This window comes from Mustelus asterias, unplaced genomic scaffold, assembly GCF_964213995.1.
Source record: "Mustelus asterias unplaced genomic scaffold, sMusAst1.hap1.1 HAP1_SCAFFOLD_2019, whole genome shotgun sequence".
NCBI lineage: Eukaryota > Metazoa > Chordata > Chondrichthyes > Carcharhiniformes > Triakidae > Mustelus > Mustelus asterias.
In genome coordinates, this window is record NW_027591964.1 from 1 (window position 1) to 67181 (window position 67181).

The 67181-nt window shown below is 44.8% G+C and overlaps 1 pseudogene; it reads left to right on the forward strand.

The window, feature by feature from the left end:
• The first annotated feature begins 826 nt into the window (after positions 1 to 826).
• LOC144489224 (SWI/SNF-related matrix-associated actin-dependent regulator of chromatin subfamily A member 5-like) lies at positions 827 to 21679 on the forward strand (annotated as a pseudogene).
• Positions 21680 to 67181: the final 45502 nt, after the last annotated feature.

Below are 67181 nucleotides of genomic sequence, written 5' to 3' on the forward strand. Positions count from 1 at the left end.
CTCCCCTTCCCCCCCCTCTCCTCTCCTCCCCCTCTCCTGTCCTTTCCTGTTTCCCCCCCCTCACCCCCCGTTCCCCTCCCCCGGTCCCTCCCCCCATGAATCTGTTGGATGGAACTAATCATATTTTTAATCTCTCAAAATTGAACAGGTTTTGACTTTTTAAACTTGGACACTCTTGCTTTGGTTTTGCAATAACCTCTGGGCAAATGGTGCAATTGTAGCATCAGGGGAGTGGCAGCAAACCATTGGAAATGCTATAGAATAGAGGTTATTAACTGTTAAGCTATTTTAGAAATATTGTGGTAGATAAATGGCTGCTTTACCATAAGATTTTAACCAACAAGCTTCCTCCTCTTGCCCACACAAACATTCTACTAACTTGCGCTTTTAACACTTTTTTATCGAGAGTTAAACATGAACAGTGCTAAATTTGAGGCTGTCACGTAGAGTACTATACACATTTGTGTACTATCCTGTATGTAGAAATATAGGTTGTGTTTGAAGAGCATTTTTGAATTTACCAGCACAAAGTGAAATCTCAATTACAGTGGGAATGTTTTAATAGCACCACAGCAGAGAGGGGTGTCTTTATTATTCTTTCCCTTCCACACCCAAATGTTACTCAGTTGCCCAATTTACAAATAACAGGTGAAAGGCTGCTTTCCAAAGACACGTACTATTACGCCTCAATAAAAACAAATCTGCAGCCCCCACAAGGAGAACTGCAGATTGACTGCAGATTAAATGAGATGTGTTTGCACACTCTTGTCACGTTAATTCTCAATGCTTTATTTTCTTATGAACATTTATTTTTCTTGTTCGACAGATTTGATCATCTGCTGCAACAGACCGAGCTTTTTACCCACTTTATCCAACCTGCTGCACAGAAAACTCCAACGTCTCCTTTAAAGATGAAACCCGGGCACCCTCGATTAAAGAAAGATGAGAAACAGACGCTTCTGTCGGTTGGACAGTAAGATATATTCCAGGCAATGTGTTTTTGGATTCATGATGCAAATTCTGAGAGATTTCAACTTGGAAAGTGTTCCTGGCGTTTGAAGGGCCAAAGAGGCGTTAATGTTGGGGTCAAAGTCGGATGGTGGAAGTAAAGCTTTCATTCCTCCTTGAGGTTTTGGGGCCTCGGCTTTCAGTGATTTGGATATAACTCTTTACTGCTTCATCCATATTTGCAGACCTAGGTTAGGAGCAACCACAAATTGGGATCATATGATGGAGTTGCAAAGAGGGCACAACCCAGTGAGTGGTCAAAGCTGTGGCAAATGTAGTTCAGTGTGGAGAAGTGTGAGGCCACCTACTTTGGAACTGAGAAAGGCAACTCTAAGTGTTTTTCGACAAGAGAGGTTAGTTGTGGAGGAGCAAAAGAGATTTGAGTTTCCATATATACAAATAACACGATATTACTGCGCTGTTACAAAAGATAATGGAATATGCTAAGAGGAAGATAGCATTTATCTCAAAATAGATTGGGATGAAAAAATGAGGAAGTTGTACAGAGCCTTGCTCAAACCTCAGCTGGAGAACTGCCTTTTGGTTCTGGGCAACGAACCTCAGGAGAGTAATATTGGTCTGGCACCGGAATGCTATCTGGTCTTAGTGTCAGGTTATGAGAACATAACATGTTCCGTAAATCTGGCTTTCATTCCGTTGAGTTCAGAGTATTAAAGAGTGACCAAATTGAGGTGTTTAAAATGATTAGGGGATTTGATAGGGTAGATACAGAGACTAATGTCTTTTGAGGGAAATCTGGGTTCAAGGGGGCACATCTTAACATTAGAATGAGGTTAGTTAGGATTGAAAGTGAGGGCTATTTCGTTCCACTTGGTGGAAAGTTCTGCCCCAAATGGCTATGGGTGTTAAATTTTCTGAATGGATTTTTTTCTTTGTTGGCTGCACTATCAAGTGATATGAAGCAACAGCAGGCATGATTTAATTGAATAAACAGATGTCTGAGGTTGCATGGCCTACACCTTTTCTCTGCCTTTTTAAAGTTCAAACAGCATCTTAGTCACCAAGTGTTCAAATATCCTGCATCCGTATAACAGGCGTGGAATTCCTGTCAACCTTGCATTAAAAACACTGATGTTCTTAAATTTGCCACATCTATGATTGAAGAGTCTGTTGACAAGTATTGGCACAAAAGATTACACATGTGTAATTACCGAATTAAATTAAAAAGTACTAATATGCTGTGTAGCTTACCAGGGTCTTGGGAGAGTATTTACATAACAATAGATTTCAAAGTTTATGTTTGGAATCAACTTTAAATTAAAACAATGGCCATCTGCATGAATTGCAATTTTGAATCTTAGTTCAATAACATGCTGTACGCAGGGCATGGTGGCACAGTAGTTAGGGTGGCAGTGTGGCAGTGGTTAGCACTGCTGCCCCACAGCGCCAGGGACCCAGCTTCGATTCCCGGCTTGGGTCCCTGTCTGTATAGAGTTTGCACATTGTCCCCATGTCTGCGTGGGTTTCCTCCGGGTGCTCCGGTTTCATCCCGCAGTCCAAAGATTAGGGTTAGGTGAATTGGCCATGCTAAATTGCCCCTTTGTGTCAGGGGAACTAGCGAGGGTACATGCATGTCATTATGGGGATAGGGTCTGGGTGGGATTGAGGCCGGTGCAGACTCCATGGGCCAAATGGCCTCTTTCTGCACTTTAGGATTCTATGTACTAATCTTCACCACAAAAGTGATGCACAATCTCCAAAATAATTTGTACGGTGCTGTTTATTCTGAAGTGATTGTGGATTTGAAATTGACTGCACTAACAGCTCTTATAAAATGGTTTGGAAAGTAATAGTAACCCCTCGCACAAAACAATTCACTTTTAATTCTTAGCTATCGGCATCGTCGTACGGAACAGGAAGAGGATGAAGAGCTACTGTCAGAAAACAGCAAGACAACCAATGTCTGCACAAGGTTTGAAGAATCCCCATCATGTGCGTAAAGCCATTTTATTCTTTGTTCCATACATGAGTTAATGTAGCTCAGTTTTCACTACCTTTTCCCAATTGCTTTCACATTTTCAGTCACCATTCATCGATGTGCAGTGTTCAATTTTGTCAAAATTTGACTTGTGGGACATTTGAGACTGTTGTAATTAAATCTCCAAAAACAGCACCTCCCGTTCTCCTGGTTTAATTGGCTGTGTTTATTGGCAGAAGGGGTCTTTTTAATGGAACAATCTACTAATGCTGCCAGACACCACGGACTCACTCCAGCCTAACTTGTGATCTGACATCATATATTCTGACTGGATATTGTCGATATTGAGTATTTTGAGGTCAGATTCAGCATTAATAAAATGCAGGGTAAAGCTGAAAGATCTCCCTCATGCCAGTATGACATGTGTTTCATATATCAGCCTTTCACCTTGGTCTTTGTTTTGTTCAGCTTTGCCCTCTCAACCAGTGCTCCCAAGGAACTGAGTTGAAACTGCTCCAACTTATTTTTTATGGGGTCCTAGCAGCCATTTTAACATGTTAGTGTGCGCCACATGAAAAGGAACCATCTGTTTTTATGAGGAAAAATTGGATTATCATACAGATTGCGTACATGTAACATGCTGTCCTATTGGTGTTGAGAATCATGTATAATCAGTTCCTTACCCTATGAAATGGTGAGCTGAATGATCTGTTCTCCCAAATGGCATTTCCCCAATCAAAGAACAAAGAAAAGTACAGCAGAAGACAGGCCCTCCAGCCCTCCCAGCCTGTGCCAATCATGATGCCCTTTCTAAAATAAAGAAAAACCCTTCTGTCCTTATTTGGGTCTGTATCCCTCTATTCCCTCCCTATTCATTTACCCGCTGAGATGCCTCTTAAATGTTGCTAATGTGCCTGCTTCCATCACCTCCCCTGGTAGTGCATTCCAGGCATCCACCACTCTGTGAGAAACTTCCCCCACACATCTCCCTTAAATTTTACCCCTCTCACCTTGAACCTGCGCCCCCTTGTAATTGACACTTCCACCCTTGGAAAAAACCTTCTGACTATCCATTCTGCCTATGCCTCTCATCATTGTGTCCACCTCTATCAGGTCTGTCCTTAGCCTCTGTCTTTCCAATGAAAACAATCCTAGGTTATTCAACCTCTCCCCATAGCCAACACCCTTGAGACCAGGCAACATCCTGGTGAACCTTCTTTGCACTCTCTCCAAAGCTTCCACGTCCTTCTGGTAGTGTGATGACCACAACTGCACGCAATGCTCCAAATACTCATAACATATTCAAAATCCCAGTAATGTCCATGCAATGATTTCTCACAAAGCAGTCAAAGCCCAGTAAACTGGTTCCTCACCATCATTCCTTCTCTCTGCCCTCCCAATCTTGCTCATACTTGCCTTAGTGAAGTTTAGGTGCTCTGTTTAACAGTTTACGTTTCTGTATATACTTTGGCCTTGTTTTATTGGTCAATTTAGCTGCTATAGAATGGTAGTAGTCGTGGTGAAAATCACCACCTTTGTTTTGGAGCCTGCGTCTGAACGCTGACATTCTTCATGCAAACATTGAGACCCTAATACCAAATGGATTGTGCTGCTTGCTTTTTGTTGTCTCAAGCTGTCATGGTGCTTTCAGTTCAACGGTTCCTGAAACAGTAATACTTTTCCTTTTGGTCATGGCACTGATTTCATTTCCCCTTGAGCTCTATTCTGTGCAGACTCTTGCAACGGTTGAAGGCTCTAAATGTTTGGGGTCTCTTCCACAGATGTAAAAGGAGGGAAACTCCGCGACTATCAGATCCGTGGACTGAATTGACTGATTTCTTTATCTAAGAATGGCATTAATTGTATCCTGGCAGATGAAACGGTATGAATACACATTGATTGCAGACATAACAATTGTTTGGTGTCGGCATGTGAGATGTTTAGTTTAAAGGACTTAATAAAATCAATGTCTCTGTAGTGTACTGGTTATCACCTTCGCCTCACGTGAAAGGCTCCCGGTTCAAAACGGGGCGAAGCATTCATTATATGTATTCAAGAGGCGGCTCGGTAAAGCACTTGGGGTGAATGGGATCAAAGGTTAGTGGGGGGGGGGGGAAGCAGGATGAGGCTATTGAGTTGGAAGGTCTGCCATGATCGTAATGAATGGCGGAGCAGGCTCGAAGGGCCAAATGGCCTCCTCCTGCTCCTATCTTCGATGTTTCTAAGTAGGGAACAAGTATCTTCTCCCGGATGTTCGAGGGTGTACCATTCAAAGATTAGCGGAAACCTGGAACGTTTGTTTTCTCCTACTTCCTGCCAAAACCTAGCTTTTTATTTTATAAAAAACTTGAGGCATGGTTTGTGTGGACATGCCAAAACTGAGACGAAGGTTTTTGTTAGATTAGTGTGAAGGGAAATGGAACCAAGGCAGATAAATTGAGTTACGAAGTAGATAAGCTATGATCTAATTAAATTGCAGAACAAACTTGAGGGGCCGAATGGTTTCTTCCAGTACATTTCAGAAATGCTTCAGGACAACACTGATGAAAAAAGTCTTTGATTCTAAGATAATTAATTGTTTTACTTTGTTTAACAGGGTCTCGGGAAGACTTTGCAAACTATTGCTCTTCTTGGGTACATGAAACATTATAGAAACATTCCTGGACCTCTCATGGTTCTTGTCCCAGTCTACACTGCACAACTGGATGCTTGAGTTCAAAAGATGGATACCGACTTTTCGAGCTATTTGTTTAATAGGTGACAAGGATCAAAGGGTAAGAACTGTGTTTTATGTTCCCAAAAATACTGTTGGAAAATACAGCTGATGCATGGACTTTAATTTGAAAATGCATTGCACGTTGTGGAAGTAATCCGTGCAGTGCTTGTTGGATCTCCTGCCATATGTTGGCCGACCCCAGTGGGAAAGTACAACTACCCTTGCTGCCCCAGCATCGAAACAAGAAAAAACAGCCAGGATTCTTAAAGCTGGTTGCTATCTCGACATCTGTCATTTACCAAATAGGAATTAAGCAATCCGCAAGCACTTGCTGTCAAAACTTGTGTGTGAAAAAGCTGCATGGGTGAGGTACCAAAGGACAGACAGCATCTGTTGGGTAAGTTGCGAGAGAGTCAGTTCATTCACGGGGGAGCAAGATTCTTTTTACAACTAAACACTGACCCATGAACCACAACGGAACATTTTGGAATACCTCCCAAAGGTAGGGGAGTCAAACTCGAGGTCATAGGTTTAAGCTGAGAGGGAAGAGATACAAAAGGGTCCAGAGGGGCAACTTTTTCACTGAGGGTGGTGAGTGTCTGGAACAAGCTGCCAGAGGTGGTAATAGAGGCGGGTACAATTGTGTTTTTTAAAAAGCATTTAGACAGTTCGATGGGTATGGAGGGATATGGGCCAAACGCGGGCAATTGGGACTAGCTAAGTGGTTTTAAAAAGATCAGCATGGACAAGTTGGGCTGAAGGGGCTTTTTCAATGCTGTAAACCTCTATGACCTTGTTTAAATTGCTGAATAAATAACCACGAGCATTGCAGTTGTGTGAACAAGCACTTTGTGTCATAAAAGTACAATAAATGAAGGACTCATCAAACCTGGGATACAATTTTAATAAATTTAGACTTAACAAATTGAAACGTTGTATTTGGCCATTGTTCAATCTTTTATATCAATCCTGCCTTTCACTGGATTGAATTTACTTTTGTCGACTCTCTCAAAAACATGTTTTCAACATGCATGCGGAGAATGGATCTGTCGCCAGTGTTAACGGCAGCCCTCAATGTTCCTTGAGACTGGCTTTGGAGATCAGCTTTTCCTTGCTCTGCGTAACTAAAATCCGAGATTTGCCACGCAGACAACTTTTGAGTGTAAATTTGCAAATATGTTCAATTATATAGTAATTTATTGCTCTCTCCTTGCTTTGTAACACTCTGGGCGGGATTTTCCAGCCCCATCAGTGGCAGGGAAAATCGTGTGCTGGGCTGGAACATCTTGAGGTGATGGCACAGTGGTTAGCACTGCTGCCTCACAGCAAGAGTTTTAACAACACCAGGTTAAAGTCCAACAGGTTTATTTGGTAGCAAATGCATTTCGCTTTCGGAGCACTGCTCCTTCGTCAGAAGGTTCACAGTCCAAAGAAGTGCAGGTTAGGTTGATTGGCCATGCTAAATTAACCCTAGTGTCAGGGGGGGTTAACAGGATAAATATGTGGAGTTACGGGAATAGGGCCTGGGTGGGATTGTGGTCAGTGCAGACTCGATGGGCCGAATGGCCTCCTTCTGCACTGTAGGGATTCTATTCTATTCTATTCTAACTAATACAGTCCCATAGATCCTGTAGTTAAAATTCTACATCTATAAGCCACAAGATTCCGATGGACTGAGTCCGCTCCAGTAATAGGAGATTTCATCTTCTGGAGTACAGAGAGGGAGAGCTGGAGAAAGATCGAGGAGGCCATGAAATAGAAAGAAAGGGAGAGAGGCGGTGAGAGACAGACAGAGCGAGCTCCGGACAGAGAGGGATTCTATGGTTTGGAGAATAGGGCCTGGGTGGGATTGTGGTCGGTGCAGACTCAATGGGCCGAATGGCCTCTTCCTTCACTGTAGGGATTCTATGGTTTGGAGAGTTGCCAAGATCCAATTGCCCTTTGGCCGCTCTCCACCTTTGCCTGTCCTGCCCTTGACGCTGCTCACTGCTGGCGGGGCTGGAAAACCCCAACGTCAGTGTTTTATTCAGCTAAATTTGTCTGATTAATGGCTGTGATCAGAACTGTTTCTGCTGCATCCCAATTGTATTCTGGAAAAAAAAAAATTCTGGTGTTTGGAAAACTGAAATGTAACCCACTTCTTACTTTATCAGGCAGCTTTCATCAGAGATGTCCTCCTTCCTGGAGAGTGGGATGTCTGTGTGACGTCGTATGAAATGCTCATCAGGGACAAATCTGTTTTCAAAATATTTAATTGGCGATATCTGGTTATAGATGAAGCCGACAGGATCAAAAATGGGAAACCCAAGGTAAGTGTGTTTTCCCTTCATTGTCTCTGCTCTCTTCCCCATCCCGTCCATTACCACCAGAGTTAATGGCTACCATTGTAGTGAATGCTACATTTTCTGCCTCATCTTCAGGTGAATTGGGGAGAAACGCAGGCTTGATTTGTAGCATGGGGGCATGAGCAGGGGGCAATATGGTAGCTCGGTGGTTCGCACTGCTGCCTCACAGCGCCAGTGACCCAGGTTCGATTCCCAGCTTGGGTCATCGTGTGTGTGGAGTTTACACGTTCTCCCCGTGTTTGCGTGGGTTTCCTCCGGGTGCTCCGGTTTCCTACCACGGTCCAAAAAAATTGCTGGTTAGGTGCTTTGGCCGTGCTAAATTCTCAGTGGACCGAAGTGTGGCGACTTGGGGATTTTCAGAGTAACTTCATTGCAGTGTTAATGTAAGCCTACTTGTGCCACTAATAAATAAAGTTTAAAACTTTGTAAACCATGTGTCACATTCTCGGTTATATATCATGGAGTGAGGTTTTTTTTGTGGAAGGTGCAGTTATGTGTGGGACCAAACAGAAAATGAGGCACAGAAGGTTGCGGCACACTGTTCCCCTGGAGAGGAGAATGCAAAGACGGGCTCAGACGGAGTGGCAAAGAACAGTAAAAAAGAATTCAGTGTGGATGGAAGTGACTGTTCTTTGGTGAATGAGATAACGAAGGACAGGAAGCTTGGAACAAAAGGTTGGAGCGAAATCCAGGAATAGAGATTTTGAAATGAAGGAAAATGATACATTTTGAGTACTAATGGTTAATGTAATTGTTATTTGCTGCTTTCACTGTTCCTTCGCACTTCCATCAAAGCTTTAAGAGCTAAATTAAAAGGGTTATTTATTGTCACAGATGGAATGTGAATCTTGAGGAAAAGAGCGCTTTAATCTCACAATCCAATGCAGACAAATCATTTTTTAAGTTAAACTTTATCAGTGTCACAAGTCGGCTTACATTAACACTGTAATGAAGCTACTGTGAAAATCCCCTGGTCGCCACACTCTGGTGCCTGTTCGGGTACACTGAGGGAGAATTTAGCACAGCCAATGCACCCTAACCAGCATGTCTTTCGGACTGTGGGAGGAAACCGGGAGCACCCGGAGGAAACCCACACAGACATGGGGAGAAAATGTAGACTCCACACAGTTATCCAAGCCAGAAATCAAACACTGGTCCCTGTTGCTTTGAGGCAGCAGTGCGAACCGCTGTGCCATATTCAACCAAATTACTCCAGGGGTTCAGAAACTTCTGGGAAAGTTATTGCACCATCAATTATTGAGGCTCGATAGTTAATCTCTGGGTTTTAACACTAGTGGAAAAGTGGAGTGGAAATATTTGAATTGAAAATCAAAGATCAGATCTGCTTATTCAGACCGGAGAGTGCTCTTGTTTTAAAAGCTTTTTAACCAGCTGCTCCTTCCACAACCATTGCTTTTTAACCAGCAGCCGCTTCCACAACCATTGCTTTTTAAACAGCTGCAGCTTCCACAACCATTGCTTTTTAACCAGCTGCTCCTTCCACAACCATTGCTTCGATTTGAAAGAAATGCCATTCAATTGTGGACGGCTCTGGAAGTTTCCATATTCCAGTCTTGCAAGTTATAGATAACCGTTTGTAATCTTGATGTACTATTTTTGTTAAAGTAAGAAAAGCTATGTTTCTAACTGAATGCCTTACTGCCCATTCTTCCTGTGTGGGTGTCCTGTTGCTTGTTACAGAGATGGGAGTAGGTGGTCCAAGGGAAAAAATGATTTTTTTCCATGTTAAATTGCTCACATGCCGACCAGCTGAAACTGATTTGCAATTGTTATGAGCAGCTGTGCATCTGTTTTATGATATCATTTGTGAACGATCTAATTTGGATGCTACCTTTTTAAATTGCCATTCTTGTTCTTCGAGTGATAAACAACGTAATAATTGAAACCACTGGATGTGGCGTTGATGGAAGTAACACAAGATGCTAAAACGTTTGGGGTTGGCATGACTGTAGCCGCTTGTTGTTCTTTGCAGGACTTTGATTCTTGGTTTGACACAAACAACTGCTTGGGGGACCAGAAGCTCGTTGAGCGATTGCACATGGTAAGCTTCTTATCTTATCTGTATTCTGATGCTGATACGTCATTAAAATGCAAAGTTATTTCTGGCCCATCGCCCTCAGAAATATTATTGAAAAAGTTGTATATTTGTGTGATGAAGTGATGTGCCTTGAGAGTGTTTGGGGCTAATTTGAAGAAACAGCAAGGTTTCTTTTCTTCATTTACTGGGTGTGGATGTCGTTAACTAGACCACCATTTATTGGCCATCCCAAGTTGCCCATCAGAAAGTGGTGGTGAGCTGCCTTCTTGAACCACTGCAGTCCCTGAAGTTCTAGGTACATCCACAGTGCTGTTAGGGAAGGAGTTCCAGGTTTTTTGACCCAATGACGGTGAACAAGCAGCGATATGTTTCCAAAGTCAGGATGAGGAGTGGCTTGGAGGGAAACCTCCAGGTGGTGGTGTCCCCAGGTACCTGCTGCTCTTGTCCTACTAGGTGGCAGTGGCTGAGAGTTTGGAAGGTGCAGCCTAAGGAACCCTGGTGAATTCCTGCAGTGCATCTTGTAGATGGTACACACGGCTGTCACTGTTCATCGATGGTGGAGGGAGTGAATGTTTGTTGAAGGGGCAGCAATCAAGTGGACTGCTTTGTCCCGGATGGTGTTGAACTTCATGACAGTTGTTGGAGCTGCAGTCATCCAGGCAAATGGACAGTATCCATCACACCCCTGACTTATGCTTTGGATCTGGTGGAGAAGCTTTGGGGAGTAAGGAGGCGAGTTACTCACCGCAGGATTCCTGGCCTTTGACTTGCCCTGGTAGATTTAGAACTGTTAATTCATTGATTAAAAATGTGATGGCAAAAACTGAGGATCTATATTCTACTAAATGTTTATCTTAGCGGTGTTAAATTTTGAGTTACTGCGTGTGAATTACAAATTAATTTGACTTTTATGAAGTGATAAAGAACATAAGAACATAAGAAATAGGAGCAGGAGTAGGCCATCTAGCCCCTCGAGCCTGTCCCGCCATTCAATAAGATCATGGCAGATCTGAAATGGGTCAGTTCCACCTACCCGCCTGATCCCTCTAACCCCTAAATCCCTTACCGATCAGGAATCCATCTATCCGTGATTTAAGCATATTCAACGTGGTAGCCTTCACCACTTCAGTGGGCAGAGAATTCCAGAGATTCACCCTCTGAGAAAAGTTCCTCAACTCTGTGCTATATTGACCCCCCTTTATTTTGAGGCTGTGCTCTCTCGTTCCAGCTTCCTTTCTAATTGGAAAGAATCTCTCCACCTCTACCCTATCCAGCCCCTTCATTATCTTATAGGTCTCTATAAGATCCCCTCTCAAACTTCTACATTCCAACAAGTACAAAGCCCATCTGCTCAGTCTCTCCTCATAATCAACACCCCCCATCTCTGGTATCAACCTGGTGAACCTGCTCTGCACTCCCTCCAACGCCAATATATCCTTCCGCAAATAAGGGGACCAATACTGCACACAGTATTCCAGCTGCGGCCTCACCAATGCCCTGTACAGATGCAGAAAACATCTCTGCTTTGATATTCTATCCCCCTCGCGATATAGGCCAACATCCCATTTGCCTTCTTGATCACCTGTTGCACCTGCAGCCTGGGTTTTTGCGTCTCATGCACAAGGACCCCCAGGTCCCTTTGCACAGTAGCATGTTGTATTTTTTTTCCATTTAGATAATAATCCAATTTGCTATTATTTCCTCCAAAGTGAATAACCTCGCATTTGTCAACGTTATACTCCACCTGCCAGATCCTCGCCCACTGACTCAGCCTGTCCAAATCTCTCTGCAGACCTTCCAAGCCCTCCACACGATATGCTTTTCCACTTATCTTCGTGTCGCCAGCAAACTTTGTTACCATACACTCAGTCCCCTCCTCCAGCTCGTCTATATAAATGGTAAATAGTTGAGGCCCCAGTACCGATCCCTGCGGCACGCCACTAGTTACCATCCGCCAACCAGAAAAGCATCCATTTATTCCGACTCTCTGCTTCCTGTTGGATAGCCAATCCCCAATCCACGCTAACACCCTACCCCCAACTCCGTGTGACCCAGTCTTCTTCAGCAACCTTTTGTGAGGCACCTTATCGAACGCCTTTGGGAAATGCAAAAACACTGCATCCACCGGTTCCCCTCCGTCAACCGCACTAGTCAAATCTTCATAAAAATCCAACAAGTTCGTCAAGCACGACATTCCCCTCATGAATCCATGCTGCGTCTGCTTAATCGAACCATTCTTATCCAGATGGCCTGCTATTTCTTCTTTAATGATGGATTCCAGCATTTTCTCGTTGCCACCACTTCTTGCAGACATGACTTACCTGCGATCCACTGGAATTAAGTGGCGGCTCTATTCGTGTAACGAGAATGGTTTCTGCCCAGTCCAGCTGCATCCCACTTAGAATGGATTAGTAATGTTAAAGGGCACAAAGCTAAATGATCATTTACCAGGTGTTCTTGCATTCAGTAAATAGTGCTTGAAGTAAACATGGCATTTAAGGCTCTGGAATAGGCAACTTAGAAATTGATGACACGAATAGATAATTATTGCCTTTCACTCGATGTAGGCAACTACCATAGGTGTTTTTAATTAGGGTGGACATTTAACCCAGATCTGAATAATTTGAATCACTTCAGATATTACATAATATGGTGAAGGGGGAGAGATTTCTTCAGCTTCATTTACTCTCAATTATTTTTTCTGTGGCCATATATTGAACTCCTCAGTTGACCTTGGTAACAAGGCCCATTAGGCATCCCCACGGGCTGTTCCAATTGCTGATCCCGACCTTGATAAGAGCATTTCAATTGATGCTGGATCTCCAGTAGAACTGCTTCCTGATCAGGAAGACTTGCTAAAATAAAGTGTTTTTGTCACATTTTGGGAGGTGCAGGGCAAGGGAAATAGAATAACGTTTATTTGCTGAAATGTCTATCCACTATTTCAGAAGCTAAAATGGATTGGGGGAGAGGAGGAATGGTAGGTTACAATTACTCGGATTTATCTCCTCTTCTGTTCACACTACAAGCTCCATTTCCTAACCATTCACTCCAAACCTCTGTCTGGTTCCTGTCTGTCTGAGGCTTCACCAAACCCTTTGCAATTGTGATCTCCTAATTGAGCCTGAACTACATTTCCAGCCCGTATTCTCAATATTACCAATACCACCACCATAATATCGCCCGCCCTTGTTCAAACCCTTAATTAGCACGAGGTTTTCCTAAACAGCCTCCCACCTTGCACCACGTGGAAGATTCGATTCATCAGAACTGCTGCTGACATGAACCAAGTTCTGTCCACTGCTCCATTTGTGCATCGCTGAAGGTCAACTTTCAGCTGTTTAGCCCAAAGCACTGGAATTATTTCCCTAAATCTCTCTGCCTCTCCAGCTCATCCTTATTTAAAACACTGCTTTAAAAACTCCTTTGTCACCTCTCAATGGGTTTTCTGGGAGCTCGGCGTCAAATTTGTCTGATGATTGCCCCTGTGATGATCCTGTAGACATCTTATTATCATAGAATCCCTACAGTGCAGAAGGCCATTTGACCCATCAAGTCTGCACCAACCCCACATATTTACCCCGCCAATCCCTCTGACACCAAAGGTTTATTTAGCATAGCCAATCAACCTAACCCGCACATCTTTGGAATGAGGGAGGAAACCGGAGCAGACACGGGGAGAATGCACAAACTCCACACAGAGAGTGACCGGAGGCCAGAATTGAACCTGGGTTCCTGGCGCTGTGAGACAGGAGAGCCAACCACTGTGCCACCATGCCACCTATGTTAAAGGTGTTGTAGAAATGTACATTGTTGAGGAATGAGGAAAGTGAATTTAAGGTTACTATCCCCTTAACCCCACTTAGTTACCCCACTAACCTACACATCTTGGGACACCTAAGGGGCAATTTAGCATGGCGAATCCATCTAACCTGCACACCAGACTGAGGGGGGATATTGGAGCACCCAAAGGAAACCCACGCAGACACGGGGAGAACATGTAAACTCCACAAAAACAGTCACCGAAGGCCAGAATTGAAGCCGGGTCCCTGGTCTGTGAACAGTAGTGCTAACCACAGCCACCATACCGCCCTGATCTAGTATTGTGCAATGAGGCAGGGTTAATTGGTAATCTCATCGTGAAAGATCAACAAGCAAACATTCATTTCACAATTGAATTCCATATGATGTTCTGCAAGTGGCATATTTCCACAATCATAAACAAGAATCCTGTCCCTATCTAATTGGCTTCAAGTTTGAGAGGAGAGCCTGCTAAGGTTGATAGTGAACATTGAAAATGTTGAATTCTTTCTTCAAATGTTTAACAATGAAATTGGGAAATAAAAGCTCTGCAAGAAACACCCATCTGTGGCTTATTGAGAGCATTAACGATTATGTTACGTTAAGAGAAGAGGCTTATCGTATGACAAGGAATAGTAACAAGCTTGAGGATTGGGACTGTTTTAGAAACCAGCAAAAGGCCACAGAAGATTGATTAAAAATTGAATATGAGGGTAAACTATAAGAGCTTTTACAAGTATATACAAAAGAAGGTCACCTAGTTACAGGAAGGAAGTAAATAAGGTAGAAAGAGTGCAGAGAAGGTTCACAAGGATGTTGCCGGGACTTGAGAAGCTGAGTTACAGAGAGAGATTGAATAGGTTGGGACTTTATTCCCTGGAGCGTAGAAGAATGAGGAGAGATTTGATAGAGGTGTATAAGATTTTGATGGGTAGAGATAGAGTGAATGCAAGCAGGTTTTTTCCACTGAGGCTCGGGGAGAAAAAAAACAGAGGGCATGGGTTAAGTGTGAAAGGAGAAAAGTTTAAAGGGAATATTAGGGGGGGCTTCTTCACGCAGAGAGTGGTGGGAGTGTGGAATGAGCTGCCGAATAAAGTGGTAAATGCGGGGTCACTTTTAACATTTAAGAAAAACTTGGACGGGTTGATGGATGAGAGGGGTGTGGAGGGATATAGTCCAAGTGCAGGTCAGTGGGACTCGGTAAAAAATGGTTTGGCACATACAAGAAGGGCCAAAAGGCCTGTTACTGAGCTGTAATTTTCTATGGCTCTATGGTTACTGAATTTTCTCATAAAGGGTTGGATTCCAAGGTCTGATCTGTTCTGTTGCTGAATAAAGCTGTTGACAAGCTAATCTGAAGTTGTAGGTGTTTTCATGAAGTGAACATTCAGCCCACACCTGTAGATGTGCTTCAACCCATGGCTTGTTCAGCTGTTTTTGTTTAGCCTGTGCTTCAGTCCACAGAACTGTTCAGTGCAGCTTTTGTAACATTGCATTATTTTGCTTGACCTTCTTGGGCATCATCAGTGTGTAAAAAGCATGTATTCTCACCTGAATTAGGTATTGAGACCCTTCCTCCTCCGACATATTAAAGCTGAGGTAGAAAAGAGCCTGCCGCCAAAAAAGGAAGTCAAAATGTATGTCGGCCTGAGCAAAATGCAACGGGAATGGTGAGTGCACAACTTGTGAATCTTAATGTGTTGCATTGTGAAGTATGGCATCATCTTGCAACAACTCATTGAAATTGTGCTGCACTTCAATCAACAATTAGAGCATTTGTAGAACTAAGGGAATAGATTCACCAGTGTAAGCGAGTGTGATTTTACCCAATGCATCAATAATAGGCTGACTCCCTACTATTGACCATCTTGCTTCCGTCTGATCTGTAAGATTTTTGTGTTTGGAATTCTAACTTCCCTCAATCATTTCAATTATTTTTTACCCGAAACAGAAGATCATAATTGAATTCAGACTGGACGATTGCCATTCAAGTGTGATTATTACAGTGCTTTCAAACTACTTTGCTCTCAGCTTTGGACTTTCTTCTTTCAAACCCCAATGCAGCCCATTATTGATACCCACCTGATCAGGTACTAGTGAGGTGTTCCCTCCAAACTTATTAACCATGTCTATCTAGTTGGTCAAGGAGAACGCTGCAAAGCCCTTCAAAATGAGACTGCACCCGATGTAACACAATGTCATTGCCTCACGGTGATGCCAGGATCGCTGCCATAAATATAAAATAGTCACTCATAAATCAAACAGGAATTTAGGAGAAGATTCAAAAAAGAAAGTGGCAGAGTGGTTAGCGTGGAACTCACTACCACAAGGAGAGGCATGACATTGATGCATTTTAGGGAAGTTTGATAAACATAGAATAGAAAAAGAAATCGAAGGTGTGAGGAGACTCCTATCATGAACACTGATCTGGAATTGTTGATCTAAACGGCCTGTTTCTGCGTTACAAATACTTAATCCCAGAGTACTTCATATTGCTCGCATCCTAATGACATGAAAATGAATATTCCCATCCCTTCAAACCCTGGCCACCTGGAATGAATTGTACTTTATATCAAAGAACAAAATGTTGAGTGTGTATTAGTTGTAAGATATGGGTTTCTATATCTGTGAGGCTTAGATTGAGCACCCTGTTCCCTGGTAGGTGAGAGTGGTTGGAATGTGGATTCTAGACTTTGTCCGAGGCACCGAGAGAACAAACATTCATTTTAGGTTGTAATTGCTTTCTGTTGAGCTCCATTAAAAAAATGAATTTGTCTCCATGTTGGTCTGATGAGTTTTAATTATGGCCTTGCTGACAGGTACGCCAGGATATTAATGAAGGATATTGACATCCTGAAATCCTCAGGGAAAATGGACAAAATGCGTCTATTGAATAGACTGATGCAACTGCGCAAGTGCTGCAACCACCCCTATCTGTTTGACGGAGCTGAACCTGGCCCACCTTACACCACTGACACTCACCTGGTAGTTAACAGTGGCAAAATGGTGGTACTGGCCAAACTGCTGCCGAAAGTGAAGGAGCAAGGTCAGCCGCAGGCCTGGTCAAGGCTTTTGTTTCCCTTTCTGTCTTTCAATCTTTCTATAGGAAGGAGACATGGAGTGATTTGATAGTTTCGTGGATACTTGAGTAGCTCAGACGGGGTGGGGGGGGGGGGGGGGGGCAACATAAGGCATAAGGCCCAAATTAACGATTGCCAGGCCGTAAAGCGAAATGAACTGAAAATATTCAAAAATGTGTTATAAATTAATATGCAATAAACTCTGGAATCAGCAATGGTTTTAGTTATAGTAGGACAGGTAAAGAAGCCTCCTGAGATATCCTTGAGGAGATAACCAAACTAAAACACAATGCAAATTAAGTTTTTAGAATATGTTCAACAAATCTGTTATTAGAGAGTAAATATAGTAATAAAGTTCACGCTTTGTGAAATAGATGACATTGTCTCAATGGATTAAGAATTAGCTTAATGTTAAAGTTCCTATTTTGGGAGGATGTAGGTTTGGATTCAGATTCGATTGGAAATTCAAAGAGCATGCCAGTCACTCGAACTCGAATCCATGACCAAGTTAGTTGAGACTCTGGAGACCAGGAGGAATTGAACAAAAACTACTGTGTAGTCCGATCCATATATAAGGAAATCGGGTGGAGTGGAAAATCAAACATCCTGGTATATAGATTGGCTGTAAACAACCGCCTGCATGGTTATTTGTGCATTTCCGAGTCCGATGTCAGACTTTGTCATGCTCTGGAGCAGTACTGTACCTGTGCTGCAGACTGATCAAAAATAGAACAGGATTTTTAGTAAATGAAAGGGGTTTGTGATGTTTAGCCTTCGTAAGCACGCAAGGATTTCCACGACGATGTCTGCAAAATAATTTGAAAATGATCACTGATGACACCAATGGCAGCATTTGACCTGTGCAGCAAGGTACATCAGACTGCATGCTGTGATGTTTTGGGTTACAAATCAGCACAGGTTTTAATGAGTTAAAAATTGCTGAAAATACTCAACTAATCTGGTAGCATCAGCGACGGGTCAACTATGACTCTTCAGAACTCCCCCCTCCACAGATGCTGCCTGACCTGCTGAGTATTTCCAGAACTTTGCTTCCATCTATTTAGCTTTTATTTCACAAGTTTTAGTGACTGTTTAAAACAATAGTGTGTCTTGATCTGAAATAGCATCCTGTTTTAGTCATTCTAGCCTGCCACACGCCATCCACTGGGGCTGGGGGCTCCCAAAAACTGGCCGATTTAGCTTCAAATATTCTTCATGAGGAGAGTTGGATCACAGGCCTCTGCAATGCTTGATGCGCCGCATCCTCCTTCCGGGGGAATAGTTACAGGAGCCAAATATTCTGAAAATTGGGGGCTAACGTGTTGGGAGAAGGTGAATGGAATAATTACATGGTTTGGGATTGCAGCTATTTTTTGATTTGGGTTTAATTTTTGCTGCCCAAACTGCAGCACCGTCTAGAATCCACCTGGAATATAAACCCTTTGAAATCATTCCCATCAAACAAGGCAGCTGGGTCACATGGACAGTTCACATTGTATGAATTATAAAATTGGAGTTGGTTATGTGTGTTCATTTATGCCTCCTGTACTATAACTAGATTACTCTACATCCTGCATGTTACCACTGAAATTTCGTTTCCATTATCCACATCAGTAGATGTAGGTTTTTGAAGCATTTGTGTATCTGCGCTGTGTTCTTGGATACCGATCAACCGATCACCCTGATGAATGATCTTCTTTTCCACAGGTTCTCGGGTGTTGATCTACAGCCAAATGACCAGGGTGCTGGATATTTTGGAAGATTATTGTATGTGGAGAAACTACGAGGATTGTAGACTGGATGGACAGACACCGCATGAGGAGAGACAAGTATGTTTCTTGCCCTGTGCTTTCAAAACTGAGTTTGTTTGAGGAAAGTTCTCACCTCTTAAATTGATCTGAGGATCTATTATCTAAGTAAGAATTCTAGACTTAAGGTTACAAAACCGATTCAAGGTTTTCACACAAGAAATATGAATATTCAATTTGAATCTAGCATCTATTTGTATTTTTAAAAATGAAATTTTCCAACAATTAGTAAAAAGATTGGTCCCAATCGCTTGTTCAGTTCTGGGTTAAGTTTTCTTTCTCATCCCTCGAGGATTCTATTTCTGCTTTCAATAGTCCTGGGAGCTGAAAGTTTATCTTCATGTTAAGCACACGCGCTGGGGGTCTTGGTATAAATCTAGCCACGGCAGATGTAGTAATCCTATACGACTCAGACCGGAACCCTCAGATAGTCCTCCAATCTATGGTAAGTTACTGAGCGATTAGTTATTTGTCTTCTGAAAGCCACGTACTGTTGAATATATAACTATTGGAGCTGGTTTTAACATCCAAGTGCACTGATCAAGCGACATTTGGTATTTTACTGCCACTGATGCCCCCTCAAATCTTCCGTGTGTTGCTCCCATGGTTTCTTTAAAACTCCACTCGACTGAACTGGTGGAAATATTTCAGCAAAGGCCTTCAGTTTTCTTCTCTTTATTTGAATGCAGCGTGCGGTTGTTTTCAGAATTGGCGTGGTATGATTTCAGCTGACTGGGCATCTTGTTTCTCCTCACCAATTAACTTCCAAATCCAATTGAGAGTTTGGAAATGAAATCCATTTTAAGTTTCAGTAATGCTGAGGTGTCACTATAAGGAAATGCCTTCCCTGATTCAGTTTCACACAAAACAACTGATGCACGGATCTTAATGAGTGATTCGTGATTGCCTCGTGTACCAAGGGCATATGAATTCAAATACCACTCATTTGCGAAGTTTGAGTTAAAGTTTGCAGTGAGCAGCAAAAGGGTGCAGGGCTCCCCAATTGTTCAGCTGGTTCACTAATATGCTTCAGGGAAGAGCATCTGGCAGTACTTGACTCCAATCCACAAACACAGTGGTGATTCTAATTCCCCTCCAGTGTGAAGTGGCAAGTTTCTCAATTGCTTCATTGATCCACCAGACAGTTACTGGATTGCAATCAATGCATCTGAGAAATAATTAAATAGGTCCAGGTGCTTCCTTTGTTTTCCCCTGCTGCAACAATTGTTGATGTTGACTGAGTAATTAGAGAGGGTTAAAACATGCAGGAGATAGCCATCCAGACATCATATCTTTGCCAGCTTATGATCAGCTTGGAGATTTCTAGGAAGTTGATTTACTCCCTATCCCCATGTTAAGGTTTTGATAATCAGAGATTTTGTTTGAAATTCTTGGATTTCTTATTGTAGAAACAATGTTTGCTGGAAAATATATGAATGTGCTGTTTTTACAGCTGAATGTAGAGGAATGTTAATTGAAATTGTTGCTTGATTGTGTGGATCTGCCATGTAACTTTAATTGTGTTCTTTTTGAGGATCGCGCCACCGAATTGGTCAAACAAAAGTAGTCAGAGTATTCCGATTTATAACTGACAACGCTGCGGAGGAAAGGATAGTGGAACATGCTGAAATGAAACTTCGACTGGACTCTATTGTAATTCAGCAAGGTGGATGTTGAAGTTGTTTTTTTTTTGGGTGGGAACTGCGTGGGGAGGGGAGCACAGAGTCCTCAGTATATTTCGGTGCTTTGAGGTATTAACTTTAAATGGCATCGTTGAAACTTTGGGGTACCATGAGAAGTGTCAATCATTCCCAGCCTTCACTCCAGAATTTTATCTTGCATTCTTTTCTCCGGCTGAGTTATAGCACGGATGTTAAAACTTTGTGTTGGGGATTGTGAATGCATTGGATACTCCCTCACTAACCTGTTCTTTTTCAAATACCACAGAACATCTTAAAATTAAACTTCAGTATTTTCGCAGCTAACTTCTCTAATCGTCAATGATTTTAAAATGAATTATCATTACAATAGATGAGGACATACTACCTGGAACTGTGCAATCAGGCATATGTGTTCCTGACTTTTGATGAAATGGTCCTAAAAAATGCAAAACATTAAATCCCTCTGCAATCTTCCACAGAGTGTGAACAGCCAGTTAAAGTACGCTGTGCAACAAAGTGGGCTCAATAGTTCCCACTATAGCCCATGAGTGTCTATTTATTAACATGTGAACCCGTCTCTTGCATTACTACAAGTTTAATGCCCTCCATACCAGGGTGTTGCCTGGTATGGAGGGCATTAGCAATGAGCAGACGTTGGAGAAACTTGGTTTGTTCTCGCTGGAACGACGGAGGTTGAGGGGCGACCTGATAGAAGTCTACAAGATTATGAGGGGCATGGACAGAAGGGATAGTCAGAAGCTTTTTCCCAGGGTGGAAGAATCAATTCCTAGGGGGCACAGGTTTAAGGTGTGAGGGGCAAGGTTTAAAGGAGATGTATGAGGCAAGTTTTTTACACAGAGGGTGGTGGGTGCCTGGAACTCGCTGCCAGGGAAGGTAGTGGAAGCAGATATGGTAGTGAGTTTTAAGAGGCGTCTAGACAAATACATGAATAGGATGGGAATAGAGGGATATGATCCCCGGAAGGGTAGGGGGTTTTAGTTCAGTCGGGGCAGCATGGTAAGTGCAGGCTTGGAGGGGCCGAAGGGCCTGTTCCTGTGCTGTAATTCTCTTTGTTCTTTACAATTTCTTAACATCGAGACTGAATTCTTTCAGGAAGGTTAGTCGATCAGAATCTCAATAAGCTGGGGAAATATGAAATGCTGCAGATGATTCGTCACGGTGCTACCCAAGTCTTTGCTTCTAAAGAGAGCGACATTACAGACGAAGATATTGATGCTATATTAGAGAGGGGTGAATGTAAGGTAAAACTAACATCAGGAACGGGAGTGCCCCTTGCTCTGCTATTCCAATCCTGCAACTTCATGGCTCACCTGTTCAATACTCTTCTTACAATGCTGCTGCAATATTTTCATCGGCACAATAAGTGTCACTTAATCTTCATCTCATAAAGTTCTGCAAACTGAGTATCAAAAGCATTAAATGCATTGTACTGTGATGGTTTTGTTCAGTCTCTTTTACTTCATACTATTGTCATTGTGCCAAGAGGAGATGATTAAACAATTGGATTAAACCTTTAATTTCAGCTTTTGAATTGTTTGTGTTTTACAGCAAAATGTTTTTTTTTTGAAGCCTTTATTGTGGCTTTTGACAAAACGATTCATCTGTCTTGGTGACGTTAGGGCCATTGAATCAATCTTGCAATGCTAACGTAAAGTGTTTAGCTGGCAGCTAATACCCAAGTACAAATGTATATTCTGAAATGGTTGTCATAGGCTTCGCACATCAATATCTTTGGTGCTAACAAATAATTTTGGTGTTTATATTCATTGCATCACTGGAACTAGTTTTCTATGTAATCGGAATTACATTATCTAAAAGCTAAACTAAAGTACCATTATTTGAAATCTCCTTGGTTTTAAATACGATGCTATTGCAACTTCTGAAGGCCTGTGGAATATGAACAATTATTTAGAGTCATAGAGGTTTACAGCATGGCAACAGGCCCTTGGGCCCAACTTGTCCATGCCGTACACTCTTTTTTAAAACCCCTAAGCTAATCCCAATTGCCCGCATTTGGCCCATATCCCTCTAAACCCATCGTACCCATGGAACTATCTAGTACTTATGTGGAACACAAGTCGAGACAAAACTTTGTCATAGAAGCATGGAAGGTAAGACAGGACGAGTCCATTTGGCCTTTCGAGCCTGCTCCGCCATTCATTGTGATCATGACTGATTGTCCAATTCCATAGCCTAATCCTGCTTTCTCCCAATAACCTTTTTATCCCATTCGTCCCAAGTGCTAGATCTAGTCACCTCTTGAATGCATTCAATGTTTTGGCATCAACTATTTCCCGCGGTAATGAATTCCTCAGGGCTCACCATTCTTTGGGTGAAGAAATGTCTCCTCGTTTCGTCCTGAATGGTCTACCCTGAATCCTCAGACTGTGACCCCTAGTTCTGGACACTCCCACCATCAGGAACATCCTCCCTCCATCCGCCCTGTCTCGTCCTGTTAGAATTTTATAAGTCTCTCTGAGATCCCTCCCCCCCCCCCATTCATCTGACCTCCAGTGAAAACAATCCTAACCTAGTCAATCTCTCCTCATACGTCAGTCCATTTTACCCACTGCACTAAGCTTTGATCTCAGTGAGAAGTCCCACAACACCAGGTTAAAGTCCAACAGGTTTATTTGGTATCATGAGCTTTCGGAGCGCTGCTCCTTCCTCAGGTGAGTCACCTGATTAAGGAGCATGATAGCCATGATGTAGAGATGCCGGCGTTGGACCGGGGCGGGTATGGTAAGAAGTCTCACAACGCCAGGTTAATGTTAATCAGGTGATGAAGGAGCAGTGCTCCGAAAGCTCATGATTCCAAATAAACCTGTTGGACTTTAACCAGGTGCTGTGAGACTTCTTACTGGATAGTATAGTGTCATCTCTTAACGAAATGAGTTGCCGTTTCAGTTGACTTTTGAAGTTGCCAAAGTGGCACAAGGTGTGTGGCCCCAGAAAATTCATTTCTAAAATATAACCTGCTACCGCACGGTGGCACGATGGTTAGCACTGCTGCCTCACAGCGCCAGGGATCCAGGTTCGATTCCCGGCTGGGTTACTGTCTGTACGGAGTCTCCCTGTGTCTGTGTGAGTTTCCTCCAGGTGCTCCGGTTTCCTCCCACCGTCTGAAAGATGTGCTGGTTAGGGTGCATTGGCCATGCTAAATTCTCCCTCTGTGTACTCGAACAGGCGCCGGAGTGTGGCGACTCGGGGATTTTCACACTAACTTCATTGCAGTGTTAATGTGAGCCGACTGATGATACTAATGAATAAACTTTAAAACTTGACAAAAAGCGAACGCTAACGTTTTGCTCAAACTCTGATTAACTATTTTTTAAAACAGCTGATTAATTTTATTTCTATCGAATGGGAGATCATGGCCAACTCTGAGTAATGCATTTTCTTCCAGTCAGCTGCAACATTCTTGCCTCTCGGTTCGATGATTATCATAGAAACTCTACAGTGCCGAAGGAGGCCATTCAGCCCATCGAGTCTGCATGACAACAATCCCACCCCAGGCCCTATCCCCACAACCCCACACATTTACCCCGCTAATCCCTCCAACCTAAACATCCCTGGACACTTTGGGCAATTTAGCGTGGCCCATCAACCTGACCCCCACATCTTTGGACTGTGGGAGGAAACCGGAGCACCCGGAGGAAACCCATGCAGACGTGGGGAGAACGTGCAAATTGCACACAGACGCCACCCAAGCCGGGAATCAAACCCGGATCACTGGAGCTGTGAGGTAGCAGTGCTAACCACTGTGCCACCGTGCTGCTCCGAAAGATTCAATTCCAAAGTCATACAAAAGGATAATATATAAGCAAGTTTTCTTTTCTTTTAAACTTACATGTACAAGAGGAGGGATGTTAGTACTTGGGAAATAAGCTGGGCAGTTGTTGCTGTGTCCAGAACTTCCTTTTCAACAGTATAATAAGACATATGTAAAGCAAAGCTCTCTCCAATCTGCCTTAAATTATTATCATCCTTCCATTCTCATCCCAAGTTCAGTGGTGTGATTTGTTTCCACGTTCAAAACGTCTATTATTGTGGACTTCCCAAATAAGATTACAATTTGATGAATGCATTTAGAGACAGTATTCTTGGTGTCATGCCCATTGAAAATTGATTGGAAACTCAATAAGTTAATTTCGGATTCTCAACGCCCGTCAACGGTGATAGATTTTCATCCCATAATCTGGGCTTCAGAAATTAAAGGTCAATGTATTAACAAATGGGACCGCACAATCTCCTTTCCTCTCTAACTTCATCCATTCCCAAACAGAGCAGTATCTGATCAGATAATGACACCTTGAGCTGAAATATCAAAGAGCATTTTCAACAACTTACTTCCAGATGTTGAAAAATTGAAGGTCTAAGTTCAGGACCATGAATATGAGTTCCAGGCTCTCCGATAACAAATCCTATTCCACGACCATAACTCACAGCGCAGGGAGAGGCCATTCGTCCAATTGTAGCCATGCTAGCTCTTTGCTAAATCTAATTCCACTTCCCCTGCATTCTCCATTAAGCCTGCACCTTCCTCTGCTTCAAATATTTACCTCATTTTCCTTCAAACAATGCAGCGATCTCTACCTGAACGGTTCTGTGCATCAGAACATGCCTAAAACCTTGAGCATCGCGGTGGCGCAGTGGTTAGCCCTGCTGCCTTACAGCGCAAGGGACCTGGGTTCAATTCCGGCCTCGGGTCACTGTCTGTGTGGAGTTTGCACATTCTCCCCGTGTCTGCATGAGTTTTCTCCGGGCGCTTGTCCAAAGATGCGTGGGTTGGCTGTGCTAAGTTGTCCCTCACTGTCAGTGGGATTAGGACTGTAAATACGTGGGGTTACGTGGATGGGCCCTGGGTGCGATCGGCGCAGGTTCAATGGGCCGAATGGCCTCCTTCTGCACTGTAGATTCATTGGGCGGAATTTTATCTGCACAGCGTTCGTCCGATCCTGCCCGAGGCCAACAGAGAATGCCGTTCTCCAGCTGCGCTCGCCCCCGAATTGGGACGGGCGTGCCGGTGAAACTCCGGCCAATGGATCTGAGTAAATATATTTTTTCTAACCACCTCTCTCTTTTCACTATAATGCAAACTTTCAATTGAAGACCTCCTTATCAGTCACTCCTCAATCAGAGGAAACAGATCATGCCTACATCAAACATCAGAATAAAAACAATAACTGAAGCAAACATTATTTACCTAACTTCCTTCCTCCTATCACCTGAGCCATTGTCTTTGATCCCATTTACACTGAGGCCTAATAAGAGTCACACGGCGGCATCTCTTCCTTGTTTCTATTTTCACTTTCTCTACATCATCCTCACCGTTCACACCAATTGGAAAATTATCTGCAGTATTATTTGTTATTTATCTCTATACAAAATACAAACAACCTTCTTTGTACTCTTTGAAGTGGAAGAGTAAGTCAGTAGCAGAGCTTCCCCAAAAGTATTCCCAAACAAATTAACTAATAATTGGAACTGTAAAGAAAATAACTCAACAAAGATTAGAATCAACTATTTAAAAGATTAAATTATCAGTTAAATAAAGCAAATTGAGATGAAGAGAAAACTACTGTCAACATCACTTCCATTTTGTGGGATATATTTTAATAGACTTCACATTGGTGATGCCAACAGAACAAATTGCAACCTTGGATAGATTTGCTTGCCATCAACTTCAGGTAAACAAGTAGGCGAGGTGACGAATTTAAAGTTTGTTAATTAGTGTCACAACTAAGCTTACATTAACACTGCAATGAAGTTACTGTGAAAATCACCGAGTGGCCACACTCCAGCGCCTGATCGGGTACACTGAGGGAGAATTTAGCATGACCGAAGCACCGAACCAGCATGTCTTTCAGACTGTGGGAAGAAACTGGAAGGAAACCCACGCAGACATTGGGAGAACGCGCAGACTCCGCACAGACAGTCACCCAAGCCGGGAATCAAATCCAAGTCCTTGGCTCTGTGAGGCAGCAGTGCTCACCACTGTGTCTCACCGTGCCACCCTAAAGTTATTGGACAGGGTGCATTAATGACGATGTACTGATAACACCTTTTCTTTGCCAGGGATGTGGGTAGCAGTGACAGGGCAGAATTTATGCCCCAGCATTGCGTGTCCCGAGCATTACGTATCAACTCCAACGCTTTGGATTCGGGACTGTGTAAGGGCATTGCTTCCTTACTCTGAAGGACATTAGGTTGGGTTTTTACAGCAAAGTGACAACTTTTCATGGTCATTATCTAATGCCAGCACCAAACCTGATTGGATTATGCAGAAAATGTAATCGCCACTGACCTCGAGGAGGGCTGTGCGGAGCTCACTGTGGCGTGGATCGGCTCACTGTGGCGTGGATCGGCTCACTGTGGCAGCGCTCCGAAAGCTGGTGATTCTAAATAAACCTGTTGGACTTTCACCTGGTGTTGTGAGACTTCTTACCGAGCAAAGGTATTGGACCTGGATGCAACAGGAGCCATACATACATCAACACTTTGGCCCATATGGGGATCGAACCTGCGACCTTGGTGTTATTAGCGCCACCCTCTCACCACCTGAGTTAACCGGACAGAAAGTTGCCAAACGTTTTTAGCTGTTTAGCAGCTAAAGTGTTTGAAGACCATTTCACACCTCATTAGATCGTACTCGGTGGAGTGTCTGCAGTTGTTAATGTCAATGAATAAGCAATTGATGAGGCAATTGAGCAACATTGGATAGAGCTGGGATTTTGACACCTTGTTAAATTTCCTGCTCTGTGGAGGAGTTGACTGTTTTCTCGTGATACACCTGGTTATTGGTACTTCCATTCGACCTTAAAAAGAAATCAACTCGAGTATCTGTCTCTGCCCCCACGACATGCCTGGGTTTGCAAAATCTCACTAACTGTCCCAGCTGGAGAAAATTCACACCTCTTTAACCTTTGCTTAACCTTCTCTCCACTCACATTGTCTGCACCTGTAAAGACTTGATTACCTGTTAAGACTCGCATTCCAACCATTATCTTGTAATTGAGTTTGTGTCGATATGTGCCCTGTTTGTGAAACAAATCCTGCACTCACCTGATGAAGGGGCAGCGCTCCGAAAGCTTGTGCTACCAAATTCACCTGTTGGACTTGAACCTGGTGTTGTGAGACAACTTACTGTGCCTACCCCAGTCCAACGCCGGCAACTCCACATCATCCCTGCCCCTTTTCACATTCAGCGTTACTTTCAGTCCTGTAGCTATTAAGTGCCAGGCCCAATGTGCATGGAGTGCCTGTCAAATGGGAATTCCATTCGGTACCAGTCCCAACATCCATCCCATAGATGGCACCATATTTCAAATGGGTTTCCAACCTTTTGGCCGAATTTCTCTGGCTGTTCACGTCCCGCTCCCACTGCCAGTGAGAATGGAGAATTTGGCACTCAGCCAAATTCTCCATTCACAGCAGCAGGACTGGAGAATCCGAGCCCTGGTGGAGATTGGAGAATCCAGTCCTTTGGCTTTTGCCACATTCTCCGCACAGCCCACCATCAAACCTGCCACAGGCGGCTTGGGAGAATTCCACCCTTGGTTTCAAAAATGGAAAATTCTGCCCCGGGTCCTTGCACTGACCCTTGAGGTGCATCACTCAGCATTTCTCCCCACCATGACATATCTCCTCTCACCATTACTCCTTTTTTCCTGGCCTTCAACCAGTTTCTTACCTGTTTGTTGGGGTGCCCTTGAATCCTTGCAGTTTTGAGTTTAATCATAGCATCCCTAAAGTGTAGAAGAAGCCCATTCGGCCCATCTAGTCTGCACCAACCACAATCCCACCCAGGCCCTGTTCCCATATGCCCACATATTTACTGTTAATCCCCTGACACTAGGAGCAATTTAGCATGGCCAATCCACCTAACTGTGGGAGGCAATTATAGCACCTGGAGGAAACCCACGCAGACATGGGGGGAATGTGAAAACTCCACAGAGACAGTGACCCAAGACTGGAATCAAACCCGGGTCCCTGGCGCTGTGAGGTAGCAGTGCTAACCACTGTGCCACGAAGCCGTCGTAATTGTAGTCGTAATCAAGTCCAACAGGTGAATTTGGTAGCACAAGGGTTGTAAGGGAAAAAATCGGACCTCTCAGGGACAAAAGTGGGGACTTATGCTTGGAGCCCAAAGAGGTAGGGGAGATCCTAAATGAATACTTTGCGTCGGTATTCACTAAGGAGAGGGATGTGTTGACTGGGAGTGTCTCGGAGGGGAGTGTTGAACCGTTGGAGAAAATCTCCATTACAAAGGAGGAAGTGTTAGGTTTGTTAGAGAATATAAAGACTGACAAATCCCCAGGGCCTGATGGAATCTATCCAAGGCTGCTCAGGGAGACGAGAGGTGAAATCGTTGGGCCTCTGACGCAAATCTTTGTCTCGTCACTGGACACAGGTGAGGTCCCAGAGGATTGGAGGATAGCCAATGTGGTCCCGTTATTTAAGAAGGGTAGGAAGGATAACCCGGGTAATTATAGGCCGGTGAGCTTGACGTCCGTGGTGGGGAAGTTGTTGGAGAAGATTCTTAAAGATAGGATGTATGCGCATTTAGAAAGGAATAAACTCATTAACGATAGTCAACATGGTTTTGTGAGGGGGAGGTCATGCCTCACGAACCTGGTGGTGTTTTTTGAAGAAGTGACCAAAATGGTTGACGAAGGAAGGGCCGTGGATGTTGTCTATATGGATTTTAGTAAAGCATTTGACAAAGTCCCTCATGGTAGGCTAGTGAAAAAGGTTGGATCCCATGGGATAAAGGGGGAGGTGGCTAGATGGGTGGAGAACTGGCTTGGTCATAGAAGACAGAGGGTGGTAGTGGAAGGGTCTTTTTCCGGCTGGAGGCCTGTGACTAGTGGTGTTCCGCAGGGCTCTGTATTGGGACCTCTGCTGTTTGTGATTTATATAAATGATCTGGAAGAAGGAGTAACTGGGGTGATCAGTAAGTTTGCGGACGACACAAAACTGGCAGGACTTGCAGATAGTGAGGAACATTGTCAGAGACTACAGAAGGATATAGATAGGCTGGAAATTTGGGCAAGGAAATGGCAGATGGAGTTCAATCCTGATCAATGCGAAGTGATGCATTTTGGTGGGAATAATGTAGGGAGGAGCTACATGATAAATGGAAGAACCATAAAGGGTGTAGAGACGCAGAGGGACCTGGGTGTGCAAGTCCACAGATCTTTGAAGGTGACGTCACAGGTGGAGAAGGTGGTGAAGAAGGCATATGGCATGCTTGCCTTTATAGGACGGGGCATAGAGTATAAAAGTTGGGGTCTGATGTTGCAGATGTATAGAACGTTGGTTCGGCCGCATTTGGAATACTGCGTCCAGTTCCGGTCGCCACACTACCAGAAGGACGTGGAGGCTTTGGAGAGAGTACAGAGGAGGTTTACCAGGATGTTGCCTGGTATGGAGGGGCTTGGTTATGAGGAGAGATTGGGGAAACTGGGATTGTTCTCCTTGGAAAGACGGAGGATGAGGGGAGACTTAATAGAGGTGTATAAAATTATGAAAGGCATAGATAGGGTGAACGGTGGGAAGCTTTTCCCCGGGTCGGTGGTGACGTTCACGAGGGGTCATAGGTTCAAGGTGAAGGGGGGGAGGTTTAACACAGATATCAGAAGGACATATTTCACACAGAGGGTCGTGGGGGCCTGGAATGTGTTGCCGGGCAAGGTGGTGGAGGCGGACACACTGGGAACGTTTAAGACTTATCTAGACAGCTATATGAACGGAGTGGGAATGGAGGGATACAAAAGAGTGGTCTAGTTTGGACCAGGGAGCGGCGCGGGCTAATTGTTCCTGGTTTCTCGTTTCAAGGCTTCATTCTACAATCATCTTGCTGGTGCCAGTACAGAGTGAGACTGCGGATAGTTGGGAACCTGTCTCGGGGGCAGGGAATTCATATGGTGTTCGTGGAAGTGGAAATGACTAGGGTTGGGAAGCATTTTCCGATCGGGGCCATTGTGATCTCCTGGACTCGTTTCGATCGCCTCAGGGGGTCGGAGAGGAATTTCCCAGATTTTTTTTTCCCCATATTGGCCCTGGGGTTTTTCACTCTGGGTTTTCGCCTCTCCCTGGAGATCACATGGTCTGGAATGGGGGGGTGGGGGTAAGTTAATAGGTTGTAATGAACAAAGCATCGTAGCTGTGAGGGACAGCTCGGTGGATAGGATATTGGTATGTAGATAGGCTGGAAAATTGGGCGGGGATCCTGGATTCAGGATTCAATCCTGGACCGGGGAGCGGCGCGGGCTTGGAGGGCCGAAGGGCCTGTTCCTGTGCTGTATTGTTCTTTGTTCTTTGTTCTAATGACTATGCTTCGATGTAGAACATTATCCAAATATATTCTGCATCGTTGTGCCTCCCATATTTTATTGGGGTTGTTCCAGCCTCAGAGGCACTGAGGATCCTGGACCTTACGTTCTGGAATTCCCTCCCAAAGCTATTGCTGGAGAGGCCAGATTTTTCCCCCTTCAGTCAGATTGAGTCATTGCACACTACATAACGTGGGTCGACAGGTAAATGCTCTGCATCAGTGATAAATTTGGAGAATGTGAGGGATCGCATTGCAACTTCTGAAATACAACATTGTTAATGTTTTACAGGCATTTTCCAGCTTCCATTATCACCATGAAACCTCATGAGATACCTGTGCTCTCAAACAAGATCCTCAAAACCCTCCTGTTCCTCTACCTTTACACTCACCTGATGAAGGAACAGCGCTCCGAAAGCGCATGATTCCAAATAAATCTGTTGGTCTTCAACCTGGTGGTGTGAGACTTCATACTGTATCTTTACACTGACCAAGCACACCCTCCGCTACATAATGCTGTCGCAATCCCAATGCTGGTTACAATGAGCTGTATTTGCATAGCATCTATAACATAGTAAAACATCTTAAAATGCTTCACAGGAGGGTTATCAAGGAAGATTTGACAGACTCACCTCGTAGGACAGATGGCCATAATCTTGATCAAATAAATAGGTTTTATTTGGAGTGACTTCAAGGAGACAATTAGAGAGGCACAGAAGTTTAAGGGGAGAATTCCAGGCCTTACACCAGTCAGATATTTTGTTTGGGGTTTGGAATCTCTTTGAAAAGAAAAAGATTTGGACACCATTGTGGCATTTAACGGGACCATCCGCCTGAAAAAAGAGTGTCTTGCAAATATGGTTTCATGGACTGATCCAAAGGAGACGCATCAGGGCCCAGGATTTCTCTCCCAGATCCTGACCTTCCGGCCGAGGTGGCCAAAGGGTATCAGAACGCTGCCCTTTCATCAGCTGAGTCTCACCTGATGAAGGGGCAGCGCTCCCAAAGCTCAGTGATACCAAAAAAACCTGTTGGACTTTAACCTGGTGTTGTGAGACTTCTTACTGCGCCCAGTCCAGTCCAATGCCGGCATCTCCATATCAGAGCCAAAGGCATGGCAGAGAAATCAAAATCAGGAAAGCACAAAAGATACGGCACAGAAATATCAAAGGGTTGTCGAGTTTGAGGAGGTCACACAGATTGTGAGGGCTGAGACAATGGAGGAATTTGAAAATGTCAAATTCAGGTCTGGTTGAATGTTGGCCAGTGGAGACAGACTTGGTGTGAACTATGATGATGTGAGAAGGATTGCAGCACTTTCTTTGGAATGTTGTATCAGTATTTTGGACCACAGGTTTGCTGCTTCTCGCCTTCCGTATCTGTTGTCATTGGGGATTTTGTTGAAATGCCTGGGACTGCGATGAAACAGAAACCTCACAGGAATCAAGGACTCTGGAATACTATGAATGGCATTCACCACTTGCCTACAGGAGTGGCTGAACTGTTCCACTGAAGTGGGTGGCACAGTGGTTTGCACTGCTTCCCGGGTTTGATTCCGGCCTCGGGTGGCAGTCTGTGTGGAGTTTGCACGTTCTCCCATGGTCTGCCTGCGTTTCCTCCAGGTGCTCCGATTTCCTCCCACAGTCCAAATATGTGAGTGTTAGATGGATTGGCCTTGCTAAATTGCCCCTTAGTTTCAGGGGGACTAGAAGGGTAAATACATGGGAACAAGGCCTGGCTGGGATTGTTGTTGGTTAAAGCTCAATTGGCCGAATGACCTCCTTCTGAACTGTAGGGATTCTATGATTGTATTCTAGTTAAAGAGGACTAATGTTCATTTTAATGTTCTAAAAATGAGATGTGTCCCAAGATCTGTAGGTTAGGGGGATTCGCAAGCTAAATGCTTGGGGCAACGGGGATAGGGCATATTCTGGGTCTGGGTAACATGCTCGTTTGGAGAGTTAGTGCAGACTCGATGGACCAAATGACCTCCTTCTGCACTGTCGGGATTGTATATCGTGCAAAGTTGCCAATTGATAGCAAAAGGAAGAAGCTTCTGGCTATATCCTTGCCCCATTCATGAGTGGAAATATCCCAGTTTGTCATGAATGGCACCAGGTGATCTGTCACCCAGATCACATCAAGGTAGGTGAGAGACCACCTACAGTGGGAAAGGCTGAGGTAGGGAACAAGTAAGGGAGAAAGGGAAGGAAGTGGAATGACAAAGGGGAATGGATAGAAAGAAAGATACGTTTTGACAGCAAAGGTGACCAAGGAATTAATAGAGAAAGGGAAACAATAATAGAAGATAGAGATGATGAAAAAAAGACAGATGTACAGACAACCAGGGACAAGCAGAAAGAGGGAGCAAGTCAGATCCACAGGAAAATTCACAAACAGAGGCAGAGAGAAAGAGCGAGAGACTGTGCAAAAGGCAAAGGGACCAAATGACATTCAACTTTTTACGAAATGTGAGACAGAGTTCGGAAGAAAGAAAATGTAATTACAATGGAGGGAGTAAATTGTAAAACAAAATATTTGATTTGATTTGATTTATTATTGTCACACGTATTAACATGCAGTGAAAAATATTGTTTCTTTTGCGCTATACAGATAAAACATACTGTCATAGAGAAGGAAAGGAGAGAGTGCAGAATGTAGTGTGACAGTCACAGCTAGGGTGTGGCCAAATCTATGAGAAATTGCATTAGAGCGTTGTTAGAGAGTTTTAAAGAGTTAGAATGAAGTTTTAGAAGCAAAGAATAAGAGTAAAAGATACAATTAGAAGCTGGGCACAGCTCGCCTCGCTCCGAAGAGAACAAACATGTGCTTGAGAAAAGAAGGAATTAAACAACAACTGCATTTATATAACATCTTTAATGGAGCTGAAACAGGTGAAACAAAAACAAAGTCACAATTTCCCAATTCATGTGTTTTGGTGAAAATGAGGCAGTCGGCAAGGAGTTTGTGTGAGTCTGAGGGAGACCATGGCTCTGCATCACTGGGACACCAACTGTGTGCAACCTAACCAAGGGACAGAGATGAATATCACGATTGCACCAGGCATTTAGAACAGATATTAATAATAACCTCATCACTTGTGTGCAGAACAGCTTTGAACAGCAGAGATAAATATTACCCACATGGCAATCTATGGCTGCATTACAAAATCCTGCACAATATGACTTTCGTTGGTATGTTTTTGAATGCAAGAGTAAATATGTCACACCTCCTCCCTACCCCAAAATTTCCCTATCTAATGATGTAGATGATTGCATTGCCCACTTCTGATAAAGTGGACCACATCATCCATTTCAAAGTGTCCCTTTTTCCAGAGTAGATGAATATGTCTGTGATAAATGCTTTCTGCACTTTTGGCATTCACCTCTGCTTCTCAATTAGGTCATGATGTGGAGATGCCGGCGTTGGACTGGGGTAAACATAGTAAGAAGTTTAACAACACAAGGTTAAAGTCCAACAGGTTTATTTGGTCGCAAAAATCCACACAAGCTTTCAGAGCTCCAAGCCCCTTCTTCAGGTGAGTGGGAATTCTGTTCACAAACAATGAGGTTGCACACTCGTCACGCAGCGAGTATTCCAGGGATGGAAAGTGACAGTCTCCCTTATACATACAAAAGGTCCTTTTGTTGATCCTTTTACGGTGAATAAAACTATACATTTTCCATTCCTTCTTCTGTACACTCCCCATCGCGCGTTGAACCATGCTGCTGGCAAAAGCAATAAGATTTGTAGCACCAACAATCTCCATTGGAAAATGAACAAGCAGAGACGACAGCATATCATAATAGTTGGTGTTCTCCAGACAAGGTATTTGCTCATCAGCTTTTATGTCAGTTGCGCACATAAATCAAGCTTGTGATGCCTTTGAATTCACTGGAGATTCGACCTCTTGTGAATAGTAATAATTTCCGCAGCTGAGTTAATCGTTCAGTGCGTGCAAACCGCTAGTTGACCAAATCCAAGCACAAATTGCGTTCCATGTGTTTCATTTATCAGATCAGGTTAATAGAAGGCAGAATGAGAGACGTCTGCTGTTCCAAGTTGATAAAACCATAAGCACAGGCATTATGGAAACCAGGCCAGTCCCGTTGTATTTGCCACATGTGGAAATTACCAACTGACTCAAGAACAGCTTCTTCCCTGCTGCCATCAGACTTTTGACTGCACCCCCCCCCTCGCATCACACTGGTCTTTCTCAACACCCTAGCTATGACTGTAACACTACATACTTCTCCTTTCCTTTTCTATGTACAGTATGCTTTGTCTGCATAGCGTGCAAGATGCAATACTTTTCACTGTACACGAATATGTGTAACAATAATAAATCAAATCAAAATCAAATCAAATAAATTCCTCCTCCTACAGTTCCTATCAACTCCAAAGTTCCAACAACAAAAGAAACTGGTCATTTGTGATTTCAGATAAAAGGTCTGCGCAATTTTACAATGTGGATGTTTTCCTTTAATTTCTTTGATCCATTTTTAAAAATGAATTGGCCTTTCTTTACATGCCCTCACTAAAATACTGGGACAAACTTAATGCGTTTTCCCGTGGTGCTGGTGGGGAAGGCATTTAGGTGGGAGAGTGATTGATGCGGACGCTGTCCTGCCTCATGAATGGCCTTCCTGCCGGCCACCAATTGAGGTTTGTAACTTTTCACTATTTCATCATTACACCAATGCCCTCCCTGTGCAGATGCAGCATGACATCTCTGCTTTTATATTCTATCCCCCTTGGGATATAGGCCAACATCCCATTTGACTTCTTGATCACCTGTTGCACCTGCAGACTAGGTATTTGCGTCTCATGCACAAAGATCCCCAGGTCCCTCTGCACAGCAGCATGTTGTAATTTCTTTCCATTTTGATAATAATCCAATTTCCTATTATTTCTTCCAAAGTGAATAATCTCGCATTTGTTAACGTTATACTCCATCTGCCAGATCCTCACCCAGCGATACACAGTGATACAAACTGGCATACACACACAGTGTACGCACTGACCCACATACTCAAAGACACACACTGACACACACACACACACACACAGTGACACACACTGACCCACACACACAGAAAGTGGCACACACTGAGACACACACAGTGATACAAACTGACCCACACACACACACATGGTGACACACTATGAAACGCACACACACAGTGATACACACTGACCCACACACACAAAATGATAGACACTGATGCACAGAGACACACACAGTGATATACACTGACACACACACACAGTGATACACACTGGCCCACACACACACACAGCGATACACAATGACCCACACACACACACAGTGACACAAACTGACACACACACACACAGTGGTACACACTGACCCACACACACACATTGATGCACACTGACCCACACGCACAGTGATACACACTGACACACACACACCGTGATACACACTGACCCACACACACACAGTGACACACAGTGACACACACACACACACACAGTGACACACACTGACACGCACATTGACACTGACACACACAAAGTGATACACACTGACCCACACACACAGTGACACACACTGACCCACACACACACACACACAGTGACCCACACTGACACAAACACACTGACACACACAGTGATACACACTGACACACACGCAGTGACACAGACAGTGATACACACTAACAGACACACAGTGACACACACAGTGATACACACTGACACACACACTGTGACACACTTAGTGGCACACACATGGACACTGACCCTCACACACACTGATACACACTCACTGACACACACATGGACACTGACCCTCGCACACACTGATACACACAGTGATACACACTGACACACACTGTGACACACATAGTGACACACACATGGACACTGACCCTCACACACACTGATACACACACACTGACACACACAGGGACACTGACCCTCACACACACTGATACACACACACTGACACACACATGGACACTGACCCTCACACACACACTGACACACACATGGACACTGACCCTCACACACACACTGAAACCCACACACACACACAGTTAATCACACTGACACACACACACACACAGTGACACACACTGACACGCACACTGACACTGTCACACACACAAAGTGATACGCACTGACCCATACACACACAGTGACCCACACTGACACACACAAACACCGACACACACAGTGATACACACTGGCACACACACAGTGACACACACAGTGACACACACATGGACACAGACCCTCACACACACTGACACACACACACAGTGACACACACAGACGCACACATACTGGCACACACTGATGACCAGAATGGTTGACGAGGGAAGGGCCTTGGATGTCGTCTATATGGACTTTAGTAAAGAGTTTTACAATGTCCCTCATGGTAGGCTGGTGAAAAATGTTGACTCTCATGGGATAAAGGGGGAGGTGGCTAGATGCGTGGAGAACTGGCTTGGTCACATAGGACAGAGGGTGGTGGTGGAAGGGTCTTTTTACGGCTGGAGGACTGTGACTAGTGGTGTTCCGCAGGGCTCTGTATTGGGACCTCTGCTGTTTGTGATTTATGTAAACGATCTGGAAGAAAGTGTAACTGGAATGATCAGTAAGTTTGCAGACGACACAAAATTGGCAGGACTTGCAGGTAGTGAGGAGCATTGTCAGGAGCTACAGAAGGATATAGATAGGCTGGGAATTTGGGCAAAGAAATGGCAGAAGGAGTTCAATCCTGATAAATGCGAAGTGATCCATTTTGGTAGAAATAATGTAGGGAGGAGCTATACGATAAATGGCAGAACCATAAAGGGTTTAGATACACAGAGCGACCTGGGTGTGGAACTGCACAGATCCTTGAAGGTGACGTCACAGGTGGAGAAGGTGATGAAGAAGGCATATGGCATGTTTGCCTTTATAGGACGGGGCATAGAGTATAAAAGTTGGAGTCTGATGTTGCAAATGTATAGAACGTTGGTTCGGCCGCATTTGGAATACTGCGTCCAGTTCTGGTCGCCACAGTACCAGAAGGACTTGGAGGATTTGGAGAGAGTACAGAGGATGTTTACCAGGATGTTGCCTGGTATGGACGGGCTTAGTTATGAGAAGAGATTGGGTAAACTGGGGTTGTTCTCCCTGGAAAGACGGAGGATGAGGGGAGACTTAATAAAGGTGCATAAAATTATGAAAGGCATAGAACAAAGAACAAAGAACAATACAGCAGAGGAACAGGCCCTTCAGCCCTCCAAGCCTGTGCCGCTACCTGGTCCAAACTAGACCATTCTTTTATATCCCTCCATTTCCACTCCGTTCATATGGCTGTCTAGATAAGTCTTAAACGTTCCCAGTGTGTCCGCCTCCACCACCTTGCCTGGCAGCGCATTCCAGGCCCCCACCACCCTCTGTGTAAAATATGTCCGTCTGATATCTGTGTTAAACCTCCCCCCCATTCACCTTGAACGTATGACCCCTCGTGAACGTCACCACCGACCTGGGGAAAAGCTTCCCACCGTTCACCCTATCTATGCCTTTCATAATTTTATACACCTCTATTCAGTCTCCCCTCATCCATATCCTTCTGTAGCTTCTGACAATGCTCCTCACTATCTGCAAGTCCTGCCAATTTTGTGTCGTCCGCAAACTTACTGATCACCCCAGTTACACCTTCTTCCAGATCATTTATATAAATCACAAACAGCAGAGGTCCCAATACAGAGCCCTGCGGAACACCACTAGTCACAGGCCTCCAGCTGGAAAAAGACCTTTCCACTCCCACCCTCTGTCTTCTATGACCAAGCCAGTTCTCCACCCATCTAGCCACCTCCCCCTTTATCCCATGAGATTCAAACTTTTTCCACCAGCCTCCCATGAGGGACTTTGTCAAACGCTTCACTAAAGTCCATATAGACGACATCCACGGCCCTACCCTCGTCAACCGTTTTGGTCACTTCTTCAAAAATATCCACCAGGTTAGTGAGGCATGACCTCCCTCTCACAAAGCCATGCAGACTATCGTTAATGAGTTTATTCCTTTCTAAATGCGCATACATCCTATCTCTAAGAATCTTCTCCAACAACTTCCCCACCACGGACGTCAAGCTCACCGGCCTAGATAGGGTGAACGGTGGGAAGCTTTTCCCCAGGTCGGTGTTGACGTTCACGAGGGGTAATAGGTTCAAGGTGCAGGGCGGGAGGTTTCACACAGATATCAGAAGGACATATTTTACACAGAGGGTGGTGGGGGCCTGGAATTCGCTGCCAGGCAAGGTGGTGGAAGCGGACACACTGGGAATGTTTAAGACTTATCTCGATAGCCATATGAACGGAGTGAGAATGCAGGGATACAAAAGAATGGTCTCGTTTGGACCAGGGAGCGGCACGGGCTTGGAGGGCCGAAGGGCCTGTTCCTGTGCTGCATTGGTCTTTGTTCTTTGTTTGTTTTTGTTGATACACACATGGACACTGACCCTCACATACACACTGACACACACATGGACTTTGACCCTGACACACACAGTGACACACACAGATGGACACTGACCCTCACACACAAACTGACACACACATGGACACTAACCCTCACACACACAGTGACACACACATGGACACTGACCCTGACACACGCAGTGACACACTCATGGACACTGACCCTCATACACACACTGTCAGACACATGGACACTGACCCTCACACACACACACAGTGACACACACATGGACACTGACCCTCACACACACGCACTGACACACACATGGACACTGACCCTCACACACACTGACACACAAATGGACACTGACCCTCACACACAGACTGACACACACATGAACACTGACCCTCACACACACAGTGACACACACATGGACACTGACCCTCACACACTGACACCAGCTTCCTGATTGGTTGAAGTGTTTGTCACTCTCGGATTTGCACTGGGGGGGGGGGGGTTAGCTGCTGGTGTTCTGATTGGCTGACACGGCTGTCAGTCAGAAAGCTCAGCCTCTGATTGGCTCATCCGCTGTCATTCAAAGTGAGCGGCAATTCTGATTGGCTGATTCGGGCAGTAGTCGATCTGGGCTCTGATTGGCTGAGGCGGTCAGTTAGCAATCCAGTCTCTGATTGGCTGAGGCGGTGTTAGCAATCCAGTCTCTGATTGGCTGAGGCGGTGATTTAGTGATCCCGCTCTCTGATTGGCTGAGGTGGTGATTTAGTGATCCCGCTCTGTGATTGGCTGAGGCGGTGACGTAGTGATCCCGCTCTGTGATTGGCTGTCAGGCAGTTTTGTTTCTTCATTAATTGAATAATTGATGTGAGCGGATATTTCACCGCGATCCTGATCTGCTCCCTGAACTTGGATTGAGTCACCGCGTAAATAAATGTGTTTGTGCAACAATTTAAATCCCGCAGCATATATCCGACTTGTTGAAATGTGAATTCAGGAAGAGTGGCGTAAATTAATCCTTTCAATTTCACATATAAAAATTTTATGACAAACACGGCCCAGAGGAGAATGAAAGCTCCGGATATGCTGAAAAGTAAAATCATTGACTTCCTTCTGCTCTCCATCTCGGTGTCTCTGCGATTCTCTCCCTGACTCTGAGCCCTCAGTCCCTTCCGGACTCGACTGGTCACCAAAATGTGTCTGACTGTCAGAGCGTTAATCACCAGGATTAAACCGAATGGGAGCAATGGTGTTAAAACCTTATCAAACCAGGAAAAACCAACCCAGCCAGGATCAGTCCAATAGCTTGACTTTGTCCCACAGCCCAACTGGACATTGTCCATTGTCCCCTGAGGTTCCATTATAAAGTACCGGGGGATGTTTTTCACAGAGAGCAGGATGCCGGTTGTTATCAGAACCACAGCCGCAGTTTTCCCGGTGCAATATTTCGTTTTCAGTTTCTGGCAGCGAATGGCCACAAATCGATCAAAGGAGAAAGTGAGGGTGAACCAGACTGAACAGTCTGTGGCTGCAGACAGCAGGACAGAGCGAACACGACACACAGAGGTGAGGTCCAGGAAACTCAGCGGGAAATAATAATCATTTATCATGGTGAGAATGGGGTTAATGATGATGAACAGCAGATCCGCCGCTGCCATGGCCACCAGGTAGCGCGTGGTGCAGGTGGAGAGGCCACACTTTCCCCGACTCAGGATCACAATTCCCAGTAAATTAACTGTCAGTGAAAAAGGGACAAGAGGCGGGAAATGATTGAGTGAACATTCTCATGTGTGAACCGACAGTAAGGAGAGAATTTCAGCATCAATCCAATGGGGTGCCCGGGGTAGCGGTGTTGTTGGAGGAGTTGTGTTGGAGATTAACATTGCAGATTGGAAAGTAGCCAATGTAACACCGCTGGTTAAGTAGGGACTGGGGGAGAGGAAGCTGTGAATTACACATCTCTCACTTTGATGGAGCAAATCTGCAAATTCTGATAATTCAAATATTTCAGAGAGATTACATTTCTCATCTGATCTGTTTTCCAGGATTAATTCAGACTGGGCGGGTTTCCCAATTAGACCCAACATGGACAGAGATAGAATCTTTACCCCATATCTCCGTATCACTCTCCAATTGTTCTCTCTATCCTCCTGTTTCACCCCATATCTCTCTATCTCACTCCAGTATTGCTCTCTCCATCTTGCTTTCTGTTCACCTCCCTCCAGAATCTCTCCCTCTCCCTTTCCAGCTTTCTTTGTGGGGATATTAAGCACAGCATGACTCCATGAGCAGCACAGTGACAACATCCAGAGAGGACAAAGTGGGTGGTTGGGCGGGGGGGGGGGGGTGGAGACATTTCCTTCCCCCAGCCTCGTGCTTGGTGTAATCCTCCACCCAGCGCCATGCGAATTCTGAGTTTGGATACATATCCCCTCAGTGACAGAAAGAGATAAACTCCCCTCTTTCAACTGGGAACAAGCTGTGTCCATTCCTTTGGTAGACTTTTTAAAATGAGCCTCCCAGTAGTTATTTATGAATAAATTAATCGATCTATTGATTGATTTCTGTAAATAAGGAATCTCAGGGCTCTGACTGAGGCTATTCTCCAGAGACAGGAAGCTGGGCACTGACTCCTAACTGGAGACCCCCAGATAAGGTGGTTCTTCCCACCCCCTCACAGCAATATGAATTGTGGTTATTGGCAATGTGGGTCAGAGATATTGCATCGCTCCTTTCAACACAGTGCACATGAAAGAGAGGGAAAGAAGCAGAGATATGGACAGAAATATGAAGTTAGAAGGAGGGATGGAGAAAGAGGTGGTGAGTGTGGTTGCAAAGACCTCGCCCTAGATAACAACATCCATCTTTACAATGAGTGAGAGAGATAGTGGCGTAGGAGAAAAGAGAAGGAGGGAGTGGAGCAGAGACAGAGGGAGGCCCGAGGGGAGTGGAAGGTCAAAGCAGAGATGGTGATGGAGGGACAGCATTTGAGAAAGAGAGACAGGATGTGAGAGTCTTCAGTGCGTGGTCACTAGCTGCAGCTCCACTCAAAACCTGTCAGATTGTCTGGGAGGATTAAAAAATTGTCCTGAAGGTATCAGCAGCCGCTTCCCAAACTGAAGGAGGGAGTTGAGCGGCTTCTAGAGACTGAGAGGGGACATGGGGTGGGCAGGAGGGAGCAGGCCGGCATTTTAATTCAGCTTTAGACGATTCTCTCTGTGGAACTCTCTCTCTCTCCATTTCAATGTTTCTGGCGGATTGGAAGAATTGGAGGGAAGGAAAGAGTGAGAGAGAATGAGGACAAGCAAGAATGAGAGGTTATAGAATAATAGAATCATACAGAGCAGAAGAGGCCCTTCGGCCCATCGAGTCTGCACTGTCACATTAGAAACACCTAAAATCCCACCTAACCCCATCTGCCAGCACTTGGCCCAGAGCCCTGAATGTGATGTTGTGCCAAGTGCTCATCCAGATACCTTTTAAAGGATCTGAGGCAACCCACCTCCACAACCCTCCCAGGCAGCGCATCCCAGACCGTTACCACCCTCTGGGCAAAAACATATTTCCTCACACCCCTCCCCGCCCCCAAACCTCCTTACCCGCACCGTGAACCTATGTTTCCTCGTGACTGACCCTTCAGATATGGGGAACAGTTGCTCCTGATCCACTCTGTCCATGTCCCTCATAATCTTGTCTCCCTCGATCAGGTCGCCCCTCAGTCGTCTCTGCTAAAACGTTAATAACCCAAGCCCACGCAATCTCTTTTCTTAACGTTGATCTTCCATCCAAGGCAGCATCTTGGTGAATCTCCTCTGTACCCCCATTCAGCGCAATCACATCCTTCCTATAATGTGGCGATCAGAACTGCACACAGTACTCCAGCTGGGCCTCACCAATTCCAACACTACTTCCCTGCTTTTGTAATCCATGCCTCGAACGATAAAGGCAAGTGTCCCATATGCAATTTTCAGCACCTTACTAACATGCCCTTCTGCTTTCAAAGATCTGTGGTCAAATACGCCAATGTCACCTTCTACCATGGATCTTCCTATCGTCCGAACATTCATTGAGTACTTCCTTGTCAAAATACTCCTTCCAAAGTGTATCAGCTCACACTTTTCAGGGTTACATTCCATTAAACGGTTTAAAACACACTCCACACTGCGAACTGCACCTTGTGCGATCTTGCTGCAGAACTTGCTTTCAAGGTTGTCTCAAGAGAGAGTTTCATCTTTCCAGGGAAGTGAAGGGAAATCTCCAGACTTGGGACAATGCACACACACAGAGTTGGTAATGTGTGGGGCTTTTTGGTGGGTGATTTGGGGGAAGGGGCTCACAGCAGGTGTGAGGATGGAGGCAGGGGAAGGTCTGTGTCTCATTGAATAGCTTCGCAGTGCAGCTGCTGTGGGATCTTGCTGTGCACACACTGTCCTGGGCCATTTGCCTGCCTTGTAACAATGGTCAACCTCTTTGAAAATAGCTCATTGACTGCAAAGAAGGCTCCAAGGCCTTGAATATAAAAAAGCTTCAGCTTGAAAAATGGGACTGAGGGAGTTCATGATCACTTTCTGCAGAGGAGTGAGGGGACATTCAGCCAATATCACATTGCTGCCTGTGGGATCTTACTGTGCGACCAATATTCCAGCCTCAGTTTGTACATTAAAACAAGAAACACACACACACAGAAAACAATTATCATAAACTCTGAACTGAATTTTGAAACTGCCTCTGTGCTTTGGATCTTCCTGTGCAAAAGTTACATCAGAGATCTCTAAATTAACAGCAGTGAGTTCAGATTAACAATTAATCTCATCACTGTAAATAATTCTTGATGGCCTGGAATGAAAGTTCTTTAACTCGAAGCGGGTGTAATTGTGGAATAATAAGTGTGTCTGAAGCAGAGTGATAAATGTGAGGGTGAAATGAAATGCACAGGGTTCTATTTGAATACAGTTTGCTGTGGTGGTGATTGTCCGAGCTCTCGCTCTCTGTCTGGTGTTGCGAAGCTGGGTTTGTGACGTGTGGTCCCTTTAAAAGCTGGTTTTGTGTCCCTTTAAATTTGGACTTGTGTCAATGCTTGGAGGCTTAAAATGCAGGTACAGACCGAGTACACAGACTGCAACATTTGTAGCAAAGACCAAGCATCAGGATCGCCATGGTAACAGGCTTTGCAGGTTTTTGAATTTTGAGTTCAGCCTCTCAGTTTATTCAAAACTGCCAGGACATCCTCCCTCCGAACATCTATTTCCTCCCGCCTATTAGCCTTTAACTCCTTCTCTTCCTCAAAAACATGGACCCTCTCCTTGGTGAACACTGAAGAAAAGTATTCATTTATCACCTTGCCTATTTCTACTGACTCCATACACAAGTTCCCGCTACTGTCATTGACCGGCCCTAACCTCACCCTGGTCATTCTTTTATTCCTCACATAAGAGTAAAAAGCCTTGGGGTTTTCCTTGATCCGACCTGCCAAGGACTTCTCGTGTCCCCTCCGAGCTCTCCTCAGCCCCTTTTTCAGCTCATTCCTTGCTAACTTGTAACCCTCAATCCAGCCATCTGAACCTTGTTTCCTCATCCCTACATAAGCTTCCATCTTCCTTTTCACAAGACATTGCACCTCTTTCGTGAACCATGGTTCCCTCACTCGGCCATTTCCTCCCTGCCTGACAGGGACATACCTATCAAGGACACCCAGTAGTTGTTCCTTGAAAAAGTTCCACTTTTCATTAGTGCCTTTCTCTGACAGTTTGTGTTCCCAACTTATGCACCCTAATTCATGCCTAATCGCATCATTATTACCTCTCCCCCAATTGTAAACCTTGCCCTGCTGTATGGCCCTATCCCTCTCGATTGCAATAACAAAATACACCGAATTGTTGTCACTATCTCCAAAGTGCTCTCCCACAACTAAATCTAACACTTGGCCCGGTTCATGTCCCAGTACCAAATCCAATGTGGCCTCACCTCTTGTCGGCCTATCCACATATTGTGTCAGGAAACCCTCCTGCACACACTGCACAAAAACTGCCCCATCCGAACTATTTGACTTACAAAGGTTCCAATCAATATTTGGAAAGTTAAAGTCCCCCATGACAACTACCCTGTGACCCCCACACATATCAATAATCTGCTTAGCAATTTCTTCCTCCACATCTCTATTACTATTTGGGGGGCCTATAGTAAACTCCTAACAACGTGACCGCTCCTTTCCTATTTCTAACCTCAGCCCATATTACCTCAGTGTGCAGATCCCCCTCGAAGTGCCTTTCCGCAGCCGTTAAACTATCCTTGATTAGCAATGCCACTCCTCCACCTCTTTTACCAGCTTCCCTTCACTTAGTGAAACATCTAAACCCCGGAACGTCCAACAACCATTCCTGTCCTTTTTCTACCCACTTCTCCGTAATTGCCACAACATCGTAGTCCCAAGTAACAATCCACGCCCCAAGTGCATCTACCTTGTTCCGGATGCTCCTTGCATTGAAGTAGACAGACTTCAACCCACCTTCCTGTCTACCGGTATCCACCCTTGACCCTGCTACCTTCCCCAATACCTCACCACCCTCACTGACTTCTGGACGACAACTCCTTTTCCCACTCGCCTGACAAATTAGTTTAAACCCCCCTGAAGAGCCGTAACATTTTCCCTCCTAGGATATTGGTGCCCCTCTGGTTCAGGTGCACCCCGTCCTGTTTGTACAGGTCCCACTTTCCCCAGAATGTGTTCCAATTATCCACGTATCTGAAACCCTCCCTCCTACACCATCCCTGCAACCACATGTTTAACTGCACTCTCTCCCTGTTCCTCAACTCGCTATCACGTGGCACCGGCAACGTACCAGAGATCATAGAATCATAGAATCATAGAAACCCTACAGTGCAGAAGGAGGCCATTCGGCCCATCGAGTCTGCACCGACCACAATCCCACAAATTTACCCACTAATCCCTCTTACCTACGCATCTCAGGACTCTAAGGGACAATTTTTAACCTGGCCAATCAACCTAACCTGCACATCGTTGGACTGTGGGAGGAAACCGAAGCACCCGGAGGAAACCCACGCAGACACGAGGAGAATGTGCAAACTCCACACAGACAGTGACCCGAGCCGGGAATCGAACCCGGGACCCTGGAGCTGTGAAGCAGCAGTGCTAACCACTGTGCTACCGTACCGTGGGATGACCATATGTTTTGTCTTGGCTCTCAGCTTCCAGCCCAGCTCCAGAAATTCCTGCTTTAAAATCCCGTCCCTTCTCTTACCTATGTCATTGGTACCAATGTGTACCACGACTTGTGACTGTTTCCTCTCCCCCTTCAGAATCCGGAAAACACGGTCTGAGACGTCACGGACCTTGGCATCCGGTCGGCAACATACCATCCGTGAGTCTCTTTTGCTGCCACAGAACCTCCAATCTATCCCTCTAACTAACGAGTCCCTAATAACTATTGCCCTCCCGCTCTGCCCCTTACCCTCCCGAGCCATAAAATTGCCCCGACTCAAATGGGCAATTTTTAAACTGGCCAATCAACCTACGCACCTTTGGACTGTGGGAGGAAACCGGAGCACCCCGGAGGAAACCCACGCAGACACGAGGAGAATGTGCAAACTCCACACAGACAGTGACCCGAGCCGGGAATCGAACCTGGGACCCTGGAGCTGTGAAGCAGCAGTGATACCACTCTGCTACCGTGCCGCCCTACCGTCCTATGGTAGACTTTTTAAAATGAGCCTCCCAGTAGTTATTTATGAATTAATTAATCGATCTATTGCTTGATTTCTGTAAATAACGAATCTGACTGAGGCTATTCTCCAGAGACAGGAAGCTGGGCACTGACTCCGAACTGGAGACCCCCAAATAAGGTGGTTCTTCCCACCCCCACACAGTGGTTATTGGCAGTGTGGCTCAGAAATATTGCATCGCTCCTTTCAACACAGTGCACATGAAAGAGAGGGAAAGAAGCAGCGATATGGACAGAAATAGGAAGTTAGAAGGAGGGATGGAGTAAGAGGTGGTGAGTGTGGTTGCAAAGACCTGGCCCTAGATAAGAACATCCATCTTTACAATGAGAGAGAGATAGTGGCAGGAGGAGAAAAGAGAAGGAGGGAGTGGAGCAGAGACAGAGGGAGGCCCGAGGGGAGTGGAAGGTCAAAGCAGAGGTGGGGATGGAGGGAGAGCATTTGAGATAGAGAGACAGTATATGAGAGTCTCCAGTGCGTGGTCACTCGCTGCAGCTCCAGTCAAACCCTGTCAGATAGTCTGGGAGGATTAAAAAGTGTCCTGAAGGAATCAGCAGCCGTTTCCCAAACTGAAAGAGGGAGTTGAGCGGCTTCTAGAGACTGAGAGGGGACATGGGGTGGGCAGGATGGAGCAGGGCTGGCATTTTAATTCAGGGTTAGAAGATTCTCTCTGTGGAACTCTCTCTCTCTCTCTCCATTTCAAAGTTTCTGTCTGATTGGAAGAAATGCAGGGAAGGAAAGAGTGAGAGAGAATGAGGAGAACCAAGAATGAGAGGTCATAGAATAATAGAATCACACAGTTCAGAGGAGGCCCTTCGGCCCATCGAGTCTGCACTGTAACATTAGAAATACTTGAAATCCCACCTAACCCCATCTGTCAGCACTTGGCCCAGAGCCCTGAAAGTTATGTTGTGCCAAGTGCTCATCCAGATACCTCTTAATGGATGTGAGGCAACCCACCTTGACCACCCTCCCAGGCAGCAAATTCCAGACCGTCAACACACTCTGGGGAAAAAAATATTTCCTCACACCCACACCCCCCAAACCTCCTTACCCCCACGTGAATCTATGTCCTCTCTTCACTGACCCTTCAGATATGGGGAACAGTTGCTCCTTTTCCACTCTGTCCATGGCCCTCATAATCTTGTCTACCTCGATCAGGTCGCCCCTCAGTCATCTCTGTTAAAACGTTAATAACCCAAGCCCACGCAACTTCTTTTCATAACGTTGATCTTCCATCCAAGGCAGCATCTTGGTGAATCTCCTCTGTACCGCCATCCAGCGCAAACACATCCTTCCTATAATGTGGCGATCAGAACTGCATACAGTACTCCAGCTGGGGCCTCATCAAAGATCGAGACAATTCCAAGATTACTTCCCTGCTTTTGTAATCTCTGCCTCGATTGATAAAGGCAAGTGTCCAATATGCAATTTTCACCACCTTACTAATATGCCCTTCTGCTTTCAATGATCTGTGGTCAAATACGCCAAGGTCACATTCTACCATATATCTTCCGAACATTCATTGAGTACTTCCTTGTCAAATTACTCCTTCCAAAGTGTATCAGCTCACACTTTTCAGGGTTACATTGCATTAAACGGTGTAAAACACACTCCACACTGCGAACTGCACCTTGTGCGATCTTGCTGCAGAACTTGCTTTCAAGGTTGTCTCACTGTTAAGAGTGAGTTCCATCTTTCCAGGGAAGTGAAGGGAATTCTCCAGACTTGGGACAATGCACACACACAGAGTGGTAGGTGTGTGGGTGTTTTTGTTGGGTGATTTGGGGGAAGGGGCTCACAGCAGGTGTGAGGATGGAGGCAGTGGAAGGTCTGTGTCTCATTTGATTAGTTTCACAGTGCAGCTGCTGTGGGATCTTGCTGTGCATGCACTGTCCTGGGCCATTTGCCTGCCTTGTGACAATGATCATGCTCTTTGAAAATAGCTCACTGACTGCAAAGAAGGCTCCAAGGACTTGAATATAAAAAGCTTAAACTTGAACAATGGGTCTGAGGGAGTTCATGAACACCTTCTGCAGAGGACTGAGTTGACATTCAGCCAATATCGCATTGCTGCCTGTGGGATCTTACTGTGCGACCAATATTGCAGCCTCAGTTTGTACATTAAAACAAGAAACACACACACACAGAAAACAATGATCAGAAACTCTGAACTGAATTTTGAAACTGCCTCTGTGCTTTGGATCTTCCTCTGCACAAGTTGCATCAGAAATCTCTAAATTAACAGCAGTGAGGTCAGATTAACAATTAATCTCATCACTGTCAATAATTCTTGATGGCCTGGAATGAAAGTTATTTAACTGGAAGCGGGTGTAATTGTGGAATAAAAAAATGTGTCTGAGGCAGATAGATAAATGTGAGGGTGAAATAAAATGCACAGGGTTCAATTTGAATAAAGTTTGCTCTGGTGGTGATTGTCGGAGCTCTCGCTCTATGCCTGGTGTTGCAAAGCTAAGTTTTTGAAGTGTGGTCCCTTTAAAAGCTGGTTTTGTGTCCCTTTAAAGTTGGACTTGTGTCAATGCTTGGAGGCTTAAAATGCAGGTACAGACAGAGTACACAGACTGCAACATTTGCAATCAAGACCAAGTATCAAGGTTGCCGTCGGAACATGTTTTGCAGGCCTTTGAATTTTGAGTTCAGCCTATCAGTTCAAAGAAGGCACTCAGCTATCAGGAAAGTATCAAATGTTAATTTATTGTTGTTGACAAGATCATATCAATCCTGGTGCAGGAAAATTCAGAGGTCATCACAGTTATAAAAAAACACGACATCAACTTCCTGCCTGCAGTTCAAATGAAGGGCTGCCACCTCTCAATGCCGAGAGAGGGAAAGAGCAGCTCTCTCCAGCTTTGAATATCACTTAATAGACATCTCCATCTATCGATCTGAATCAGAAATAACTTGCAGGCAGCAGAATAGAAAGACATAGAACAGAGAACAGTACAGCACAGTACAGGACCTTCGGCCCTCGACGTTTTTGCCGAGCTTTGTCTGAAACCAAGATCAAGCTGTCCCATTCGCTATCATTCTGGTGTGCTCCACGTGCCTTTCCAATAACAGCTTGAAAGTTCCAAGTGTCCGACTGCACTATCACAGCAGGCAGTCCATTCCACACCCCAACCACTCTCTGAGTAAAAAGTCTACCTCGGACATCCCTCCTACATCTCCCACTATGAACCTTATTGTTATGCCCCATAGTAACAGTTACATCCAGCCGAGGAAATAGTCTCTGAACGTCCACTCTATCTATCCCCCTCATCATCTTATAAACCTATATATACTCGCTCCTCATACTTCTCCGCTCCAAAGAGAAAAGCCCCAAAACCCTCAACCTTTCCTCATCAGACCTACCCTCTAAACCAGGCAGCATCCTGGTAAATCTCCTCTGCACTCCCTCCAATGCTTACACATCCTTCCCATAGTGAGGCGAATAGAACTGCACACAATATTCCAAATATGGTCTTACAAAGTTCTGTACAGTTGCAGCAATACCCCATGGCTCTTAAACTCAAACCCCCTGTTACTAAACGATAACACACTATAGGCCTTCTTCACGGCTCTATCCACTTGAGTGGCAACCTTCAGCGATCAGTGGATATGAACCCCAAGATGTCTCTGTTCCTCCACATTCCTCAGAACCCTACCTTTGACACTGTAATCCATATTCAAATTTGTCCTACCAAAATGAATCACCTCGCACTTATCCGGGTTAAACTCCATCTGCCATTTTTCGGCCCAGCTCTGTATCCTATCAATGTCTCTTTGCAGCCTACAACAGCCTTCCACCTCATCCACTACTCCAGCAATCTTGGTGTCATCAGCACATTTACTGACCCACCTTTCAGCCCCCTCCTCCAAGTCATTGATAAAAATCACAAATAGCAGAGTACCCAGCACTGATCCCTGTGGTACACCGCTGGTAACTGTTCTCCAGTCTGAAAATTTTCCATTCACGACCACCCTCTGTCTTCAATGAGGTCGTGATGTGGAGATGCCGGCGTTGGACTGGGGTGAACACAGTAAGAGTTGTAACAACACCAGGTTAAACTCCAACAGGTTTATTTGGGAGCAAACACCATTTGCTATCGGATGGTATTTGCTACCAAATAAACCTGTTGGACATTAACCTGGTGTTGTCAAAACTCTTTCTATGAGATCGCCAGTTACTTATCCAATCGGCCAAATTTCCTTCTATCCCACATTTCAACGATCGCCAAAGGTTTTCCAAAGCCAGAAAATCTAGTTGTATACATTTTTGCGAGTGACTAAATTATGTTCGTTTTTTTCTGTTAATGAATGTCGTTGTGTTTATTTGAACAGCATTCCAGTAGAATCTTACTTTAATCACAATGCTACTTCTTTAACTCACGTTTCCTTTTGGCTAAATAATGAAATTGTTATTGTTCACTAAAATTGAGTGACAGATATTTCTGGTAGTTAACCACTAAATGTTAATGAAGAACAGTTCACACCTTCCCACACACCTTTCTCACATCAGAAAGCAAAGTATTCCTCTTTGGGGAATTCGGTGTGGCTTGTTAAAAGGGCATCAACCTCTGTCTCATGACACTGTCTCTCTATCTGTGTCTCTGTCTCTCCATTCTGTGGCTTGTGTGAGAGAGGGAGTGAGAGAGTGGGGAGACAGGCTGAGGAAGGGCTGATGTTACGGAGTGAGAGAGAAAAGGGAGGATCAGGTTGAACAGGGGGAGAGATAGCTGAACATTGTGGAGTTAGGATGGAGGGAAAATGGCACAGGATTTGGGGGTAGAGGGTTTCCTGTGTGCAGTAACTGCTGATGTCCCTGTCACATCTTTCCAGAAGGTGTGATGCTCAAACACTCTAATCCTGAGACAGTCTGTTTTGAAATGTATCCTCAGGAAATGAACAGTTTCTTCCCAGTTGAGGTTTTAGCCGCTTGCCGACTAGGTTGGGCAGTGCGGAAACATTGCTGCCCATGGGATCCTGCTGTGCATCAATGACCTGCAGCATATACAGAACTGCAAATGATAACCACACAACTTAAAAGCCACATTTGGGAGGGGGATGGGATAAAAATCAAACCCCTGGCCTTGGTAAAGGCGTGTTCTCAATCACTGTGTCCTGTTTGCGTTTTTAGACAGGGTGTGGGGTTTGGAGGATTTTTATTTTTTGAGGGGAGTGGGTAGGGCAGGGGGTTCAATATTTCTGCCTCTGTCACGACAACTTTCCCTCTCTCTCTCTCCAACCATTTGCTTCAATGTTGCATCTTCTGGTTAATGTAAAATAAAATCCCATTGTGATTTGCTGTTTTTTGATTGTTGTGGGGTGTATGAGGGGTGTGCGGACGGGACAGATGGTGGGGAACAGTGGTTCTCTTTTCCCTCTTGCCCCTTCCATCCGTGTGTGGGATGTTTTGGGACTGGAAAGGACAGTTCTATTTCACTGGCGTGGGTAGAATCCTGTTCTTTGTCCCCAAGGTTTATTGCATCCTCCGGGACTAGGCCTCAATTCAACGCCTAATCTCAGGGCCCTCAGGATGCCTTTTCCATTCGCTTCATTCCAACCAGTTACTGTGTTTAATTTTATGAGATCAATCGTTGAATAAAACTGCAGCAGCCGCGGCAATTCATTCCACTCAGGATGCAATTGTCGGTTTTCAAACTCTCTCACCCAACATTCTCGTTAGATTGTGTTATCAGTGAGGGAGAGAGAGAAAAAGAGGAAGGTGTAAGAGAGAGAGAGAGAGAGAGAGAGAGAAAGAAGGTCGAGAGGAAGGGAGAGGTGAGAAGATAAATTGTCGGGGGGAGGGGCGGGGGGAGAGAGGACGTGTTTAGGGGGTCCTCCACTGTTTTATTCCAGCCGAGCCCCCAGTCATTGAAACATATAAACTAGACGCATGAGTCGGAGCCTGGGCCACCATTCAATTTTATTGTGGCTGATCATCAAATTTAATAACTTGATTCACCCTTGCCCCATATCCTTATCTCCCTTTAGCCACGAGAGCTATATCTAATTTATTTTTGAAGTCACAGAACACCTGTGTATTCCACACATTCACCAACCTCTGACTGAAGAAATTTCTCCTCTCCTCAGTTATAAAAAGTTTTCCTTTATCATCAAACTAAGACAGGTATTTGTGGACTCCCCCACCATTGGTAACTTTCTTTCTGAATTGACACGGTCTAATCCTGTTTGAGTTTGATAAGTTTCTATGAGATTCCCTCTCACTATTCTGAGTGCATTTGCCTTAACAACATTCGGTGGTAGTGAATTCTGCACATTCACCACCCTCTGACTGAATAAATTTCTCCTCACCTCAGCTCCAAAAGGTTTGTCCCTAAACCTAAAACTATGACCCCTAGTTCTCGACTCCCCCACCATTGGTAACATTCTTTCTGAATCGACCCTGCCTCATTCTGTTACAATTTAATGCGTTTCTACGAGGTCCCCTCTCACTCTACAATTTTCCATTGAATATAATCCTAACCAATCTCGGATAAGATAGGGTGGATAGTGAGCGCCTTTTTCCTCGGATGGTGTTGGCTAGCACGAGGGGACATAGCTTTAAATTGAGGGGTGAGAGATATCGGACAGCTGTTAGAGGTAGGTTCTTTCCTCAGAGAGTAGTAAGGGCGTGGAATGCCCTGCCTGCAGCAGTAGTGGACTCGTCAACATTAAGAGTATTCCAATGGTTATTAGATAAACATATGGATGGCATTGGAATAGTGTAGAATAGAGGGGCTTTAGATTGGTACCACTGGTCGGCGCAACATCGAGGGCCGAAGGGCCTGTACTGCGCTGTAATGTTCTATGTTCTAATCTAATCTCTCCTCATATGACAGACCTGCCATCGCAGGAATCAGCCTGGTAAACCGTCACTGAGCTTCCTCTGGAGCGAGAACATCCTTCCTCAGATCAGGACACCAAAACTGTACAAAAATCTCCAGGTGTGGCCTCACAAATCCTTTATAAATTGCAGCAAATCATCCCTATCCCTAAATAGGTATCATCTCGCGATGAAAGCTGACAGACCATTTAGCTCCATTACTGCCTGCTGTACCTGCGTGGTTCCTTGCAGTGAATGTTGAACGAGGAAACCAAGGTTTTGATGAGAATCCACCTCCCTCAATTTACACCCATTCAATAATAACTTGTCTTCCTAATATTCCTACCAGAGTCGATATCCTCACAGAGATCCACATTAAACTGCATCTGCCATGTGTATGACCACACCCTCAGCCTGTCCAAATCACGCTGAATATTCTCTGCATCCTCCTCACAGCTCACCCTCCCACCCAGCTTTGTACCATCTGCAAATTTGGAGATGATGCATTCAGTAACCCTTCTGGAATACGAAATAAACCCCATCCACTGTTTCCCCTCGGTCAACTTTACTAGTTCCACCCTCAAACAGTTCCAAGATATTCCAATCATGATTTTCCTTTCGTAAACCCCTGCTGACTTTGTCTGATTATGGCACTGCCTTCCAAATACCGAGTTATCAAATCCTTGAAATTTGACTCTTGCAACTTCCCCAGCACCGACGTTAGGCTCACTGGTCTATAGTCCACTGCTTTCTCTCTCCAGACCTGTCTGAATATTGGGCTTGCATTAGCTCCCCTCCAATCTGTAGGAACCAGCCCAGAGTCCAATAAAATTGGAAAAGAACCACCATTGCATCTGTTATTCCCCGGAAGACTTCCTTAAGTACTCTGGGATGAAGATTATCAGGACCTCGAGATTGATCCACCTTCAGTCTCACCATTTTCCCCAAAACCATTTCTCCACAAATTCAAATTTCCTTCAGCTTCTCTCAAAAACTTGTTCCTCTCAGAACTTTTGGCATATTATTCATGTCTTCCTTTCTGAAGATCGAAGCAATGTACAATTTAATTCCTCAGCTATTACTTTGTTCCCCGTTTTGGGATCTCCCATTTCTGACTGCAAAGGTCCTAGTTTGTCAATCTGTTTCTCTTTAGATACCGATAGATATCTTTTTAAGTCAGTTGTCATGTTCCACGGTAGATTACTTTCATACCCGATTTTTCTTTCCTTAATCAATCCCTTGCTCCTCCCAAAAGGTTGGATTTGTAAACAGTGTTTGTGTTACTGAGGCTGAATCTGTGATGATGCGTTTTAGCTTTTCCCCAATTCACACCTACAATTGTATTTAAATCTGGCTGCTCCCACATTGCAGTGTGATTGTGGGATCTTGCTGTGCAGGATGACGAGCAGCATTTCTGAAATGACACAGGAACATTTTATTTTTCTCAGACAACCTCTAACCCTCCTGCTGCTGACTTAAGTTTACACAACTTGGATATTGACCCCTCTGCTCAGGGGAAGAAGTTTCTTCTTAACTATCCGATCTTTGTCCCTCATAATTTTGAACACCTCAATTATGTCCACGCTCCGTCTTCACTGTTCTGCGGAAAGCAACCCCAGCCTAACGAGCCTGTCATCACTGCAGAAACACTGTTGCCCAGGCAACATCCTGGTCAATCTCCTTTGCGTTCCCTCCAGAGCAATCACATCCTCCTTCGAGTGAGGCCCCCAGAACTCCTCACAGTCCTCGAGCTGAAGACAAATGAGTGTTTCATACATCTCCATCATGACCTCCCTGCTCCTATCTTCGATACATCAGCTAATAAAGAAAATTGTCATGTCTGCCTTCTAAAGCAGTTGATCATCAGAAGTTACCGACTGGAATGGAAAACAAGAGAAGGTTTATGTTTTTTCTTGAGTTCAAACAGAAATTAAATTTTAAAAAATCCAAAGAGCAGTTGTCCAGTCACAACCTCAACATAAAAAAATAAATGAATTAACTTCAAAAGAGTAAAGGAATACGTCAAGTAACACAGGCTGTGATAAAGAGCATTCAGCACATGTTCCAAAATTAAGGACATCTTGACATATTTCACTGAATAATTTTAACAATTATCAGGAATGATAATGTCGATGTCCGACACATGGCGTTTCTAGATGCCTTCAGTCAGTTAACACTTCTCAGACATCAGTAAACTCAGAGCAAGTGGAGTTAGAGGACCAGCAGCAGGATGACTAGACGCTGCTTACAAAGACGCATGATGTGGAGATGCCGGCGTTGGACTCGGGTGAACACAGTAAGACGTCTCACAACACCAGGTTAAACTCCAACAGGTTTCTTTGGTAGCAAATACCATAAGCTTTCGGAGCACTACTCCTTCGTCAGATGGATTGCAAATCTGCTGGCAAAAAGTGCAAACAGACAGAATCAAGTTGCGGAATACTGATTAGAATGCGAATCATACAGCCAGCCAGGTCTTAAATGTACAGACAATGTGGTTGGAGGGAACATTAAACACAGGTTAAAGAGATGTGTATTGTCTCCAGACAGAACAGCTCGTGAAATTCTGCAAGTCCAGGAGGCAAGCTGTGGGGGTTACTGATAATGTGCCATGCAGACACTACGACAACGGATGAATGAACACCGCTCGACAATCACCAGGCAAGACTGTTCTCTTCCTGTGGGGGAGCACTTCAGCAGTCACGGGTATTCAGCCTTGGATCTTCAGGTAAGCGTTCTCCAAGGCGGCCTTCACAACACACGACAGCGCAGAGTCGCTGAGCAGAAACTGATAGCCAAGTTCCGCACACATGAGTGCGGTCTAAACCGGGATGTTGGATTTATGTCACATTAACAGTAACCCCCACAGCTTGCCTCCTGGGCTTCCAGAATTTCACTAGCTGTTCTGTCTGGAGACAATACACATCTCTTTAACCTGCGTTTAATGTTCCCTCCACCCACATTGTCTGGACATTTAAGACCTGGCTGGCTGTAGGATTCGCATTCTAATCAGTATTCTGCAACTTGATTCTGTCTGTTTGCACTGTTTGAAAGCAGATTTCCACTCCATCTGAAAAAGTAGCAGTGTTCCGAAAGCTTATGCTATTTGCTACCAAATAAACCTGTTGGACTTTAACCTGGTCTTGTGAGACTTCTTAGAAAGACGCAACACAGGGAGTGGGAGTTAAAGGGATTTTCTCTGATTGCTGGAAGGTGGGAAGTGGTTTTCCACAAGGATCAGCGCTGGGATCACTGTCCTTCACCATTTACATCAACAACATGGATTATGGAAGCAAAATTATCATTTCAGAATTTACAAACCAATCCAAACTCAGAATGAGAATGAGCAGAGTGGAAGAATCCACCTAAACACAAGAAAACAATAATAATAAATTATAAAGAACAAAGAACAATACAGCACACGAACAGGCCCTTCGGCCCTCCAAGCCCGAGGCGCGCCATGTGTATTCAATAATAATTATTCAATAATAATTATTAAATAAACTTGCAAATTGGGTATTGGAATTGGAAATTAATTTCACCACAGCTCAGTGTCAGGTTCTTCATTCTGATCAGAACAATATGTTTCCGAATCACTCTGTAGAAATCAAGTATCTCAATGTTTTCGAGGAGTTCAGGGCTTCAGGTGATCAGATTCAGAAATCGCTTTCAGAAGCAACACAGTTTAGACAGAATCACAAATGCCCAGAAAAAAAACCCATTGGAGTTCATTTATAGATCAATGGAAATGTGAACAAATCATAAAATGTTTGACAATCACTGAATACTGCACGGTTTGTAATTGGTTTGTTTAAATATCAGGAACTAGCTGAAACCTCTTTCTTTTCAATACAAAGGCGAGGTATGGAGAAATTTCACATCATCCACTGACCACCAAACAAAGCCAAACTCTTCATGTTTTCAACATATTCCAAAGATAAAAGACTGAGGCAGCTCCACAGAATGGAGATCCCACTCACCAAATTAAAATAGGATATATTTAAAATTGAATCAAAATTATTTAATTGCAATTCTTTTCCTAAACACAATACAATTCTACATGGACAGATAGTGCCAGATATTAATGGAGACTTCGATCAGATATTCCACTCAGGTGAAAGAACCACAATCAGTACAATTTTACACTGACAAATATACCCTGCAATACTTGTTCACTGGTGTCAGGTATTCCACTCTGGTTAGTGACCCACACTCAAATTTCCATTATATTCTTCCTCCCACTGAACATTATTTCAGAGAGATCACCTTCACTGAGGTCCAATCTTACCATAGATAAGATTGAGTAGTTCACTCCTCAATACATTAACTTCATTGAGTAGTGAGCCCGTGAATAACATACAGAGGCTCATTGTCAGTTGATGAAAAGGATTAAAAACACAGAGAGACTTCAAGCCATTTGATTTAAGTAAATTACATCGTTGACCTGGTGTCTTTATAACAGTGACCACGAGATCAGCACGGAGCATTTTCAGTCAGAGTTTGGAAACAGAGAGCCGTTCACACACAGATTTACACAACCTCAGTGGTTAGAGTCACTTACCAGAAACACCAATAATGGCGATGATTGGGTAGATTATTTTGTCAGCTATCTGAACTGGATACAGCATTTTCAGTGTGAAGTGATGTGTCCGTTCGAGCTGCTGGCAGTCACTCTGACTTTAACATCTGATGTTATATATTCCGAAAGCCATTAATTTATACACTGTAAAGTCACCTTAGGGACATTTTGGAAGAAACCTGGTTTGAAGTTTTTAAAAAAATATATGAACAAACAGATTACGACATTGAGTTCAGTGATGGAAAATATTTATTTTTAGTATTGACTTACTTCTTTCCAAACACTGGATTCTGTTGATCACATTTATCAACTAATAACAAGTGGAAAGATACTGTCCACTCAAACACCATCAGTCCCACCTCTAGATCTCAGATAGTTTCAGTGATATCTGTTACTGGACTGTGACGTTTCAGTCATTGAGTTTCATTTGTTACCGTGACTCTCTGTGTGATCTTTAACTGTGGACATTCTGTGATGTGATTTAAGTGGGTTAGAGTTCAGCATCAATTGCAAAATTCTGTTGATCAATAATTTGGAACTATTTTGTCTGCAAAGAAATTTGTTTTTTATCCCGAAATCTACTGCAGCCTCTCAAACTGAGAAAATATTCAGAAACAATGGGACATCTCAGAAAATTCAGGCCCTGCAGCAGATACAATCACATCACCTCTTAGAGCAGTAAAATAACAGATTTAACAGTGACGAGCAATGCACAGGCTCCAAATGACACTGGACCCACATCTGATACAGTGTTCAGGAGCGTGCTCAGATGTGGAAGGAGAGAGATGATCACGAAACAGAGGGACGGCTTGTGGGATAGGCTGAATCTAGAAAGGGTGAGAGGCTGGGAAAATGAATGGATAAGAGTGAGAGAGGAAGACTCTGAGCGAGTGAAAGTGAAAAAGAGGAAGACAGAAGGATAGATGGGGTGGGAGTGAGGGCGTGATGATGGGGGAAGCCGTTATTATGAGAGGAATGGTGTTTATAACAGTAACTTAACTTGGAGAGAAGTCAGCTCCGCTGGCTATTAGGAGAGGTTGAATAAGTCAGGATTTTTTTCACTGGAAAGACGAAGGCTGAGGGGAGACCTTATAGAGGTCTGCAAAATTGTGGGAGGCACAGACAGGGTGGATAGTCAGAGGGTTTTCTCCGAGGGTGGAAGGTTCAATTAAAAGGAGGCACAGGTGCAAGATGGCAGGATGAAATATTAAGGGAGATGTTTTCCACACAGAGAGTGTCACTGCCTGGAATGCGCTGCCAGGGTAGGTGGCGGAATCAGGCACATTAGCAACATTTAAGAGGCATCAGGATTGATGCATTAATCGGAGGTAAGAGGGATACTGACCGAGTAAGCGCAGCAGGTTTTAGTTTAAAATAGGGCATCATGATCAGCACAGGTTTGGAGAGGGTCGAAGGGCCTATTCCTGTGCTGTCCATTTCTTTTACTTTGTTCTTTGAGCGTGTGCATCAGGAAAGATGCAACTGGGGTAAGAGAGAGTTAGACAAATCAGACCACAAGACTGTGCTCCTGCGACAGGCTTACACGCAAAGGCTAAAGCTGGATGATCCATTCAATAATGTCATGCAATGTTGGTCTGAGGAATCGAAAGATCTCCTACGTGACTGCTTAGTGTCAGTGGACTGGTCAGTATTTAAAAACTCTACGAACAACCTGAACGAGTACGCCACTACAGTAACTGACATCATTAGGAAGTGTGTTGAAGACTGCGCCCAAGAAGATATTGCGTGTGTTTCCCAACCGGAAACCATGGATGATCAGGGATATCCACTGCTTTCAGAAGTCCAGGTCTGAGGCATTCAAGTTAGACGACCCTGACCTATACCAGACAGTCAGATATGATCTACACAGATCCATCAAAGATGCAGAAAATCAGTAACAGACCAACCTAGTGCCCCATGATAGCCAGACGGACCCCCACCGACACTGCCAAGGTCTGCAAGACATAGAAGGCTACAAGATGAAGGCGTGTAAAATCGCTGGCTTCAACGAGCCCATTTCTAATCAGTTCAATGCACACTATGTCCGTGTTGAGCATGAAGTCAGCATGAGCATGCCCTCCACCCCAGAAGCCTCGGACGCAGCTGTATCCGAGGTCACAATTGCAGATGTCAGAACAGCCGACTCGAAAGTCAACCCACGGACAGCGACTGGTCCGGATGAGGTACACGGACGAACACTCACACACTGCTTGGTCTGACTCCTGCTCTGCCCAAGCCTGCAATGAACTACAAAAGGTCATGAATGGAGCCGAATGCATCACTGAAACCAGCCACCCATCCATTGACTCTGTCTGCACTTCCCGCTGCCTCGGCAAAGCAGCCACCATAATTCAGGGCCCCACGCACCCCGTACATTCTCTCTTCCACCTTCTTCATCAGGAAAAATACACAAAAGTCTGATCTCACGGACAAACCGACACAAGAACAGCTTCTTCTCTGCTGCCATCAGACTTTTGAATGGCCTTAACTTGCATTACGTTGATCTTTCTTGGCACCCTAGCTGTGACTGGAACACTACATTCTGCACTCTTACGTTTCCTTAGAACATAGAACATAGAAAAGCTACAGCACAAACAGGCCCTTCGGCCCAAGTTGCGCTGAACAATTTCCTTACCTTCCAGGCTCATTTATAACCCTCTATCTTACTAACCTCCATGAACCTATCCAAAAGTCTCTTAAAACAATCAATCGAAGCCACTTCCACCACCACTACGGGCAGCCGGTTCCACGCACCCACCACCCTCTGAGTGAAAAACTTACCCCTAACATCTCCTCTCTACCGACTCCCCAGCACCCTAAACCTGTGGCCTCTCGTGACAACCATTTCAGTCCTGGGTAAAAGCCTCTGAGAATCCACTCTATCAATACCTCTCAACATCTTATACACCTCTATCTGGTCACCTCTCATCCTTCGCCTCTCCAAGGAGAATAGTCTTAGCTCTCTCAACCTATCCTCATAAGGCATACCACTTAATCCCAGCAACATCCTCGTAAATCTCCTCTGCACCCGTTCTATGGCTTCCCCATCCTTTCTGTAATGAGGCGACAGAACTGGGCACAGTACTCCAGGTGGGGTCTGACCAGGGTCCTATACAGCTGCAGCATTATCAACCGATTTCTGAACTCAATTCCTCTCTTGATGAAGGCCAGTATTCCATACGCCTTCTTCACCACAGCCTCGACCTGCGAATCCGCTTTCAGCGTCCTATGAACCGGGATCCCAAGATCCCTCTGTTCTTCCACACTGCCAAGCGTCTTACCCTCAATATTATATTCTTCCATCCTATTCGACCTCCCGAAATGAACCGTCACACACTTATCTGGGTTGACGTCCATCTGCCACTTCTCCGCCCAGTCTTGCACCTTATCTATGTCTCGTTGCAACTGCTGACATCCCTCTACACTATCCACAATACCTCCAACCTTTGTGTCATCAGCAAACTTGCCAACCCATCCTTCCACGTCATCATCCAGGTCATTTATAAAAATCACAAAGAGCAATGGTCCCTGAACAGATCCCTGGGACACCCCACTGATGAGCAACCTCCACTCTGAAAAATACACTCTTTGCCTTCTGTGGGCAAGCCAGTTCTGAATCCACAAAGCAACGTCCCCTTCTATCCCATGCCCCTTCACTTTTTCTATAACCCTTGCGTGTAGCACCTTATCAAACGCCATACTGAAATCCACGTAACCCACAGCTACCGCTCTTCCCCTGTCTAAGTGTCCAGTCACATCTTCAAAAAACTCAATCAGACTCGTAAGGCATGACCTGCCTCGGACAAAGCCGTGCTGGCTACTTCTGATCATACTCTTCCTTTCCAAATGTTCATAAATCCTGCCTCTCACGATCTTCTCCATCAACTTACCTACCACTGAGGTTAGACTCACTGTTCTATAATTTCCTGGGCTATCTCTTTTCGCTTTCTTGAAAAACAGAACCACATCCGCCATCCTCCAATCCTCCGGAACCTCTCCTGTCTCCATTGAGGACGCAAAGAGAATCGCCAGAGGATCAGCAATCTCTTCCCTCACCTCCCACAGTAACCTGGGGTACCACCCATCCATTCCCGGCGATTTATCTAACTTGATGCTTTTCAACAGCTCCAACACATCCTCTTTCCTAATACCCACATGCTCAATCTTCTCAGTCCACTGCAAGTCTGCACTGCAACTACCAAGATCCTTTTCCACTGTGAATACTGAAGCAAAGTATTGATTGAGTACCTCTGCTATTTCAACCGGTTCAATACAGAGTCCGTATCCTTCCATTCCCATCCTATCCATGTACTTGTCTAGTTGCCCCTTTAATACCGCTATTGTACCTGCTCCCACCACCTCCCCGGGCAGCGCTTTCCAGACATTCACCAATCTCTGTGTAAAAAACGTGCATCGCACATCTCCTCTAACCTTTCCCTTAAACCTGTGTCATATGATGACAAGTACTCGACGGGATTTAAAATAAAGATATTAAATGTGTGTCAACATGTATAAAAAGATTTGGATTGTAAAAGGGTTAATGCTGCCGTTCAGTGACTGGAATTAATGTTCTTCACCTTGAGATCTCAGTAATTGTATCTCTTCTATTCCCTACAGTCTGTAGAAGAAGCAGCTTTAGAAATGTTTTTCCATTAAGTTGTATAAGGTCACAAAATGCAGCTTTCTGATTTCCACAGATATATACTCCGCTGAATTCAGCAAATCCATCCCCAGCAACTGAATGATGCTTTGGGTCACTGAGTGATGGAAGAGTTTTGAGCGTTCTGGAGGAATCAGATATTGATACAGATAATTCTGATATTTAGCACCATGCTCCCACACTGCCACCTGAGCCTCACCTGAAATAGATGCTCTATTCAGCAATACGTTAAACCAAGTGTATTCGTGAGGAAGAGACTTAGTCCTGAATTCAATCTTTATGTTGTTCATAATAGCCTAGGATCAGAAACATTGAAGGACATCTTAAAGTGTTGGAGACAGTTTGTGTCACACTCTTCCTGTGTTGTCCTTAATCGATGTTGTAATGTGGAGGTTACAAGGAGTAAGCAGCGAGAGTGAGGTGAGTGGTGCATCGGTTTGTCTGTGGATATTAAGAATGAAGTCGGTGATGCACCTGGTGGGTAATGACAGTGGGACTGAGGTCAGGCATCTACCTGGATATATATTGATAATAAAATGAATTTAGTGATGTAATTGTGTGGGTGGTGATAAGAAGATTGGTGTTGAGGTTTGGGGGCTGGGAGTGAGGGGTTGTGTGGAATGAGCGATTGCATACAGAATGCACCTCACTCTACATTGTGTTTATACATCTCTCTCAGCTCAGATACAGCACGAAATAGACACAGGATTCTGCCCCTCCACTCATCCATCAAACATTCATTTGGAAGTACAGTCGTGGGGGTGGGCGAAGGGGGGGAGGGGGCGGACAAGCGTACGTCCCTGCAGAAGATCATTCAGCCCCTCGAGACTGGTCATCCAGTCCATAAGATCATGGCTCATTTGATGTGTCTCTCATCTCGTAACGCTGAACATATTCAGCCTTCAGCTTCCCATTTCCCCTTGAAATTCTGGATTGAATCTGCTTTCGGCTCATGATCAGACACTACACTTCAGATACTAGCGATCCACTACTTTACAAATGTGTCCATTGTCCCCATGTCCCTTCACACTGCATCATTTCTTCGAGCAGGAGGTATCTAGGGGTTGGAGTGTGACAGGGGTGTGTCAAGGTGGAGTCGTTATATGAAGGGAAAGAAGGATGTTGACATGAGAGGGAAAGGGGGTGTGGGGGGAGAGGGAAAGTGGGGTGTGGGGGGAGAGGGAAAGGTGGGTCTGGGGGGGAGAGGGAAAGGGGGATGTGGGGTGAGAGGGAAAGGGGGGTGTGGAGGAGAGGGAAAGGGGGCTGTGGGGGGAGAGGGAAAGGGGTGTGTGTTGGGAAGAGGGAAAGGGGGGTGTGGGGGTGAGAGGGAAAGGGGGATGTGGGGGAGAGAGGGAAAGGGGGGTGTGGGGGCAGAGGGAAAGCGGGGTGTCGGGGTGAGAGGGAAAGGGGGTGTGGGGGAGAGAGAAAGTGGGTGTAGGGAGAGGGAAAGGGGGGTGTGGGGGAGAGAAAAAGTGGGTGTAGGGAGAGGGAAAGGGGGTGTGGGAGAGGGAAAGGGATGTGAGGAGGGGAGAGGGAAAGTGGGTGTGGGGGGGGAGAGGGAAAGTGGGATGTTGAGGTGCGTGAACATAGAACATAGAACATTACAGCGCAGTACAGGCCCTTCAGCCCTCGATGTTGCGCCAACCAGTGGAACCAATCTAAAGCCCATCTAACTTACACGATTCCAATATGATCCATATGTTTATCCAATAACCACTTGAACGCTCTTAATGTTGACGAGTCCACTACTGCTGCAGGCAGGGCATTCCACGTGCTTACTACTCTCTGAGTAAAGAACCTACCTCTAACATCTGTCCTCTATCTCTCACCACTCAATTTAAAGCGATGTTCCCTCGTGTTAGCCATCACCATCCGAGGAACAAGGCTCGCACTATCCACCGTATCTAATCCTCTGATCATCTTGTATGCCTCTAATAAGTCACCTCTAAACCTTCTTCCCTCGAACAAAAACAACCTCAAGTCCCTCAGCCTTTCCTCATACGATCTTCCCACCATACCATGCAACATACTTTTAAATCTCCTCAGCACCCTGTCCAACGCTTCCACATTTTTCCTATAATGCGGCAACCAGAACTGTCCGCAATACTCCAAGTGCGGCTGCACCAGAGTTTTGTACAGCTGCAACATGACCTCATGGCTCCGAAACTCAATCCCTCTACCAATAAAAGCGAACACACCTTACGCATTCTTAACAACCCTATCAACCTGGGTGCCAACTTTCAGGGATCAATGCACATGGACACCCAGATCCCTCTGTTCATCCACACTACCAAGTGTCTTACCATTATCCCAGTACTCTGTATTCCTGTTACTCCTCCCAAAGTGAATCACCTCACATTTTTCCGCATTAAACCCCATTTGCCACCTCTCAGCCCAGCTCTGCAACTTATCTATGTCCCTCTGTAACCTGCCACTTCCCTCCACACTGTCATCAACTCCACCGACTTTAGTGTCATCTGCAAATTTACTAATCCATCCTACTACGACCTCATCCAGGTCATTTGTAAAAATGACAAACAGCAGTGGCCCCGAAACAGATCCTTGCGGGACACCACCAGTAACTGAACTCCAGAATGAACATTTCCCATCAATCACCACCTTCCTTTTTCTTACAACGAGCCAATTCCTGATCCACACCACTAAATCACCCTCAATCCCATGTGTCCGTCTTTTCTGCAAAAGCTTACCATGGGGAACCTTATCAAACGCTTTGCTGAAATCCAAATACACCACATCAACCGCTTTAGCCTCATCCACCTCTTTGGTCTCCTTCTGTAATAACTCAATATGGTTCGTGAGGCACGACCTACCCTTTACAAAACCTAATCAAATTATTCCTTTCTCGATATAAATCCTATCTCTTCTCAAATTTTCCTATACTTTGCCCACAACAGAAATAAGGCTCACACGTCTATAATTACCAGGGATGTCCCTACTCCCCGTCTTGAACAAGGGGACAACATTTGCTATCCTCCAGTCTTCTGGCACTGTTCCTGTCGACAATGACGACCCAAAGGTCAAAGCCAAAGGCTCTGCAATCTCCTCTCTAGCCTCCCAGAGAATCCTAGGATAAATCCCATCCGGCCCAGGGGACTTATCTATGTTTACCTTTTCCAGATTTGCTAACACCTCCTCCTTATGAACCTCGCTCCTGTCCAGTCCAACAGCCTGCATCTCAGTACTCCCCGCAATAACACTGCCCCTCTCCTCTGTGAATAATGACGAAAAATATTCATTTAGTGCCACTCCTCTCACTTCAGACTGCACGCACAACTTCCCACTCCTGTCCTTGACTGGCCCTAACCTTGCCCTCGTCATTTTTGACTCCTGACATACCGAGAGAAAGCTTTAGGGTTTTCCTCGATCCGACCTGCCAAAGACTTCTCATGTCCCCTCCTGGCTCTTCTTGATTCTTTTTTTAGGTCCTTCCTCGCTAACTTGTAATTCTCAAGTTCCCTAACTGAGCCTTCATGTCTCAACTTAACATAAGTCTCCTTCTTCCTCTTCACAGGAGTTTCAACCACTTTAGTAAACCACGGTTCCCTCACACGACTGCTTCCTCCCTGCCTGATAGAAACATATTCATCGAGGACGCGTAGTAGCTGTTCCTTGAAGAAGCTCGACATTAGAATTGTGCCCATCCCCTGCAGTTTCCTTCCCCAACCTTTGCCAGCTAAATCTCGCCTAATCGCATCATAATTTCCTTTCCCCCAGTTATAAATCGTGTCCTTCGGTTTATACCTATCCCTTTCCAATGCTAAGGTAAACGTAATCGAATTGTGGTCACTATCACCAAAGTGCTCACCGACCTCCAAATCTAGCACCTGGTCTGATTCATTACCCAGTACCAAATCCAATGTGGCCTCGCCTCTTGTTGGTCTATCTACATACTGTGTCAGGAAACCTTCCTGCACACATTGGACAACAACTGACTCCTCTAAAGCATTCGAACTTTAGCTTTTCCTGTCAATATTTGTCAAGTTAAAATCCCCCATAGCAACTACCCTCTTACTTTCACTCCGATCCAGAATCATCTTTGCAATCCTTTCCTTCATATTTCTGGAACTTTTCAGAGGTCTATAAAAAAACTATCAACAGGGTGACATCTCCTTTCCTGTTTCTAACCTCAGCC